Source organism: Poromitra crassiceps, assembly GCF_964638095.1.
Source record: "Poromitra crassiceps genome assembly, chromosome: 13".
Lineage (NCBI taxonomy): Eukaryota > Metazoa > Chordata > Actinopteri > Beryciformes > Melamphaidae > Poromitra > Poromitra crassiceps.
Window position 1 is genome coordinate 32,308,610 of NC_139644.1, and position 71,530 is coordinate 32,380,139.

General features: G+C 45.3%; 3 protein-coding genes across 4 annotated transcripts in view; 2 read left to right on the top strand and 1 right to left on the bottom strand.

Moving 5' to 3' along the window:
* The first annotated feature begins 22,708 nt into the window (after positions 1-22,708).
* Positions 22,709-44,345, top strand: hook2 (hook microtubule-tethering protein 2). The gene is made up of 22 exons (XM_083648955.1): positions 22,709-22,839; positions 24,868-24,950; positions 25,634-25,706; positions 25,860-25,910; positions 26,108-26,240; positions 27,030-27,097; positions 27,413-27,478; positions 27,696-27,779; positions 29,997-30,163; positions 30,894-31,034; positions 33,582-33,783; positions 33,964-34,074; positions 34,915-35,002; positions 35,742-35,808; positions 36,283-36,420; positions 40,393-40,480; positions 41,769-41,803; positions 41,902-41,984; positions 42,110-42,213; positions 42,299-42,406; positions 43,556-43,627; positions 44,067-44,345. Exons 1-22 carry the CDS (start codon positions 22,795-22,797, stop codon positions 44,193-44,195), a joined length of 2,136 nt encoding a protein of 711 aa, XP_083505081.1. The 5' UTR covers positions 22,709-22,794; the 3' UTR covers positions 44,196-44,345.
* Positions 44,346-55,101: 10,756 nt separating this feature from the next.
* Positions 55,102-57,528, top strand: trir (telomerase RNA component interacting RNase). The gene is made up of 3 exons (XM_083649387.1): positions 55,102-55,898; positions 56,338-56,409; positions 56,496-57,528. Exons 1-3 carry the CDS (start codon positions 55,632-55,634, stop codon positions 56,601-56,603), a joined length of 447 nt encoding a protein of 148 aa, XP_083505513.1. The 5' UTR covers positions 55,102-55,631; the 3' UTR covers positions 56,604-57,528.
* A 1,425-nt stretch (positions 57,529-58,953) lies between these two features.
* The window catches only part of ubn2b (ubinuclein 2b), a 12,977-nt gene continuing 400 nt past the window's right edge, over positions 58,954-71,530 (bottom strand). Inside the window, exons 1-17 of one of the 2 annotated variants that reach the window (XM_083650163.1) lie at positions 71,322-71,530; positions 70,747-70,875; positions 70,492-70,593; positions 69,609-69,740; positions 69,414-69,520; positions 68,712-69,282; positions 67,999-68,069; positions 67,775-67,904; positions 66,211-66,317; positions 65,897-66,007; positions 65,610-65,753; positions 64,590-64,640; positions 64,458-64,500; positions 61,226-62,497; positions 60,555-60,759; positions 59,835-59,903; positions 58,954-59,573 (exon numbers count right to left, since the gene is read on the bottom strand). The exon at positions 71,322-71,530 is cut by the window's right edge and continues 400 nt beyond it. In XM_083650163.1, coding sequence (XP_083506289.1) covers positions 59,527-59,573; positions 59,835-59,903; positions 60,555-60,759; positions 61,226-62,497; positions 64,458-64,500; positions 64,590-64,640; positions 65,610-65,753; positions 65,897-66,007; positions 66,211-66,317; positions 67,775-67,904; positions 67,999-68,069; positions 68,712-69,282; positions 69,414-69,520; positions 69,609-69,740; positions 70,492-70,593; positions 70,747-70,875; positions 71,322-71,530 — 3,500 coding nt within the window. In that variant the 3' untranslated portion in view covers positions 58,954-59,526. The remainder of the gene's footprint in view (positions 59,574-59,834; positions 59,904-60,554; positions 60,760-61,225; positions 62,498-64,457; positions 64,501-64,589; positions 64,641-65,609; positions 65,754-65,896; positions 66,008-66,210; positions 66,318-67,774; positions 67,905-67,998; positions 68,070-68,711; positions 69,283-69,413; positions 69,521-69,608; positions 69,741-70,491; positions 70,594-70,746; positions 70,876-71,321) is intronic. The other variant, XM_083650164.1, reaches the window with a different exon arrangement.

Genomic DNA, 71,530 nt, shown 5'->3' on the forward strand with positions numbered 1-71,530 from the left:
TGTGTGTGTGTGTGTGTGTGTGTGTGTGTGTGTGTGTGTGTGTGTGTGTGCGGACTCGATGCATCATGGGGGAGAATGTGTGTGGGTGTATTCCAGGCCCTGGAATAGCACTTGCGTCGTAAATGCTGTGTTTAAAACAATCAATATCCACTCTGGTATATACACGATACAAAACATGAAGTGTGTGGTTTGAAGTGTTTGTGTGTGCATGCGTGTGTGTGTGTGTGTGTGTGTGTGTATGTGTGTGTGTGTGTGTGTGTGTGTGTGCGCGCGCGCATGCGTGTGTTTGTTTGCCTGTGTGTGTGTGTGTGTGTGTGTGTGTGTGTGCGTGTGCGTGCGCGCGCATGCGTGCGTTTGTTTGCCTGTGTGTGTGTGTGTGTGCGTAGCCCCAATGCGGCAGGGTGAGTGTGCGTGAGCGTGTGTGTGGGCTGTGGGGCCACCCTCTGATCGTCTCCTTGGCAGCCGCGGCGCTCGAGTGCTCTCTGGATGCTGCGAGGCCTCCCGGAACCAGGAGAAACACACACTCTCCAAACACTCACACACTCGCACACTCACACACTCTCCAAACACTCACACACTTGCACACTCACACACTCTCCAAACACTTGATCGCAGCTGACAGCCTCTCTCTGCATCTCTCTCTCTGCACTTGGGTGGGAGCCCGCATCGCCTAGTGCAACTTTGTTCCACAGTTATGATGCAGCAACAACACGCACGCACGCACAGACAGACACACACAGAGGCCTACATGGACGTACTCCCCCCACTTCCCCCCGTGTTTGATGTGGTCTTTGGAGAACCATGTTTAAAAGAAATTCTCCTCCAGCTTTGAAGTCTCTCTCTGTTTCCCACTCTTTTTCTGCTATTTCTCTTCTCGCTTTTATCTTCTGATAGTTTGTGAGGAGGGTAGCAGGCCGGTGTGGAACGGGATACTGTACATGCCCCACATAGGCTATTTACCCTGTGTTGTGCCTGTGAACCTGAGAAGTTTCTGAAGTACAAGCTATTGTTTCCCCAAGATATGAGTATCCCACCACCCCCCTCCTTTGCCAAAACACTGTGGTTTCTCTGAAGAGAAATGCCTCTGGAGCCATGTTTTGATGTCATTCCAAGCATTTATCAAGCGCCATTTGTGAGTGAGGGAGCACTGAGCTACGCCTGGTATGCTTCTTCGTCAAATATGCCGGGTGTCATTATGGGTCTTTCTGCCCCACAAAGAGACAATTACTTCAAAGCTTTCAAAGAGTCGTTCATTGACCTGACAGCTCCACTCAGTCACACGTAAAACTCCCTCTCAGTGACAGCGCTGAGTGGAGATCTCCGTCTTCAAAGGAAGATCGGCTGATACACTCGCGCTGACGTGCCCTTTTTGAAGGAAAGGAGAATTACAACACCATGCGTGGCTTTGATGTGAATAAAACATTATGCACTACGATGTGATGCAGATGTTGCAACACTGTGGTTACACCATAGGCTTACGCGCCACGCTGGCCAAAGACGCTGCTTCGAGGCTGGGAAATGTGCCACGGGGAGCAGCAGTTGCTTTGATTTGTTGTCTCACCGGGAGCACGAAGGAATTATTTACTTTGACCGCGATTGAAAATGAGATAACAAAGGATCATGCTTTATTACGCAGGTCTTTATCATGATCGATCTTCTGCTCTGTGGCGAAAACAGAGTAGACCAGTGGAAGTCATTAGAGAAATGCCCTGGGCCTGCATGCTCTCTCACAGAGGTTCTCCGAGGTCTCATTTGCTCTGCTCACCTCGGACTGACCTCAGCTGCATGGCATCACAGGTCAGTGGTGCTCACATCAGTGTTTACAGAGCACAGAGCTCATAAATATTAATTATGCTGCTGAAGGAGTGGGGCAATGTTTGTAAAAGTAAATAGAATAAAATAGCGTGGGGGGGGGGTAGTGCAGAGGTAGAACACTCCCCTACCACCGCAGAGAATTAATTACCTCCGGCTTGGTCAGACGTTCCTGCAGACACATTTTGGCCGTGTCTGCGGGTGGGAAGCCGGTGGGGTACGAGTCCTGGTTGCTGCACTAGTGCCTCCTCTGGTCGGCCTGTTTGGGGGAGGGGAACTGGGGGGCAATAGCGTGATCCTCCCACGTGCTACGTCCTGCCGGTGAAACTCCTCGCTGTCAGGTGAAAAGAAGCGGCCGGCGACTGCACATGTATCAGAGGAATCATGGGCTATAGTCTACGGCTCTCCCCAGATCGGCAGAGGGGATGGAGCAACGACCGGGACAGCAGGGCCAAGTAGAATTGAGGAGAAAATTGAGATAAAAATCCCCCAAAAACTTGATAAAAAAAATCACCCCATGCATACAGTTGTCGTGAACAGTGATTAGCTATATAGACCAAAAGCGTTTTTGTACTAGTCTGTAAACATGTTATTTCTGCTCTAAAGTTGGGCATTTTAACATGGGGTAGATTTACTCGCTTTTGGAGGCAGCTTCAAGTAGCCAACTGCAGTTTTTGGTCATCTTTCAGATATTGAGGTTGGGGCTTGAATGAAATACACAATCTCACACAAAGGTCACGCAAAGGTCACACAGTGGTTTAGGCTCCTACAGTTCAGTGTGGGTGTTATGATGAAGAAGAGGAGAGAATGAAGGTTAAAATATTGCTGCCCCCTGCTGAATGTGTTAATTAGACTCCATTATATCAGCTCATTATTCCCATTGGACAGTATGACCATTATGTTAAGGCCCAAGCGCCTCTCTCTCGCATTGCACTTGTATCATAGGTTTCTGAGAAGTGTTTACCAACCGTAACATCACGCAGGTCTGAGAAGTGAGTCTGGTGTTCACTTCAGGGCCTATTTATTATGATTATTTATTATGATTACCCCCCCCCCCCCCCACCACCACTCCCCACCCCTACCCAGTGGTGTAATCATTACACTGCACTCACAATCATTACATTACACTAATAATGTAGTAATGTACCAAAGTAATAATACTTTCTTAGAGTACTTACATATTTTTGGGAGTATGTGTATACTTAGTTACTCGTTAACCTACTACATAATAAAATCTGAAGAAATCTGGTAGCCTAGCTGCAAGCAAGTAGCGAAGCATGTTTGGCGAATCAATGTTCCTAGCTTGCAAGTTAGGTTAATCACGATCCACACTCCATTGCAGTTGTTTGCCAACCGCTATAAAACTCAAGAAGAAGAAGAAGAAGAAGAAGAAGAAGAAGAAGAAGAAGAAGAAGAAGAAGAAGAAGAAGAAGAAGAAGAAGAAGATTTCCGCTCAGGCATGTCTTTTGCTGGGTTTTTCCCACGGCGCAGCAGAGGGCAGTTAGCAGAGGGCATCACTCAGGTCATGCAGGCAGTCAGTCAGGTAACATTTAGTGAGGGGATGCACTTCGTCAGATGACCTCTCGAGGAAGTGCCGTGGGTCTGCACAGGATCTGAGCGTGTTTATTAACAGCATTTACTTGTACTTGTACTTTCAATACTTAAGTAATATCAGAAAATTACCTTTAAAACTTAGGTACAGTAAATATACCTGTAGTTTAAGACTTTTACTCAAGTAATATTTTATAGGTGACTTCTACCAAAGTCATTTTCTGGTAAGATATCTGTACTTTTACTCAAGTGTGGCTTTCAGGTACTTTATCCAGCACTGCCCCTACCCGCCCTCCATGGAAACGCACACAGACAAACAGGAAGCAGCGGTTGCCAGGGAAACAGCCAGAAGGTCTGTGGCGCTGCACTGTGGCAGAGTGTGAGCGAGGTAAGAAAAAGGAGAGAAACATGCAGAGCAAAAAGGATCACTCTGGTGGTGGAATCTAATTAGACTGTGACTGAGGACATAATGGGATATTTCCAGCTTGCACTGGTAGAGAGAGAGAGCGCGAAAAAGGTGTGTGTGATTTGTGCACGAGCACGCGTGTGTGCCTCTGTGCGCACTCATGTGCGCATGTACCTGCGTCGGAGCCTGGGAATAGGCTGACTGACGCACGACGTGACAGACAGGCTTTGGACTCCTGGCAACCCGGCTATTTCTCTCTCCGTCACCCCGCACCCCCACACCCCCACACCTCCTCTCATCTCTCCCTCCGTCTCCTCTCTGCCATCCCTCTTCCACGTCTGTCTTCTCTCCCTTGGCATAAAGTGATCGCATATGGATCGTCACATAATCCGATTCAGTCCCCGAGAATAGCTACAGTATATGCCTTCATGGGCCTCTCATTTCCTCCAGAATGTCAATTGGATCACTTATCCATATAAATTGGCAAGATGAAGGAAGGACCATTACATTAGTATTCACATGTGTTACTGTAGGGGTGCACCGTGGGAATGAGTTTCATGGCTCCTACCTGTGAAACGGCGTTATGAAGTGGATAGTCTGGTTTTTGGATCAACATTAAAGAATCCACCACCAACTCCTCTGGGTCTTTACCCAGCTGACATACAATGCGACCCCCTCCAAGCTACTTTTAAGACCACCTGACTTTGATCTTGTGCCTGGAAAACAAACAGGAATCTATCAAGAGCTACCCACTTTCAAGTTTTCAAGGTTGAGTATTCTCTCACACACACGCACACTCTCTCTCTCTCTCTCTCTCTCTCTCTCTTTCACACACACACACACACACACACACACACACACACACACACACACACACACACACACACACACACACACACACACACACACACACACACACGAAGGGGGAGATCAAAGAATGGATCTGTGTGGAATCAGATTCCTAATACAACACATTACATTTGATCTGACATATCATGTAGCACCTTCCTTGTTTTACAAAAGAGTTGGATGAAGTGGTTATGCTTGAGTTAGGGTGCATTTGTTCTCTTGCCGTGGGGAGGTGGAGCCCATGCTGCGCTTCCAGAGAAACAGGCATGGACTTTCCCCATGTTTTGGCAAATAGCCTTTTCCTGTCATTGTATTTTTCCATTTATCTCTCAAACGGCACTCAGCCATACTCTCATTCTCTCTGGTCCTGGTCAGAGCCCCAAAGCTTTCACCATGGATTTATGAGAAAAGGCCCTGAAAACAGCAGCTTGTGTGGCTAGGTGCCCAGTCCAATCCACTCTCACTATGCCTTGGAGCCATGGCAGTCGCAGTGCATAAGGCTCAGCCAGGCTTTGTCTGAATAATACATTTCAAAAACCAAACGCAGTTTTGTTGTGTGTTCATGTGTTGGCGGTGCTCGGGTGATCATAAATCAAAGCTATATCTGTACGACTATTAGCGCACGTCCTTTTCTACAAGGCGCTTGTAAAAGCTGACACGTACACCGTGGAGGACAGGCGTGCTGAAGTCGAGTCATCAAGTCAGCGTCGTACGTCAATGAAGAGCGTTGCTCAATAACCTCGAAAACCACCAAGCAAGGAAGCTGTGACCTCAGCAGCTTTCAGGTTTAGACAGATTAGCAAAGGGGGGCGAGCTTTAAGAAAAGCATATGGTACAAATATGAAGAAGAAGAAAAGCAGCCCTATACATAAGATTTTCCGTAAAGGAGTATACGTCTGTAAGAGCCTGTTGGTGTTAGTCATGAGGTCATTGCTGGGTAGTGCGTCTTCCTAGAAACAGAGAGTCGCGCTTGAACATCCGTTCCTTACAGCACGAGTTTAATTTAAAGGTCTATTAGAAAAAAGGGAATAGTGGTGTTAATTTGAGGGAAAAACATTGTAAAATTACACATTATAACACATGTATACTGTGACCTATAGTGACCTGTGGTGTATTTACTGCTGATTTTGATAATAAGTGGATTTGTCCTTTTAGGTTATGTACATAGAGTACATACTTGTGCATCGCGTGTCCTAAGTGTAACGTGTAAATACTGACAACAATCTTGATAAGAGAAAGTGGGTGACCTACAATGATGAAAAACCGCTCTACTGTATCTTCTTATCATATTACCTCATACAAGCCCATATCTTCCACCTCCTTGACATTTAAACATCATGGGGTGGAACTGACCACAACAACGTATTTTTGGCTAAATCCCATGACTAAGTGGACTAATAATAATTTCAAAGGGAAGTGATGCGTAAACGTCTTTCCTTTTTAAGCCTCCAAGGTCGGTATCAAGACAAGTTCACTGTTGACATCAGCTGTTTGCCCTCGAACCCACTTAACGGTTCCTCCCACCTCTTCGCAGGAATCAGATATATATAAACAGTGAGGAGGAGGGCAAGGAGGAGCACCTTCTGAACGCCGTGAGCTCTTCCTCAATTCGAGGTGCTGGAGATGTTCTGCAGGGGTCTTCTTGGCCCATGCTGGCATGATAGAGTTCTTGCAGATATTTCATCCACATGCACGCTGCCTCAAACAATGCTCAACTGGTTCTCCGGACCTTAATCTGTCAGTGTGCCAATAGTAATAATAACATATCATTACCACATCAGGCAGGATGGCTGCATGGACATGCTGCTCATGCCAAATTCAGATTGTGGCACGTCACAATGTCACTATACGCATGACTCTGTATGTCGCAACAGAAGTTAGTATTTTTCCACAATTCAAAACTGTTTTGGTGATTATGTGCCACTATAGCTTCATCTTCCTGCTTTCAGCTGACAGGAGAGGAACTTGGCATCATCTTTTTCTTCAAGATTTGGTACTGAGATGCCCTTTTGCACATGACTGTTGTACTGAGTTGTGTCCTTGGAGGGGCCCAGGTGGAGAGGTCCCACATACAAGTGCGGTGAGATACCACCCAGGAGCCAGCGTTTGAGGGACGCTGGGGGGGCTTGAACCTGCGGATAATGCAGCTTTAATTTACAATGAAACCTACAGGTTGTCCTGTATACTGAAGGTCCGGGGTTCGATTCCCGCAGCTGCCCCTGCCGTTCTCTTTATGACGCCGTTCTTGGCGTCATAAAGTGCGTGAAAATCCCAGGCGATCAGCCACTTCTGAGATGCTAAAACCAGCTAGTCTGGCACCATCTTCAAAGTCGCTTAAATCGTGTGTCTTGCACATTCTGATGTTATTAATCTGTGACACTGGCAAGCAGAACAGATTATTCTACTTAGCCAGCCACGGTAGTGTTACTCATACTCAGGTGAAAACCCCACTCTCTCTGTCTCTCTTGCACTCTCTCTCTCTCTGTGTGTGTTCTCTGACCCAGTCGATGTCTGTGTTCCCCTTGATGACCCAGGGGACCACACGAGTGTCAGACCACCTCAGTTACCAGTGAGTGATGCCAGACCACCAGAGATGTTGGAGAGGAGAGGAGAGGAGAGGAGAGGAGAGGAGAGGAGAGGAGAGGAGAGGAGAGGAGAGGAGAGGAGAGGAGAGGAGAGGAGAGAGAGAGAGAGGGAGAAGGAGAAAGAGATGTTTGTTGAGCTCTCGTGTGACTGAAATCAGTTTAGTACTTTTGGAGTGAGGATGTGAAATCAAGATACAGACATAGGGACAGACCCAACCTTGCAAGCTGTACCTCACTGAACCTTGCTCAATAGCCTCCCAAACCACAAGGCAGGGTTCTTCTCCCCCAGGAGGTGTCAGGAGGTAATGAGTTGGAGAGCGGATATTAAGGTAATCATTCATATTTGCTGCATATACACTGACGTGTGGGTGACGTATGGTTCACCATAAAGGTGAAGTGGTTAACCAAACTGCAATAACACAGTAGCTTGAGCAAAGATAATAAACCATTATGTGGAAAGAACTGAAGAACCTGGCTGGGGGTGTCTCCCTATCTTAATTTCACATTCTTACATAAACTTATTCCGTGTGTGTGTGTGTGTGTGTGTGTGTGTGTGTGTGTGTGTGTGTGTGTGTGGTGGGGGGGGGGTGGGTGGAGTGGGGGCGTGTGCGTGCGTGCGTGTGTGTGTGTGTGTGTGTGTGGTGGGTGAAGGGAGGGGCGTGTGCGTGCGTGCGTGTATATATGTGTGTGTGTGTGTGTGTGTGTGTGTGTGTGTGTGTGTGTGTGTGCGCGGAGCGGAGAATTCCCCCATGGAGTCAGGCGCCCAAAGGACTGGCATATACAGTATTCCTCCTCAGCCAATCACAGAACCTAATGGCGCTGCTTTCCAAATGCTGCCTTCACTCAAATAAGGCAACCAGTAGTGACACACACACACACACACACACACACACACACACACACACACACACACACACACACACACACACACACACACACACACACACACACACACACACACACACACACACACACCACACAGACACAGACACACATTGACATACATACATACATACACACACACACTTATGTACTGTACTGTATGTATGAACATATATGTAATACATATATTATGTCCATATTATGTTCATACATACATTGTTGTGTAATGGAGGGTGTGTGTCTCTGGTTCTGGATGAGTCGCGTGCTCCACATCCTTGTGATTCGCTGGTTTGAGTCACAAGTCAAAAGCCCAGGCCCGTTCTGACCTCCGACTCATGTGAGGGCCCTCCACCTCCACACGGGCTTTCTGGAAAGACGCATTTGGACTGGACATGGGGGACTAGGAGTCGCTCCTGGGGAATCTGTCTGCTGACGAACCCATCTCACTTTGCCCTGAGAAGACGTCCCAATTCTATAAGCCGTGTTTACTCGGACTCGCTTGAATGTCTCAATTTGCCACTCTCTGGAGGATTATTCTATAAGTAGGCTGTGTTCCGGGTATGGAGGTGGGTGGATGACAGGGGGGAAGGGGGGGGTTAGCTGCACACTTGTGACGGGGAGGAAGGAAGCTTGAGAGAGACAGATAACGTAGTGGCGTGGATGGATAAGTGGTCAGATAAGGCTTTATTACTGCTCGCTACAGGAAGTGCGGGCAGAGCAGAGCGACTTGTAAAGAGGAACCACTTCTTTCTGAGCTTAGTTACATTTCATCTTCCCTGCTGCTTAATCACAAAGCTCCGCGTTAATGACCCACACATGCCACAGATATTAACTTCATTATGGCAATCATGTGTCGTTCCCTCACTCCCTCTCCCTCTCTCTGTTTCATCCTCTCTCTCCCTCTCTCTCTCTCTCTCTCTCTCTCACTCTCTTTCTTCCTCTCTCTCTCTCTCTCTCTGTCTCTGAATCAGCCACTCCGGGCCGCAGCTGCCAGCTCCTAATGGCTTCCAGATCTCCATCTCTTCCTCCTATTCCATCCGGTCCCGTCCCCGTGCATCCATGCCTCTGTTTGTCTGCAGCCTTTCAGAGGAACGGGCCAAAGTGGAAGTGGAAATCCGCCGTACTTCAGCAGCCGGTGAGTCAGCTAAGCAAGGCCCCCGTTTGAAGGAAAAGCGCACCAGGGGCTTTGGAGAAGTGATGGATTTGTTTTTCATAAATCACATTAGGAGTCGCTTTTTTTAATGTTTCAAACGGAAGGTCTTTGTTGTGTGCATTAGTGAGTTATGTGTGTATGTGTGTTTACCCAAGGGAGCACATTCAGAGAAATAGTGTTGGAATGATTTACCTTTACTGGAAACTGGGGGAAAAAAGGGTTGTGTGTAAGTGGGACAGGCTTTGAGCTTCTAACTTAGCACATACTTATTACTGGTCTGTGTGTGTGTGTGTGTGTGTGTGTGTGTGTGTGTGTGTGTGTGTGTGTGTGTGTGCGTGTGTGTGCGCGTGTGTGCGCGTGTGTGCGCGCGTGTGCGCGCGTGTGCGTGCGTGTGTGTGTGTGTGGCCTGTCGTTAAGTAGTGTGTAGAGGTAAAAGTACTCACCCACCACCGTGGAGACCCAGGTTCAATTCTTGGCAGCGGTACTTCCGGCTTGTTCAGGCATTCCTCTGGACACAATTGGTCGTATCTGCGGGTGCGAAGCCGGTTGGGTATGAGTCCTGGTCGCTGCACTAGCGCCCCCTCTGGTCGGTCAGGGGGAGGGGAACTGGGGGGGAACAGCATGCTCCTCCCACACGCTACGTCCCGGTGGTGAAACTCCTCGCTGTCAGGTGAAAAGAAGCGGCTGGCGACGGCACACATATCGGAGGGCTCTCCCCAGATCGGCAGAGGGTGTGGAGCAACGACCGGGACAGCGGGGGGAATTGGCCAAGTACAATTGGGGAGAAAATGGGAGGAAAAAATAAAAAAAACTTGATCAAAATCCAATGTAATTTTAAAGCTGATAAAAGGTGACGTGTTTTGTGTGTTTTCTAAGTAGCAGGAGCCACGCAAACTCACTGGAAGGAGTAGGGTGGGACAAGCAGCAGGGGCATCATAAGAGCTATTGTTTTGAATACAATGTGTGTTTATGACTGATGACGGACAAGAGCCACGCGACAGCAACTGGCAACCCTGCGACCGGGGGCCTGACAGCCAGGCCACACAGAGCATCATGCATGGCACATCTAGACCACACTTCAACCCACCAGTCCAGCACCCAGCTCACGCTGGTTATTGACTGCTGTAAACTTCACAGACAGACAGACATAAACAAACAAACACATGGTCCACCACAGCCCAGGAAGGTGATACAGCATCCGCAAAGAGCAAACACTGGCTTATATCAGCTCCCCTGATGACATTTTAATGGGAACAAGCGTCTTTGTGAATCGGGCCCGTTTCTACGACTGTTATGATTACTCACTCTTACTCATCGCTAGCAGCAGCGGCAGCAGCAGCAGCAGCGGCCTCATGTGCCACATACCACTCCGGCCGTGCTGGCACAAAGATCGGTCGCATGGAGAGGAGAGTGGGAGGACAGGACTTTTGTTGGATGTTGGTGGTGTTGCGGCCGGTGACATCACCCTTTGTGGAGTCCGCCATTAAACAGTGATAAATATCCTGTGTGCAGTAGAGAGAGCGAGGCCTGGGCCCTGTAAGTGGAGGGGTGAGGGTGTTATTGTGCGGTGTGAAGGAGTCTGCAGGGGGGTGCTGCTGCTGCTGCTGCTGCTCCCGCTGGGGAGAGTCCCTGACCACAAGATGATGTCGATGATCAGTTAGCGAAATGGAGAGGTCACACAAAAGAGCTGACAAAAATAGGAGAAGAAAGCGACGCTATAAAATCTGCGGTTTTCTCGATGAGAATTTAAGCACTTTCCATCATGGGGCGCTCCTAAAAACTGCTGTAAAAGCTTCTATATTTGAGCTTTGTCATCACTTTACAAGGATTCGTCACCGCGGCATTGTCGCACACGTTGGAGTCGGCTTGTAATGAATTCTTAAACTGGTAGCCGATACCCGCTGACTCATCTCACCCACTGTACTTGACTTGACCTGATCACTCGAAACGATTTTTACACACTCACGCATACAGGCAAACAAGAAGGGTTTGAGCCAGTGGGCAGGTCAAGTTATCGCAGGCTTATTGTGCTGGAAGTCTTAACTTGTTATCTCCTCAGGTTTCAAAGTGAAGGAGCCGCGTCTTCTCCAACAAAGAGAGCTTATGATGGTGACAGCCGCGCGGGCAGCAGCTGCGACTCCGGCAGCGCGGCGCGGTGTGAGGCACTTGTCAAAATTCAAGAGGGCCCATTGAAAACATGACAAGGCGATCTGCAGTGGAGGTATTCAAGCTCTGCGGTGGGACGCCAAGGGGGGAGCGCCGGTAGAAAAGAAAGTGATGACTCACCAAACTTCCCAAAATCCCCCTCCCTCCCCCCCTGCTGGTTTACGGGAAATGGAATGTTGTTGTGTGTGTGTTTTTTCTCCCTCTCTCTCTCTCTCCCAGTCGCAGACGTTCATCTTTTTGACAGGGTCAGGGCCTGGGTTAATGTTTGTCTGTGGGATTGTTTCATCTCCCTCTGGGTCTAATTATGCGAGGTGGTCATTTGAAAGTTTGTTAGCAGCGGTGCGGGGGAGGAGCTGGAATAGATGGAGCGCTGGCTTGTGAGACAGATAAGCCTTTGTTCTGCATCATAAACAGCCCTTTGATAGCAGTGATTTACACTTGTCAGGGTTGGGATTTACCAACCGCCAAATTAATTCACTGTTCATCTAAAAGGGATTAGTGGATCAATTGAAATGAGCTGCTTAGTTTTATGTTTCCTAAAGAGATTTTAATAGGCCACACTGTTTTAAGCCACTTAGAGGATTTCAGAAACTGTTTTATTTGGCCCATGGCTGATTTGAACATACATACAGGGCAAAACTATGCCTCTTTTTATAAAGGTGTTACCTAGGGTAATGTGAGATATAGCCTATAGTGTGCAACATTGGGGTAAGGTATTGGTATAAGGTATATGTGTTTTGCATACACACAATAATACAGTAACAATACGAAGGTACTCATAGTTACAGGTGGTACTGTATTTACTTGTTACAGACACATGGTGCAATAATAATACTTAAAAAAAAGTATTTTCTATTTGGTGCATAAGATTGATAGCAGATGGCAGTTTCTCCATGGCCAGACACTAAGGCCATGTTCACATTACAGGCAAATCCGATTTGCTGCTTAATCATCATTATCTTGATTGGTTTCCCAAGTCTGATTTGGGAGTGTGTCCACACTGCCACAAATCTGATTTGGGTGTTCAAGTCGTTCAAGTGTTCAAGTCGGATCTCTTTGTCCAGACCTCCATATGTGGTTTGGGACAAGTGACACAAATCAGACTTGGAGCATCCAGACTCATAAAACCAATCTGGATAGAATCATTAAGAGGTCATTCAAGTTCACAAATCAGATTTGGCCTCCTAGTCTGAACATGGCCTAAGAGATGCTTTTTCAGTCAAATCCTGTTTTTGAACTCCACCTGATTCCACATATTTGTAGCACTTTAAAACTCCATCGGTGGGGCGTCCCCGGTGGCTCACCTGGGACAGCTTAGGCTTAGTCCTTCCCGCGGCCGGCCTGGGTTCGAATCTGACCTGTGGCCCTTTGTCGCATGTCCTCCCCTCTCTCTCTCTCCCTACCTTTCCTGTCTGCTTACTGCCTCGTTCAATAAAGGCAAAACGCCCCAAATACCATCTCAAACTCCATCTGTGAAGATGAAACAGGATTAAAGACAAGCGTCCCACAGATAACAGAGTGTCATTGTGCGCTGGGAGTAGAAGTGAGATCACATCTCTCTGCGGTTAGGGCGAGGTGTGAGGAGGATCTGCGCTGCAGGCGCTGTCAGTGTTGGGAAGGAATTCAGGCTGACCCTAACAAGAGTTGAAAGGTCACGCGAGTTATCGTCTCAGCGAGGCTGTAATCCTACATGACAACTCCCTTTTCAAACACCTCTCCAGCTCAACCTCGGCCCACCGTCCTGTCATTATCTCACAAACCACAGGTGTTTTATCGCTTCTTCTTTGTCTGTATCTCTTTGTACCTGTGACTCCTGCGTGCCTTTTACTGCGTGTTTACCTTATAGCTCTTGCGATAGCCTGCATGCGCCACTTCAAAGGCCCTGGAAACTGATGCAGCTCTGTGCTCAAGGTTCGACTCAGCTTCTCAATCACCGGCTGCGTTCTGCTAACTGGAGATCAGAGGAGCGAGAGAGAAAACGCAACAGAGTTGACATCAGATGAGGGATGATAACGACATGAGACAACATGTGCAGTCAGCAGCTTTGGCTCTGTCGGCTCGTCGGGCCGCCGTGTGGCGTGGCCTGTCACTCGGTGGTGGCTCGTCCGTCACCGTGTGAGCCGAGGGGACAGCAGCTCACCTGTGTCCAGATCAGTCTCCATAGCTGGCTGTCTGAACGGGTCGGGCTCTGCTGGACGGGCCCCGCGCTACTTATCTGCTGACGGTGGTAAAGGCAGATGGGGGGGCAACAAGTGGACAACCGGCCCTGTGCACACACTGTGCACACCTCCACGTGCGTGCACGCGTACACACACACGCGCACGCACGTACGCACACACACACACACACACACACACACACACACACACACACACAAACAAACACACACACAAACAAACACACACAGGTGTAGACACACAAATGACAAGACCAATACACATAATGGCAAAGGACTGATAAAAGCAAGTGTGGACAGAGGAGGTGTAAAAGAGGACGACGCGGGAACGTTTATGGTGGGGATGGGAAAGGACAATGAACATGCTATTTTCCTCTAAATCTACCAAATCAAAAATGTTGTAATAGTAATTTACAAGCTGAACGGTTCACCCCTGCTGTCTTTTCAAAAACTAGAAGTGTGTGCAGATGTTGGCACTGTGTGTGCGTGCGTGTGTGTGTGTGTGTGTGTGTGTGTGTGTGTTTGTGTGTGTGTGCGTGCGTGCGTGCGTGAAAACCTCGCTACATTTACAAATTTGGTTACGTTTAGGCAAGTGAAAGAACATGGTTAAGGTTAGGGTTATGGTTTGGCTTGGCCTTAAATAACGAAAACGTTAGATGCGACTTACGGTTGAAATGTAGACCTTGAACACGGCTCTACGCTGTGCGAGGCAAGTGTTTTACGGCCTCCATCCACCTCAGTTAGTGACGGACAAGCCCGTCTTTTATTGTCACACAGTAACCTCCCTGACCACAACACTCTTAATGGCCACCGCGCTATTTCAATACCAGACTACAATGATATCTAGAAACATGATTATGCAACATATTTTTGGGTTCAGAAACATTGATATTCTACGTATCTGTGGATTATTGCAGAAACATACAAAGCCAATGTTTTATTCTGGCAACCAGGCTGCTTATTTGTTGACTGGATGCTCCCTGATGTGGACGATGACAACGAGGAAGGGAGACGAGTCCCCCCCCCCCCTCCTCCTCCTCCTCCTCCTCCTCCTCAGCAGTGACAAGGTTAACAGCACCACGCCTCGGTTACAGTCAGGCAGATGCAGGCGTGTTGATTGCGGTGGACAGGTCCAGTAAACAGGGCCTGTGTGTGTGTTGCTGAGTCAGGTGGGGTGTCACTCTGGGTGAAGCGCCGTGGCTTCACTTGTTGACGAGCTGCTCTCTGCCCTCAAAGCCCCGCTGGGTCATTTAGGCCGGTGGGGACGAAGGGCATCAATTAAGCGAGGCTGGCTGCAGAAAGCCGAGGGAGGGAGTGAAGGGAGCGAGGGAGGGAGTGAAGGGGGCGAGGGAGGGAGTGAAGGGCGAGGGAGGGAGTGAAGGGGGCGAGGGAGGGAGTGAAGGGGGCGAGGGAGGGAGTGAAGGGGGCGAGGGAGGGAGTGAAGGGGGCGAGGGAGGGAGTGAAGGGGGTGAGGGAGGGAGTGAAGGGGGCGAGGGAGGGAGTAAACGGGGCGAGGGAGGGAGTGAAGGGGTCGAGGGAGGGAGTGAAGGGGGTGAGGGAGGGAGTGAAGGGGGTGAGGGAGGGAGTGAAGGGAGCGAGGGAGGGAGTGAAGGGAGCGAGGGAGGGAGTGAAGGGGTCGAGGGAGGGAGTGAAGGGGGTGAGGGAGGGGAGTGAAGGGAGCGAGGGAGGGAGTGAAGGGAGCGAGGGAGGGAGTGAAGGGGGCGAGGGAGGGAGTGAAGGGGGCGAGGGAGGGAGTGAAGGGGGCGAGGGAGGGAGTGAAGGGGGCGAGGGAGGGAGTGAAGGGGGCGAGGGAGGGAGTGAAGGGGGCGAGGGGGGGGAGTGAAGGGGGCGAGGGAGGGAGTGAAGGGGGCGAGGGAGGGAGTGAAGGGCGAGGGAGCGTTTGGGTTTGCAGCGAGCGTGTGGACCAGAAGAATAGGGAAGTTGTGCAAGGTTGAAGGTGTGGTCGCCTTCTTTTTATATGCTGGTGGCAGTTCTCCAGAAGCCGGCCTCACACCCAACAAACGGTCAAGAAAGGAGGCTGTTGTGATCACAGCTGTCACGCTGACCATTACAGTAATATTGACCCATGTACTCATGCACACACGCACACACACGCACACACACTCACACACTCACACACAAACACAAGCCATAAGCAATAACACTCGACAATTACTGTTTACCAATTACCAGCACAGGAGAGAGTCTGGCTCCTCTTACTCTCACTCTAGTATAGCGGGGGGGGGGGGGGGGGGGGGGGGGGGGGTGGTCTCTGTTATCTTTACAACCATCCACCGAAAGTACCAAGCAGACCTGCTTTATTGCTAGTACCAGCCCCGACTAGGCAAACTGCTAGCGTGTAGCAGTTTTGGTTTTATTGTTCTATTTTAATTTTTAAAGTGTTCTGATATGCTGTTGATTTCTTTATTATTATTTTTTTTCTCTTTGTGTGCTATGCATTGCTTTGCTGCTTGTCTTTCAATGATTTTTTGTAAAGCACCTTGGATTGCCTTTGTGTGTGAAAGGTGCTATATAAATAAATTTGACTTTGACTTTGACTTTGCACAATCCAAATCTTCATCAAAACTTGCCATTTTCAGCATGTAGCTTGCTAGCTTGCTAGATAGCGTTGTTGTTGTTTCACAGCGGCGGAGGCATTTGAAAGCAGACTCACAGGGAGCGGAAAGGGATTTCCCGTCCGCTCCGACTGCAATGGTCGGAGCCAATGGCAGAGGGTGCTTCTTCCAGTGAGTCAGGCTAGTATCTGAGCAACGGTTCGTCAGGGGAAAAGTGAATGGGGTTTCAGAATGGAGATTTCACTTGAATGCATAAAATAAGGTCTGTGGTTAGCAAAGGTTTATGGGAGCGTGAATTTGGGTTCAGCAGGATAATCTTCACAAACGTGAATAACTTTTATGACTTTTGGAACATAAATGCATTTTTTTAATGTGATTTTTAGAAAATGCTTCAAAGGGCATAAATGTGATTAATTTAAGTGAAATCCCCATTCTAAAACCCTATAGACTTTTCCACTGATGAACCAACATGGCAGCGATTTCTGGTTAAACCTACAAAAATACGTCATCCCTGCGGTCCTCTATTGATTTTGATGGAACAGACTCAGTGTCATTTTACTTGGACAACAGGACGTTAATGTGTAGGCATGCCCAGTCACGTAGGGCGTTACCCACACACGCCAATGTCAATCCAGCCAACCTCCACCACCATGGCCATGCCGCCTATAGTCCTACTATATAACTCCTCTAAAAGCCACAATAGTTTAGCAAAGGGTGTGTGTGTGGTGTGTATTTGAAAAGGCAAATAGGGTGGAGAAAAGATCTAGTGGACTAGCTGTGCGAGGTGGAGTATATACTCTACGACACCACTGTATTGTTATGGCTCAGCGTGGGCGTGCGAGGTGTGTTTGCCATTTTATTATGAGCATGTGCTGGGAGGAACAGGCTTAGGTAGAGGCTCTCCAACCTGTTATTAGTCCTTCACTGCAATTATTGCCTTTATAACCACTAAATAACACCATATTCAATCTCTTTTAAGGTCGATTTCAAGCGGGGATATTTGTAGTCGATGACAGAGATATGATCCACTTGCAATATGCCGGTAACATAAACAAACAAGAACTAGGCCTCAAGTGCCTATATAAAACAAGTGTGCTCTTTGAAGCCAAATAGGTACTGAAGTGTGCAAAACAGCAGTTCCTCTACCCGCTGAAATACGCAATATAGATTCCAGAGTATCAAATGTGATTATATGTCTGACCCCCATTAGGACTGTGTATGTATCAATACTTTTTTACACTAATACTGGTTCCAATTCTTCCAATTCAATACTTCTTACAAAATAATTCTTAGTACCTTTCTGTGTTGAATGAAAATGCTATATAATGTGATCCAACATTACACATTGTGAACATTTTCTTTTCTAAATAGAGTCAAACCATGGTTACCATATTCTATCTTATTAATAAAACATGCGCAAACTTTTAGACCATGGCGCTTTCCCCCGTCACCCCCCCCCCCCCAAACAGCACCCATATCCCCCTAGTCACTAACCCCCACCCCTCGAATCCCGGCTCTCTAGCACCTTCCTATCCCTATGGCCCCTTTTCTCTCGCCCCCATCCCCAAACACCACCCATATCCCCCTAGCCACTACATCCCCAAACACTCCTCATATCCCCCTAGCCACTATTCCTACCCACCGCTCGAATCCTGACTCTCTAGCACCTTCCTATCCCTAGCTACGGCCATTTTCTCACTAGACTCACTAAACGTTCACGAGTAACTGAGTAAGTGACTGAGTGAGTGAGTGAGTGAGTGACTGTCTTTTCCATGTTATGACCCCGGCTGGCCCAGCACCGCGGTAAAAACAAACAAACATTGGAATTAATCGGAAATTGAGCTGTCATTGTAGTAATACACCTTGATGCTTCTAGATACCGTTTGATGCTTTAAAATATGTTTCCATAACAAAAATAGGTGCCGTGCAACTGGATTAAATGTTGAAATATCCAGACCACGTCCTATAATGTACTCATAGTGCAGCAGGCATAGTGTTATTTGCCTGTGGGAAGGTCGGCCCTCTCTGTATACTGTGGGTCCAGATGAGGAGATGGCAGGCAGACACTCGTGTCAGCACCAGCTACCCAATACACTCCGTTGCCTAGTTAGTCCAGCCAGGGTCCTAACGTCTCATAGAATACACTTCAATATTTCTATTTTTAGATGCACTGCGAACCACACAACACACCGGCGTGTCATGTGACAAGGGCATCAAAACGACAAAAAGCACTGGAACTAGGCCGCCGTCACTGTCTTTTTGGTTTAGATACAGTTCAAGTTGCCGTGAAGAACCCTTTCATCTCTGTATCGCCTTTCAAGTGTGCTTGGCATGTGTTCGCTTTCATTGTGAACCTGGAGACAATGGATCCCAGCCCTCACGTTGCCCAGAGTTGTAGTGCACCTGATACCCTCTGGGGGATCGGCCCTAATCACAGGGACACATGGAAGGGACTCTCCCAAGAAGAGGCACTTGTTACCAGACCAGTGTGTGACTCACTCGCACTGGCCATGTGCTGCCTGTTTGTGTGCGTGAGAGGGGGGGAGAGAGAGAGAGAGAGAGAGAGAGATCGAAACAGAGAGGCAGAGAGAGAGAGGGAGAGAGAGAGAATAACTGATACACAAGAAGCAGCAAACAAAAAGTGTCTTGTGCAGTGAGAGTAAAAGCGAGTGAAAGCACACCTGTTTTACTCATGCACAGATGCCCCGACAATGGTATGACTGTGGTGGGAGCGCCTGCCACCGCCCACTCATCACAGCTGATCCCTCCTCCTCCTCCAGGGCCACGCCCACTCATCACAGCTGATCCCTCCTCCTCCTCCTCCAGGGCCACGGCCTCTGGTTCGATGCTGCCTGCTGCGGGGTCGAGCCTGAGCAGAACAGAGTGCTGTTGTCATGAGTCATGTTAAGATTTAGATCGATAAGTAGTATGAGGGTCACTTCGCACCGACTGCATAACCCCCGGGGCAAAACTTTGCTGTTTTCAAGAGGTGCCGCAGACACAACACTGGCTAATCACTGAGTCACCACAGAAGAGTGAAATCACTGAACTATAACCCACTCCATATCCTCTCGCGTTGGCAACTGTGGGAGTTCAAAACTGGGTCCAAAAGCCAGACACCCTTTGTGTGGCTCAGCAGCCAGTCTGGTCCCGGCTGTCTAGTATTTGCGTGCCTATTTCATAATGAACACTCCCTCGCCCGGCCGGGTTCCGGGGCGAGGTTATCGAGTACCTGCCATTACCAGGAACATAAATCTGTGGTTGCAGAGCGAGGGAGGAGAACACCGATAAGGCAGAACGGGTCATAAATCACAGACGGGACTTTTTTTTTTTTTTTTTTACAATCACTGTGTTTTACATGCCTTGACAGTGTGTGCCTACGAATGACCTCATGTCTAGAAGCGGCGTTCTGATTAGACTTCTGTGTGTTTTTCACTCCCCCCCCCACACTCTTATTCATGGCCCGTCCATCTCTGTTCCAGGTTTTGTTGTTTTCCTGCCCTTGTAACACCTGGGGAAGCTGGAGGGGGGGGGAAACCGCTGCCAACATTCCAGCACATTCCAGCAGTGAATGCCTGGGCACAGTGGCTGAGCGGCGGATCGCTGGCATTCTTTGACTTAAAGGTGCAGCCATGCTTTGTTTCCCCAAACCACAAGTGTGGGCGTGCGGAGAAGCCTTTCAGGGCTCACGGTTTGTTTCGTTAATCTTGACTGAAGTGTTGCCAGGAAGGTCAGACATGAAACACCATATGTAAGGCCTTTGTGTCAATTATGAAAACAAAAACAAAACAAAAAAACCCTCTTATCAAAAGGGCTACATTATATTTTGGACTGCACATGGAGGAATAATGATTTGTAGCTAAATGATACGCTATGTGCCCTTGGAGTGTGTTGATCACAGGAGATGGTTTGCTCTTGGTAAAGTTTTCAACATAAAAAAGAGGAACTATCTCCAGATTTTTTTTTTTTTTTTTTCCAAACAGGGAAACCACAAGTTTAGAAAAAAGGAATAATTACTCAATCGTAGCTGCTGGCCCTCCCACCTCCACCCTCCTCCAGTTCCCCAGAGGGATGCTGAAGTGCGTCAGTGTGGGGTTGGAAAAGAGGCGAAGTACTGCTTTTTCGACTGCTTTCAGGAAGGAAACACATCTGGGGGAATAAGGACAGAGAGAGAACGGGTGAAAAGAGGAATCAAGCGCGGAGGAAGAGGAGTGGGACAAAAATAGTCAACCTCCGCTCGAGCCTCGCCAACGCACACACACACACACACACACACACACACACACACACACACACACACAAGCAGACACACACACACACACACACACACACACAAGCAGACACACACACACACACACACACACACACACACACACACACACACACACACACACACCCCTTTCGCCCCACCATACCTCCTGCCACTGAAGTGTTAGTCAGCCCTGACCCCTCCCTCGGTGGGTGACTAACCTCTCCGTTGGACCCCCCCAAAGCCATGAACCTCACTTCCTCCCAGGTCTCATATAATATCCCATTCAGGGTTACTCAAGCTAAGGAGCCCCCCCCCCCCCCCCCCCCCCCCCTCACTGCCCCTTTCTCCCCCTAACCAAAAGTATACATAACTGCCCCTGTTGCGATGCCTTGCAGAGGGTGCAGCCAGAGTTAACGGCAGAGCAGAGAGAGGAATATTACCTCACTGAAAGAAGGTTTCCAATGGGAACCAGGCAAGGTGAAACAGACACAGCGCTGTGTGTTTTTGTAGTGCAATGGCAACATACAAACAGATTATTACGAAAACTTCTGAACACAATGTACTGGGCTTCATACCGATGTCTTTACAGAATTATAGCAAATTGAATGCTGAAACTCTATAATCGCAGTGTCACTAGAAACTGCTGAGAGATAACAAGAGCCAGTGTGTGTTTGAACATGTGTAATAATAGCCAGTGGAGAGGAATGGGTAAACATGTGCATTCCACTGGCTACGAAACCGTCTAGAAAAACAGGAACTCTGGCCCAGACGAATATGGTGAAGCCAGTAAAGCGGTGTGACTTTATGAGGTGGCCGGGCACAGTCGTTGGACAGGTTTGGAATCTGGGAAAGGCCGGAAGTGGAGCAAATTGCTTCAGCTCGCACACACACAGGTGTTCTGAAAGCCCGGGTGGATGAGGAAACGCACTTGGCAGACTCACTGGTCGGGTTGGCCCAGAGCAAACAGGAAGTAGTGGGCAGTATCTCACTCAGTGTGTGATTGGTCGCTGTGACTTGTGTGACAGGGGACGGAGAAAGCAGGACGTGTGGGCAGGGAGATATTAACGAGGAAAGGGAGTAGCCTACGTGTGTATCAGCATGTTAATAATAATACGAGAGACTTCTCACAGAAAGCTGCTAAAAAAGCCCCCCCCCCCGCCCACACACACACACACACACACACACACACACACACACACACACACACACACACGCACAGCACACACACACACACACACACACACACACACGCACGCACGCACGCACACACACACGCACACGCACTTAATACCGGTATTTTGGCTTTGCCACTTCCAATGAACTGAATAACTGATCACACACACAAACACACGTACACACACACACACACACACACACACACACACACACACACACACACACACACACACACACACACACACACACACACACACACACACACACACACACACACAGATGTCAGTCACAAACCAGTGTGAATTCTTGAGTACAATCCTTTGTGAAAGCCTTCTTGAACCTGCTGTGACATGTCAGTATAGTCCAGAGACTAAAGATTACAAGAAATAATCTGCCTAAATGTGGAATATAAATTCACAGAAATTGTCACATATTAAATTGATGAAAAGCCATTGTTATAACATCTCACTGTAAACTAAATTATTGATTAAGCAGTTGTATTGCAGTTTTGACATTCCCATTTACTGTCAGAACAGCATATCTGAATATTGGAAACCGCTAACAAACACCTGCCTGCATGCATGGTCAACTGTGCAACACTGGACTGCAGCTCTTGGGGAGCCACTTTCCATAGCTGTCTGTCAACTAGAGCCATCTAGTGGTGCTTTAAGGAACTTTTTCATATCGCAATCAAAAAACTGATACAATGTAATGATGTCAATTGACATCACTAGCTAATTGAGTGCAGAACCCCTAAAAAGCGCACCAGGCGGCATACATTGTTGTAATTGTCTACCTCAAATATATTTAGAATAATGCTAAAAATGTGATTGTGCCTGAACAAGAGAAAGCTGTCAGTAGCTAAAACTGTGATGACACGTGCCAGATCATATATTTATCCTCTGACTTAGCCCCCCCCCTCGTTTTGTTTTGTTTTTGTTGTTTTTACCATGACCAGACAAGTAGTGACAGACTGTCCTCAAATTAATCCGTTGCCATGCCAACGTTCTTAATACGGAGGCTCGCTTGGATAACAGCAGCCGAAACGCAAACCGAGAAGGAGAGAGCAGGTTAGAGACAGGAGGAGGCCATGGCTGTGAGAGAGTGACGTGGAAGTCAGCAGTGCGACTCATAACAAAGTAAAGTCTTGACTTGAGTGCAGACTCCGTTGCAAATCTGCAAACCTCAGCTTATCAGCGGACAAACCAAAATGAGTCTGGATAAAGCAGAGCTATGTGATTCACTATTAAACTGGGTAAGTTTGACACTAGCTAACGTTCACGTTAAGATTACCTAGCGAGGCTAGCCCCGGTGGCTACTGGGTACTGGTTTGCAGGTGACAGCAGGTGGTGGCGCACAATAAGATACAATATACGGTTGCAATGCCAGTCCTAACCAGAATTAATTGACACGTGCAGTTGATAGGCTAACTGAAGTTAATTAGTTAACACGATTGTAGTTGGCTAGCTTGAAACGATCAACTCGTTAGCCAGCCAAGCTAACGTTAGCCCTGGAAGTTTACTTGGCTTCTTCTGCTTGTTTGTTTTACCTTTTACCTCTGTGTAACGCTACCAAATCAAACACAACGTAAGCGAAACTTGCCTGTTAATACAGTCCACACAGTTTAGTCTACTCTGAATTATTTCTGTTATGCAATAACGTCTGTCCAACATACCGGTCTCAAGCTCAGAGAAAATCCACCTGTTTGACCATTCTCCTCACAGAGCGGGCACGGTTAAACCATTATAGCTTTCTGAATAGCTTAGGCCTGTTTTAAAATGTGGGATTTATTGACCCTCAAGTCCCTTTGACTGCTTTAGCTTAACATATATCTATCCAGCTAGTAGGAACATATAAAGTGGTTTAGCTAGTTAAAACCCCTTGGTAGTATTTCACAGTTGACTTGTAACATTGATTTGACCCATTATGATTGTTTTCGACTACAGGAACCATACACCAATTTATAAGACTGCCCCCCCCCCTTAACCCTTCTATCTTAACTGGGTAAGGTGACTACAAACATTTCATTATTCACAATCACAACAACAGTGGTTTGGGGGCCCTTGCTGACTGGTACTACAACCTCAGTCTTTATCTGCTCATCACTGTTTATCTCTCTTGATCAGTTTACTTTAAGAGTCAAGATTCAACAAATGCATTTACCATGTCAACATAGTTGATAGGAATTTGTCTTGGTTCACTGTCAGACAAAGACAATGCAGCAGCACACAATGTACAAACAATCAACATTGAACACAAAAAATGCATCAGGCACAGCAGCATCATATCCAGTATGAAGTGCATTCAGTTTAAAGTGTTATAGGTCAGTGATTCTCAAACTTTTTCACGTCAAGGACCCCTAAACTGACACAAATTAGACCATGGACCCCCATTTGATCAGATTTTGTCCCATGGGTCCCCCATCAGATACAATTTTTGCTTTTAGATGTTTTATTACAGAAAGTGTATGAAACCCATGACGATGGAAGTATAGTGAAAATAAAGTATTCCCTTTTTTGCTGGGGACCCTCTGGAACCCCTCCTCAAGGACCCGTGGGGGTCCCCCATAGACTGTAAAAATAAGGGGTCCCCAGACCCCACTTTGAGAACCACTGATATAGGTAAGGTAATACATAATGATGATTCATTGCAAACTATCTCTGAAGTGAGATGTTTTGCACTTAATGCTCCTGTATCTCCTGCCTGATGGGAGGAGGTTGAAGAGGTAGTGTGCCAGATGAGAGCACTCTGCTATGAATTTATTAGCCTTCCTGATTATTCTTGTGGAATAAAGTGATGTCAGTGAGGGAAGACTGCACCCGATGATTTTAGATATAATACTCTTTCCAGCCGAGTCTTGTCCTGAGTGGTTGTGTGACCAAACCAGACCAGCATGGAGAAGGTGAGCACACTCAATAGCAGCCCTGTAGAAGTGGGTCATGGCTGCTTGACTGACCCTGAACTTTTTGAGCTGCCGCAGGAAGTAAAGTTGCTGGTGGGATTTGCTGATCTTGAGACTGGTGTTGAGATCCCATGATAGGGATTCATGGATGGTGGTCCTGAGGAACCGGAAGGAGATGACCCTCTCAACCACTTGTCCATTGATGGAGAGGAGGCTAGTGCTCTTTCTAAAATCAACGACCAGCTCTTTGGTTTTTGAGATGTTACAGTAACCGGTTGTTGTTCTCACACCACCTCACCAGCTCCTCTACTTCTCTGCGGTGGCCAGATTAATCATTGTTGTAATAATAATTCCTAATGTCTTCATTCTCAACCTTTCCAGCTCCAGACGTTTCAGGTGCCTTCATGCAGCAGCAAGCACGACCTAGCAAGTGGAGTGGCTATTGCACATGTTCTACACAGAATGTAAGGGCACAGTTATTTGTGTTTTGACACTTACTTTGCTATTGTGATGGTGCTTGAATTACCTACAGGTAAATTCACGAGTTCATCTCAGTTAGCAGCTGCTGGTAGGAATCTATTCCGAACCACTGAGTTTGCACTGTTTTGCATATCTGTATCATTTACGGTTATTTGACATTTGAATTACACGGGTTCATTATCTATGCAAAATAAAAAACCATGAAAGATTAGAGCAGGGATTTGTAAGGTAAGCTTTTTTTTATTGACATGTGCAAGTGAACTTTCCCGCTCACGGCCGTGAATTCTTCTGCGTAGGTGTGAATTTGTGTAAACAGATCTGTCCAAGTCTGATGACCTTTGTAACTTGTGGTGGGGTATTTGTGTACTCTCTCTCCCTATATACATACCCCAAAGTGAAATGGACAGCACAGCTGTTTTTGAATCAAACAAAATGTTCTTTTATTTGAAGGTCAGTCAACTTTGGAGTTAGTTCACAGCAAGTTTATTATTCCCATGTGTAGCATTTGAGAGAGTCTTTGATGATGACCTGTCCCACTCAAAGGTCACTGTGCTTACAGAAGGGAAACGCAGGCCTGTATTGCCCTGTGGCCTCCTGTGAGTCTACATGTCCAGAGATGTGTGGCATCCTTGTTGTCAACAGTGTTTTCCTGTGCTCTCATTAACAGAGACCCCTCCTGGTTTAATGAGGCATGGCTAGGCAGGATCAAGGAGGAGAGTGGGGCCAACTGGCGCCTGAAGGTAATTTTTGAAACAGCAGGACATGACAGAATACCCAGACTACCCAATGGCAACCCGAAGTGACCAACATGTCTAAACTAAGAATTTTTGTTATTTTTGCACAAATGAAAATAATTTATGACTTTTTGCTCTGATTTTGTTGTGTTCTTTCAGGTCAGCAATTTGAAAAAGATTCTTCAGAGCATGCTGGAGTATTACCATGATGTAAGAATCATGTTTTACACCATAACTTGACCCCTCCAGTAAACTGGAGAGTTTGCTGTTATATTCAGTTTGTGTGAATGCTCATGTATCTCATGGTGGAAGTCCCCCAATTCTACTTTTCATTGTTACCAACCTGTTGCTCCTGTTACTGTACCTCAACCCTCATCTCTCACCTTACTCTATCTTGCCACAAATAGGTGCTTGGTCACCAGGTGTCAGATGAGCACTTGCCAGACGTGAACCTGATAGGCGAGATGGGAGATGTAACGGAACTGGGCAAGCTGGTGCAGCTGGTGCTAGGCTGTGCTGTGAGCTGTGAGAAGAAGCAAGGTAAGCTGTCTGCCATAGACAAGTATGAGGCAGACTCTCAGAACAAAGCAGAGGCAGCCATCCATGGAAATAACACACGGGATTAACTCCGATCTTATGATGCATGTTTCATCTCAGAAATGGCCTAATGATCACATGAGTTTGATAAACCGAATATATGCCGTTTCCCCACAGTGAACATATTTTTATGGATTACTATTAAAAAGGAGAAAAATGGTTCAGATTAGGCTTGGGCGATATCCAAATTTAAATATTGCGATATAGTACAGCCAAAATATCACAATACAATATTAGCGCCCCGTTTTCCCCTCCCCGTTTTTGATGATGGTGATGGCGATGATTATTATTATACATTGTTGTATTTTAAGTTTCAGCTATATACATTACATATTATGATTAGTAGTATGAATAAAGGACTGAGAGGTTGGTGCTATTCACTTGCTTTCTTTACCTCTCCCTTTGAAGCAACAAATACAACACTCTTAACAGTACCAATGATGTACAGTAAGCAGTGAAATAAAGGTTGGCAGCAGGAGGTTTGTGCAAAACTGTAAAAAAAAAAATATATATATATATATAAAAAAAAGTGATATTCTGGAACTATTGTGATATTCTGGAGATATATCGACATTCAATATTATCGAAAATCGGCCCAAGCCTAGTTCAGATCATTGTTATCTAAATAGTAGCTTGATGCGCAATACTTGTCCTGTGTGTTTTTGAGGAGTGTTTATTGTTCGTTTGTGTTCGTATTTGGCTGCACCATCACGGTTCCTTCCCTACACACAGAGCAAATCCAGCAGATAATGACTCTGGAGGAATCTGTCCAGCACGTCGTCATGACAGCCATTCAGGAGGTGAGCAAGCCTCTCCGTTATCCTCCTGTTCTCCTTCCTTTGCGTTATCCCAGCTCTTAGTCATGGTAGATTCACAATCAAAGAAATCAAATCCGGATAAGCACACAACTGAACGGAATGCCAGAATCCCTTCTCTGTGGTTTTTCCAAGAATAAGGATATCTTTAGTGTGCACTCATGTGACTGTAAAACAGGCAATAGATCACCTATTGTCTCTCTGTGTTGACGCTAACACTAGTGTCCGCGTGATCTTTATTTTTCCTGGAGTTTGAACTGGCTATTTTCATTGACTTTTTCTTGGGTTTTTTCGTTACAGCTGTTATCAAAAGAGCCTTCATCTGAACCAGGAAGCCCAGAGACCTACGGGGACTTTGACTACCAGGTGGAACTCTCTTCTTTTCTCTCTGCTTTGCTCAATACGTAACACTTGTACTCTCCTCCGGTATGCGTGTTGTTCACTCGGCAGATCAGTTACATCCTTCTTTTGTGTTCTCTCTCTCTCTCTCTAGCGCTTTCACTCATTTGACACCATTTTACTGTGGCTAGTATGACACCTCCTCCGTCTCTGTGTTCTTCTTCTTTTTCTTCTGTGTTTGCAGTCCAGGAAGTATTATTTCCTAAGCGAGGAGATGGCCGATGAGAAGGAGGACCTGGGCCAGCGCTGTCGAGACCTGCAGCACCAGGTTGGTACAGAGAGTGGGGTTCATGTGTCTAGTGTGGCAAACAAGGGTCGCTGAGTATTTGAAATGGCATACGGTGCGGTGTTTTGTTCATCTTTCACTTGTTTAGCAGAACCATTGGATTTATCTCAAAAGTCAACCTGTTTATTACTTTTGGAGTAATATAAAAACCGATTGCGCCCTATAGACTGTCAAATACTTTGAGGTCTAGTTTTGCTGTGCTGTGGTTTCAGCATGTTGTTGAATGTGTGTGCCTGGCCTGCAGCGTGCTCTGCCTCTGGCCCTTATCGATTAGCTTGCTTGAGATTTGGTTTGTTTTCCTATGATGGTGAGTTGTGTAAACATTGCTTTATTTTTGCGCCACACTCACCGACTGGAAAGGGACAAATTCAGGTTCCATTAAAGAGTACATTAGTTCTAGTCAATAGAGTAACGCAGGGACGTCTTTTTGTAGGCTTATCCAGAAATCGCCGCCATTTTGGTTCGTCAGCGGAAAAGTCTTTGGGGTTTTAGAATGGGAATTTCACTTAAATGCATAAAATAAGGTCTGTGGTTAACAAAACTTTCTGGGAACGCGAATTTGGGTTCAACATGATACTCTTCACAAATGTGAATAACTTGTATGCCTTTTGAAGCGGTTTCTAAAAATCGCGTAAAAACCCCCCCACACATTTATGTTCCAAAAGTCATAAAAGTTATTCACGTTTATAAAGATTATCATGCTGAACCCAAATTCGCATCCCCATAAACTTTTGTTAACCGCACAGACCTTATTTTATGCATTTAAGTGAAATCCCCATTCTAAACCCCATTCACTTTTTGCCTGACGAACCCGGAAGTATACTTCCGGACTCATTCCTGCGGTGCTCTATAGTTGCACATCAAGACTAGACTGACCCATTACTTTAGGATTGAGCAGTGGCCAACAATCATTTCCACAGCTCTCATCCCTCCTGTTTGTTTAGCTACTTCGCCCACACATTAGGACTTAGTCATTTGTGTTGTTTTGAAAGTTATTTACTGTTACCAGTCCTGTGCTAAAGCATGCAATCTGTCCTTAAAGTTCAGTGTAGGGTTTTGCTGTAATCCTACCGGAAAGATGCCCCATAGGTAAGTAAGTACAGTATACACTGCCCCCCCCCTTTTTTTAAATATTGGAATGCCAGCTTGTCTAACTGTAACCCCGCCCACACACAGCTCTGGCCTGTGTCAAGCCTGACTCTCACTCACAAAACATCTCTCAGTCTCTCCTTGTCGCAGTCCGACCAACTTCATCAGCCTACGTTTATAATGGCTCCCTCTTCAACTGTAATGGCGTAACCACTGTCATCGGCACTCCTAAATTAAATGGGCTAATGCACATTCATCTGTTTATGTCACGAGGGCCTGGTTCTGGCCTCAGGGTAATGCTAACAACTGCACTCTTGAGAAAGTCCCATCTGCCTGAGACCATTGCATACCAGCTGACTAACTGGCCTTTTGATGACTGTGCATGTGAAATGAAAAACAAACAAAAAAAGCACGTGTAAAAGCTGGTGAGTTTGCTGTATGTTGCTGTGTTTCTCTTCTGTGAATCTGTCCTCTCCTAGTGGCTTTCTCATCTTCAGCATTTTTAGAAAGATGTGAAATGGTTTTTCACAGTGTTCAGCATTGTGGAGAATGTGTGAGTCTTTCCATCCGTGTTCAGCACTTTTCTCATGCCCTTCTTTCTGTATCTGCGTCTTCTGCCTCCTCTCTTCTCTCTCTCTCCATTCCTCTTTGTGCTGCTCTAGATTTGTGTCACTTTGTTCGGGTTCCCACGGGTCTTTGAAATCCTCGAAAGTTTTGAAAATAGACACGGGTCGTTAAAGGTGCTGAATTCATATATTTTGTGAAAGAATTGAAATTGAAGTTCATTTAATTTTTTGTGTGTGTTCACACATTCAAGCCTCTCTATTTTTAAATGTTGTCTGTGAGCTTCTGTAAAACCTGATAGTTCTCATGAAATATTCTCAGCGTTGTAACAGTAATTCACCTTGATCTGTGTCCTTGAATTTGAGGGAATTGGGCCTGGAAAGTTGAATTGGATGTTGACAAAGGTGTGGGAACCCTGCTTTGTGCATTGTCATCTCCTCTATCTCAGCTCCCCCAGTACCTCACCCCCCATTCTTTACCCTTTAACCATTTACATTATATATATATTTTAATTTTGTCTTCCATTTCTCTCTCTTTTCTCCACAGCTGTCGGTGGCGCTGGAAGAGAAGTCGAGCCTGCAGGTGGAGACGCGCTCCCTGAAGGAGAAGCTGAGCCGCTCCGACTCTCTGGACACCTCCACCTCTGCCATCACCGGCAAGAAGCTGCTCCTCCTGCAGAGCCAGATGGAGCAGCTTCAGGAGGAGAACTACAGGTGTGCTGCCTGGACAACAGAGTGGGAATCACTCAAGATGTACATTCACATGGACAAGCTGAGCTGTATAGGGTTCCCACGGCTCCTTGAAATCCTAGAAAGATTGTGAATTTGAGGGGAGTGCGGGGCAATCAAGGCCTTGAAGGTTTTTTTAAATAGACATCGGTCATTGAAAGTGCTTGAATTTATATATTTTGTCCGAGAATAGAAGTTCTTTGATAACTTTTTATAACATAAAGAGGAGTTACTTAACTCTTGAACTCGTAAGTCTATCGCTCAACTCACAAAATAACTACATAGTCTGCCATCCCTACACAGCACAGTTGAGAAGTGTTCACACATTCTCATTATCATTGTTGTCTGTGAGCTTCTGTAAAGCCTGCTAGTTGGCATTCTAAAAATTCTCAGTGTTGTGACAGTAATTAACCTTCACGTATACAAGTTAAATGTGTACATAAGGCATAAGTAAACCCTCAAGGATAAAGACACACACAGATTAACATGTTGATGTATACATAGATGTCACTCAACTTTTACAAAATGTACTGTAGTTGTTCAGTTAACTAAAAATGCATCATACTTCCGAGTTCCATCATGCAGAAATGCATATCAAATTGTACTTTTCAGCCATCTAGCTCTGTCTAGAATCTTACAATGGGTCTATTCAATTTAGTCAGTTATAAATAAACCACTGGTCTGGTCTCTGTTCCCTCACTTAATTTCCTCTCAGACTGGAGAACAGCAGAGATGACATGCGTGCGCGGGGAGAGATACTCGAGCGCGAGGTGGTGAACCTGCATCAACGTAATGAAGAGCTGACCAGCCTGGCACAGGAGGCCCAGACCCTCAAAGATGAAATGGACATCCTCAGGTGAGACCGGTGCTTGTGTCCATACAGAGGAAAGATCTAGCTTCCATTTTGCATGGTCACAGGATATTGCAACCCATTACTCTCCTTTACTATTGGTTCCCCTTGTAATTATGGTGATCTAGGAATTTAATCTTATTCTACTTTTGGACTTATTGTAAGTCTGAATTAGGGCTGCACGATATGAGGAAAAGCTGCGATGTGCGATAACACTGTTCAATATTGCGATGACGATATGACCTGCGATAAATAAAAAAATGCTATAAACAAAAATATTAATGGGTAGGGGTTCTCCGACCCGGTTAAGCCATGATCCGATCCGATTCCGATTCCTGGGGTCACTATCCGATTCCAGAATCGATTCTCGATTCCAACGCTTCTCGATTCCAGAATCTAGAATCAATTCTCAATTATGTAGTTTTATATTGCAATAACACACAAAGGTAAATCTAAGACAAAAAATGACAAATGTATTAATGCTGAACTTCAAATTCAACTTCTGAAGTATTACAGTGAGGGCCTAAATTCATTTTGAAATATGAGTGTGTTAATTTAAGCATACGTATCAGTAAGTGGCACGGGATTCTCAAAGCCTGTGTTGAGGGTCATACGAACAAAAATTCACTCTTGAAGCTAAAAAAAAATCCAAAACCAACAAGTTAATTATTTACATTTTTACTTCAATGTAGAACAGTAATTTCTTACACATGAGATTACTTTTAGCCTTTTAGTCATAACGATTATTGAAAGATATTCCATATTCCAGACTGAAATGTTATAACAGAAGTGGAGTATTGGCCAGAATGACATGAACATTTGGACACTTATTCAGCCGGTATCTTGCATGTTGCGTTCAGGTGCACTTTTTTTTTTTTTTGCGATAACACGTGACTTTTGCGATGTGTTCATCGCGCATTTTCATATCGCGATGACGATGAAAATACAATTACCGTAAATTCCGGACTATAAGGCGCACCGGTGTATAAGCCGCACCTTCAAAGTTGACTATTTTTTTCTTATATAAGCCGCACCGGACTATAAGCCGCGGGTGTTTTAATGGTATTTTTTGTTTTTTTTTACAGTGCACACAGTGTCCGCGGTGTGGTGAAAAGAGGGCAAGAGAGGAAATTAAAACAGAAGTGGATTTATAGTTAGAAAGAGTGCTAAAGAAGAGAGAATTCCGTTTTTTATTTTTTTATTTTAGTTACTCACAGTACTATTGACCAGTCCAACTCAAAAGATATTCGGCAGTTTCACTTTGAGCTCTTGTTCCGCCGCTGTCCATCAATGGTTATGACGAGTCTCGCTGGGTACAGTACGCCAAAGCGATATCCATTGACTTTAACCTTTTCGATGATGCTGTTGTATGTTGCGCGTTTCTGTTGCACCAACGCGGAGAGGTCCTGCCGGACGAAAAAGCGCGTACCCTCCCAGGTGAGGGGCTTCTTCCCCGCAGCCTGGAGGATGAGTTGACGGTCGGGCCAGCGGAGTAGGCGGATGAAGATGGCCCTCGGTGGCAGGCCGGGGTCTGGACGTGGCCGAGGCGCCCGGTGTGCCCTGTCCACCTCTGGTGGTTTCTCGCCTTCCTTCAGGTCCAGGATGTAACACAGGATTTTGCCACGAAAGCGTCCATGTCACCAATCTCAGCTCCCTCTTTTACATTGATCAGGCGAATGTTATTTCTTTTACTCCTGCTGATTAAGTCATCAACCTGCGTGTGCAGGGGTTCGATTTGTTTTTGCATTTTATCCACTTTCGGACTCACTGTGTTGTTTTTGTCCTCCAGTGCGCTGATGCGCTTTTCCGCATTAGAAACTCTGTTCGCTTATTTTCTTTAGTGAGTGAGTGGATGGACTTCTGCACGTTTTCAAACTTGTTTTCAAGCTGCTCAAACCTCTGAGCGATGTCGGACTTAATCGATAGTGTTTCACGGAGTAAAAGTTTAGCCCAAGCCGTGTATCTCCAGCCTCCAGCAGGTGAGTCATTTCCTCATTCATGGCGGTGATTTGCTTCGTCTTTTTCTTTCTGCTTACCTGTGTTGTGTTATGTTATGTTATGTTATGTTGTTAAAAGAGGGCAAGAGAGGAAATTAAAACAGAAGTGGATTTATAGTTAGAAAGAGTGCTAAAAAAGAGAGATTTTTTTTTTTTTTTTGGAAAAAATCCATAGATAAGCCGCACCGTTATATAAGCCGCAGGGGGCAAAAAAGGCCAAAAAACGGGAAAAAAGCCGCGGCTTATAGTCCGGAATTTACGGTACTTTGAGACAGTTTGCAAAAGCACCACTTTGGTTGTGAATAAAACTCCTTCCAAGCAGTAGCTTGGGAATTAGCAGTTTACAGTGTCAGAACACGAGACGTGACACCCAGTATACGCTCACGCACAGACATTCATTCATCTCTCTGTGTCATCTGCGTTGCTAATATGAATTTCATGCATTGATATTGACTTACGTCAAACTGTTTTTTTTGGTAGAAATCCACCCCGGATGCATTCCGTCTAACTACAAGTCATATTCATACTCCAATACTTTCCCTCCCGTCCCCCTCAGGCACTCGTCAGACCGGGTGAGCCGGCTTGAGGCGCTGGTGGAGACGTACAAGAGGAAGCTGGAGGACCTGGGAGATCTGCGCAGACAAGTGCGCCTCCTGGAGGAACGCAACACGGTCTACATGCAGCGCACCTGCGAGCTGGAGGAGGAGCTCCGCAGGGCCAACGCCGTCCGCAATCAGCTGGACAGCTACATGAGACAGGTGAGCCGGGGGCTAGAAAGGAGGAGGGAGAGTGCCTGTTTAAAAATGTCTCTTTTGAAGTTGTTGCCATGCAGTGATTTGGGGGTGAAAACACGGTCTGACCTGTGTGTGTGTGTTGAAATCCATGCAGTTTGAGTGCTCTGGCCAACGCAGTCTGTTGTCATGCTCTCTGACTTGCAGGCTCAAGAGCTCCACACCAAGCACTCGGCAGAGGCCATGAAAGCTGAGAAGTGGCAGTTTGAGTACAAGAACCTTCACGACAAATATGACGCACTGCTGAAGGAGAAAGAAGTGAGTGGTTGAACTTTGCGCTGGTGGCAGGCGGGTAGTAGATGCTAAGTTGTGGTAGAAAAGGATGTGTGCCTGCCACTCAATAAGCACATTTACCGTTATTTGATCAATTTGTAGATTGTGTCTGCAGTGGCCCTGTCTCATATTATGGTGTGTCACCACATGAGTCACACACTTGTCTGTGTGGCATTTAGTCTTACTAGAGGAGGTCTGGTCATGCAGTGATTCAGTCAGCGTAGTTTGTGATTAGTGCAGAGTGCGTATCCCCGCAGGAGCAATAGTTGCCACGCTATTAACATACCGTACCGTTTTTCAGCAAACTCCCACATTCAGCTATGTAATTCATGAATGACAAATACTTTGCATAGACCTATTCCAGAATCTGACAGTAATTTATGAGAGTAATACAGTAATATATGCCATCCAGATCATTTATCAAAATCACTGATGTGCAACGTACAATTACATTACCAACGTTGCCCTGCAGTAGTAATCCCATCAGGACATTGCACTTGCAATGTTGTGATTGTCTTTTTGTTGCTTTTCCTATTTCTTTATCTCTGAATATTGACACGACCGCTACGCTGCATAATGACACTAAGACAAATTCCTCGTATGTAATCTTGCATACTGTGGCAATAAGAGTGATTCTGATTCTGATTCTGACATCAGGCTTAACTCCATGTATGGGAAACATTTTGGCACACCGTGTCTAATTTCAGACGCCTATTCGTATGGAAAATAAATTCTGATTTCCCTCAAATTGCCGCTCTTATCCCCGGATATGAAACGTCATAGATAAAATGACAAAGCTGTGTTACGTGGTGCTGTGTGTTTCAGCGTCTGATCTCAGAAAGAGACACACTTCGGGAGACAAATGATGAGCTCAGGTGTGCCCAAGTCCAACAGAAGTGTCTCACTGAAGCAGGTGAGTTGTTGTGGTCATTCTGGACACAAAGACCACACAAATTGCAAGATGGTAAAATACTTAAAAGCGGTATTCCACATTTGTTAGAGGATCTTCTTCACCTTTCAGTGTGCCTGCCCTCCATAGCAGTTCAAGAGCAGTAAGCCATCGACATTAGCTGTGGGAATCTACTAACACCAGCCCCATTCAGTCTTTGCTCTTCTTCCCAGCTCAAAATATCAACAAGCACATAAGTCGTGATAAGCTGCAACCTATTTGGTTCTGTGAAGCCAAACACAAAAGGTACATTTGCCAAGCCCGGGATTAGAACCTGGGACCTGGGCATGAAATTCTGGCTGCCTGAGACACTTACAGGCATTGTATCCCTGTTCCCCACAGTGCCATTATATACACAGTGGGGCGTTCTGACACGTTTGGCACCAACCAAGAGTTGGTGGTTGCAGCTAAAAACTGGAAAATGACTTTACACACACAGAATGAAACGCGTCCTAATATAGACTTTGCTGTGACATACGTGTTGAAAGAACGTGAAGGAGTTGGTGGTGACTACAGCTCAAGAGCAGTCTATTCATGACCACCCTAGAAGTATATGCATTTAAAAAGGAAAAGGTAATCTGCCAGTGTGAAATATTTCTTTGAATCCTGGATAAAAGTGACATCAAGATCCTGATCAGAGTTATTCTACAAATTTGGGAAAAGAGTTTCCACCCTGACATCTTATCTTTGTCTCTCTCTGCAGGAGGCTTGTGTGACAGCGCTGGCACAGTAGGAAACCTAGCAGCAGAGATCATGCCTACTGAGTTCAAGTATGTCGACTATTATGCCATAACTGTGGGCGTGGGTTGGGGTGTGGGGGTGGATATGTATCTCGCAAACAAATGTAGGCATAACAGATGACATTTTTCCATCCTACGCCCATAATAGACATGCATTGGTGTCAAAATCTCTAGCCCACTCATGGCCCATATTCAGTTTCTATATAGTCAATGACAAAGTGCTTGTACCCGCTCCCCCAGCCGCTAAAGTTTATTCTTAGAACTAGAATGCGCAATTGGCTTCAAACATGGGGCCACATGGCAGCCTGTGCAGTTGGCGTATTGGGCGTTGTTGAATGGTGGGCTTGGTCAACTCAACACAGACCTTTTGCCTCTGTCCTTCTCACTTTGACGTCCATTTGTCTCTTCTCTCCCACTTGACAACTTTCTCTTCACCTCCTTTCTCTCATCTTGTCCTCTCCTCCCGTTCCCTCCACTCGTCCTCTCCTCCCGTCCGCTCCGCAGGGAGACGGTGTTGCGTCTCCAGAGTGAAAACAAGATGCTGTGCGTCCAGGAGGAGTCCTACAGGCAGAAACTGGTGGAGGTGCAGTCTCAGCTGGAGGAGGCGCAGCGCAGCAAGAACATCCTGGAGACTCAAAACAGGTAGGTGTTTGTTTGTGTGCGCGTGTGCTCTGTATGTGCTGTGCTTGTGTGACCCAATGGTTTTAAGGGAGGTGTGACAGCTAGGGATGCACCGATATATCGGCAGACACATCGCTATCGGTTGGTATCAGCTTCCACTTCCAATATCTGTCACTTAATACAACTGTCAACTTGGCAACAGAATAAAGCTAACATGGTATTTCTAGTTTGTTTAAAAATATATGTATGTACAGGTATAGTCTGAAAGGCTTAACCTGTTTTGAATGCGCATACAGTTAGGTCCATATGTATTTGGACATTGGACACAATCTTCATCATTTTGGCTCTGTACACCACAAAAATGGATTTGAAATGAAACAATATGTGCTTTAACTGCAGACTCCCAGCTTTAATTAGGGGGTATTTACATCCAAATCAGGTGAACGTGTAGGAATTACATTACATTTTAAGGGATCAAAATTACATTTTAAGGGACCAAAATAGTTGGACAAACTAACATAATCATGTAATCGTCCAAATGGGTTCTGAAGCATTTGACTGAATATGAGCAGATCATATTGTCCGAAACACTTGATAATTTATTCTGCTGATGTTGTCAGCAGTTGCATCATCAATAAATACAAGGGAACCTGTTCCATTGACAGCTATACATGTCCACGCGTGGGCATATACTGTATAGCTGTCAATGGAAATTGAACTGACAGTCATACATGTCCACGCGTGGGCATGTATGACTGTTCATAGAACTGATTCCCTTGCATTTATTGATGATGTGACTACTGACAACAGCAGCAGGATGAATTCTGAAATGTTTTGGGCAATATTATCTGCTCATATTCTGTCAAAAGAAACCATTTTGACAATTGCATAATTATTAGTTAGTTTGTCCAACTATTTTGGTCCTTTAAAATGTAATTTTGATCCCTTAAAATGTAATGTATTTCCTACACTGTTCACCTGATTTGGATGTAAATACCCCCGAATTAAAGCTGGAAGTCTGCAGTTAAAGCACATATTGTTTCATTTCAAGTCCATTGTGGTGTACAGAGCCAAAATGACTGCGTTTACATGGACTTGAGTATCCCGGTTATGAGGCTTATCCTGGTTTTGATCATATTCGGGATATGGCGTTTACATGGAAGAGAGAGAAAGCAGGTTACTCATATCCCTGTATACATGATAAGTAGTAGTATCCTGGTTACTGATCACTGCATGCTATTTGCGCAGGCGCCTGTGATCGTTACAATACAAACCGGGGTCATTATTATTATTATTATTTGCTTATATTGGGTGCGTGTGACGTGACGTCATTCACCTTTTTTGGGCAAAGACGTGGGATTCCCTTGGATTCCGTCTTCATGGTGGAGTGTCCCTGTTTGCACGCAGCGCGCGGCTTTGGCTTTAATTTGAGTCACAACACCTTCGTCCTGTAGTCTGTATACTACAGACTTGAATAGGGCAGCATTTTGATGCTTTCTCCTATCTAAGCTGCCAAGCATTTAATTATTTCATCACCGAAATACAAAACTCGGCAAAACTCTTTCCTCATCGCTTCAGAAGTGAGACTTTTAAGTCGAATTGCACTGACATTTGCGCGTGAGTATTTCCAGGTAAAACGATTAGGTATATGCGGGACCTACAGCAGCGAGGTTAGAGAGGAAAATGCCTGGAGTCTGACGGCGGTCTGATGAGGAAGTAGCCTAATCGTGCGGCACTTCTATACTTTATACTGGACGAAATTGTGATAGTGAAACGGGTCATTTTGCGCAAGCTGTGTTGTGTACGGTAGCCCCTCGCGTTGGAGGGTGTTCACGGTGTGTTTCGCGTTGTTTGGTCATGAAATGGAGGGGGGGGGGGGGAATGCCTGCAAGTCTGCTGCCTTTTGGAGATGAACTGAACTGAAGCCGCGCCTGCGCAGGAAGTCTGCTGCGGTCAGAAAGCAGGATAAGGTGTATACATGCAGCAGTATCCCGGGTTCTTTCGGAGTACTCCACCTCGCATAACCGGCTTTCTCAAAACTGGGATAAGGGCTTATCCAGCTTTCTGAAACCGGGATATGATGTTTACATGCGCAAACACAAAAACGGGATACTCCAAAACCCCGACAGTAACCGGGATACTCAAGTCCATGTAAACGCAGTCACTGATGAAGATTGTGCCCAATGTCCAAATACATATGGACCTAACTGTTTGTGCTAGCTTCGTTCATATCAGTATTGGTATCAGTTGATATGGGAGGGAACATATTGGGTATTGGTATTGGCCATTTAAAAACACACACACACACACACACACACACACACACACACACACAGGTGTCGAACATTAAATAATTATTCACCTTCTAGGTCACCATGTTGTGTGTTCCTGAACATGAGCAGGGTTGTTTTGTTTGGCTGATATAGTGGGAGTGATATCTGTCTAAATGTCAACTCGCCCTCTGGACTGTGTGCTGAACCGAGCTGTGTGGGCTGGAACGGAGGACGGACAGCAGAAAGCCAGATTGTCCCATGGCTGCGTGTGTGTGTTTACAAGCCTGTGGGCATGTGGACATGTGGGTGGTGTGTGTGTGTGTCCATGGAACACCAGGCCCAGGGTGTGGGAAGCGAAGCATCCTAAGCAACAGTAACAGGAGGAGTAGAGTGTGCTAGGCAGGGGAGTGGGGCTGCCAGAGCATGCTCAGTACAACAGAAGAGAACATGGGCAGGCTGCACACCTGGTGGAATAGATGAACATTGCCTGCAGCAGATGTACAGGCATAGACACGATGCATTGCCAACATCTCCCACTCACAATATAAACGTAACAGAGTGATATTTTCATCTTTCCTCTTATCTCTCCCTCTCTTCCTTCATCTGGTTCCCTTTTGTCTTTGTAACTTTCTCCACTATCTTTTCATTCTTTATCTATTTGATCTATTTTCTCTCCTAATTAGGGCTTCAAGCCCCGAAGGGGCTGAAACCCTATTGTTTTTGTCCTGGTTTATTATTTTCCTCATTCTAGTTCTTCCACGTTGGCGAAAATTCCCGTGAGTTGGTACATCGTAGAGACATCAAATTTGGCCCAATGACAGATATTGGTAAAAAAAATTACTAGCTCCAGAAATATTGACCAAATCGGGCTGACGAGGATGCTATAGTTAAAGCTTACATTTTCAAACTTTGAAAGGCCATGACTTACACACCGTGTCAAATTTTCGCTAAACTTAGTACACAATAATACACATTATTCAGGTGACCATACTCTACAACTGAAAAGTTTTTGAGATAGTCTTTTGAAAGTTTTGAAGAAAAAAAAAAAACAGCTCCTCTTACACAGTTTGACTGATCACCACCAAAATTTGTATGTAGCATCTATAGACCTATCTCATTAAAATATGTTAAAGGTTATTGATACATTTGAGAGAGGGTGTGGCATGTCACCTAAATTAAAAGCTCATGACTGATGGTCCATTCATCACAAAACTTTCTGAACATGCGGAGACTGTAGTTATTGATATGCAAATTGGCATGTGTGACGTCAGTTATGCTGGCTACTACTTTCACCCAGCTGGACATTGTATGCACTAGTGGAAAACCCTGCTCCCGATTCTAAATATAGCTGAATTACTTTGTTTGACCAAGTAAAACTATTTTTATAAGCGTTGTACCAAATGTCTATGGAAAAATAAATGGCGGATGAAATCTCTTGGTTCTTATATCTAACCCAGAGAGGGCGGGACTTTGGCAATCTATTAGTGAAAATGGGTGGGGCCTATGGTGTAATAACCATATAAGAGCCAGTAAATCAAAGGCTATTTGCATAATTTGTCCCAAACTTCTCAGCCTTGTCTGGAATGGCATGTCTATCCATTCAGAAAAGGCTTGAACCCCTTTCATTGCCGCTTGTGGCTATATATTTTTTTTTCTTGTTCCCATTTGTTCTTTCTGTGCTTACCTTCTCTTCACTTTCCCTCTCCTTGTCTCTTCCAAGGCTGAACCAGCAGCAGATCTCAGAGCTGCGCTCTCAGGTGGAGGAGCTCCAGAAAGCTCTCCAGGAGCAGGGCAGCAAGACTGAGGATGTGAGTGCTTTATTTTCCTGTTGTCTCTCCCTTCATCACTAACCTTAGTTTTCTACAATCAAGTTGGTAGAATATTGAGAATTTATACTCTGTGTACAAAGACCAAAAAACCTGTTCTTTCCATCAACCTGATTGACCAGGGGAAATCAAGAGATCAATAATTCCTTACCCGGTTTGGTTTAACCATCGCAATTTAAGATGGAGGTGAAATGGATGAAAGATTTTTAAGGCTTTAGATTAATACCTTTCCCATGTTTTCTACACTGCCCCTGTATAAAGCAGACTGATAGATGACCAGTCACCAAAGCATTGAATCAGGAATGATTATTGGTCTTAAAGATAAAAAAAATGGCACTGTCAAATTCGACATCATTTGCTGTTGTTCAATCAGTGAATGTCACAGAATGACATGTATTCATTGGGTCTCAGTTATTCATCTTATGTAGCCCCACCCACTTGACCATTGTGTCACGACTTCCTGTTCAAAACGCCGGCTGTTTTACCTGCTCAAACTAGTCTGACTCATATGTGAGTCAAACCTAGTTTGACTCACATATGAGTCAGACTAGGTTTATGAGTCCCAGGAAGTGTCCGATTGTGTTTACACTTCCTGTTAGTCTCTCAAGCCAGACTGTCTCTTCTACATAAGGTGAATAAAAGGTTATTCTCACTCACAAATGTTGTGATTAGGACTTGAGCTGAGTCATGATTGTAATTAGTGAAAGTTAGATTTCTATACCGAAATCACTGTTACATTCATTGTTTTTGCAATTTTCTATGGTATATCAGAACAAAACTACTATAATATCTATTATAGTCCAAGATAGGAATACCATATTAAGCCCATTATGTTTTATCTGGCTAATATGAATGTATAAAAACAAAAAGTTGCTATTGCACACTATGTACGTTGGTGAAAATACTTTTGCTGAAAAACAATTTGCTGTGAAGGAGTGCAGTGTTGGTACCCGCCTACTGTGAAAGCTGTGATCTTGTTTGGCAATTTAACCCATGTTTGCTGTGGTGACTCACTGTTAACGCCTGCCCCTCTCTGTCTGCCTCTCTCCGCCTGCTCCCATCCACCGACACTCTGCCAAAATCAGGCCATCGTAAGTACGGCCCTCCCTCTGTCCAGTTGGCCTATGATTAACTCTTGACAGCTTGACTTTTGCAGCTAATACTGTGTGTGGGTGTGTGCACGTGTTCGCACGCCCAGGGTTAATTCCAATGCAGTACCCTTTTGATGAGTTTTTATGTTTTTCGTTTTCTATTTGTCTCTTCCTTTCAGTCCTCCTTACTGAAGAAAAAGCTAGAGGAGCACTTGTGAGTACCTGTGACTGTCGCTGGCTTGATATCACTCAATCTGTCAGAGGTCCAAACAATCAGAGAAACTTCACGCTCTTCTTCTATGATCCTTCCAGGGAGAAACTCCATGAGGCGCACTCCGATCTCCAAAAGAAAAAAGAGGTCATCGATGACCTAGAGCCCAAGGTGGACAGCAACAGTAAGGAATCCGCCACTTTGAGCAACAACAACACTGTCCCACTCTTTCTTCTCTATTGAACACATTTTCTCACCTATTCCTTTTCTCCCCTCCCATGTCTCCTCCCATGTCTCCTCCCATCTCAGTGGCAAAGAAGATCGATGAACTCCAGGAGATCCTGCGGAAGAAGGATGAGGACATGCAGCAGATGGAGCAGCGATACAAGCGCTATGTGGAGAAGGCCAGAACGGTCAGTCCACCTCAGTGACTAACACTGTCCGCAGTATGTGTCTGTCAATGCAAATGCATGGGTTAACTTGTGTGTGTGTGTGCAGGTGATCAAAACCCTGGACCCTAACCAGCAGCCTCCAACGGTGATGCCTGACATTCAGGCCCTGAAGAATCAGCTGACTGAGAAAGAGAGGAAGATCCAGCACCTGGAGGTACAGACCTTTGAGAGAGAGAGAGAGAGAGAGAGAGAGGGAGAGAGACATTGGACTCTATTTCCATGCTGGTGCTAAGCGATGCTATGCCCAAGCGCAATTTAATTGGCAATTTTGTTGGCGCAAATCAAATATCTCGCACCTGCGCCCAGATTTACATTTTCGTGTCACGTATGAAGGAGTTTGCGCCAATATGGGTTGGGCTCACGCAATAGGGGGTGTGTCAATAAAAACAGTTGGCACTGTACGAGTTTGGTATCGAATAATGAGTTTATCTTTCCCTCGAACCAGACCCACTCTTGGTTTTATTAATGCTCACATATGAACACGGGCATCTGAAGTCACATGAGAATGTGAATATTGTATATTTCCTAATTGAAATGCAAGCTGTAATTAATTCAACACTTTAAACAGCCATTTAACAAACTATTTAAACACAGCACTTGTGGTTATGCAGTGCACCACATGAAAGACAAAAGACAAACACAGGAGACGAAGACAAGGGACAAATCATGGCTTCCGTTCAGACATGCCTGTTAAATAGGATGGAAGAGCTGCATGTGGCGGTTGGACAGGCCCAGGGTGCACAGGAGATGAGGGACCCTTTGTTTCACTAGTGAGTATATTTAGCTGCATGATGAACATAAATAAAACATAGTCTAAATTGGTCACGTTTTTTTTTTGCACAGCTTACATAAATGCACTCTTGGCACGACTGCACCTCACGGACGAGCACGTCTGTTACCTCCTGGGAGAATCGCTCCTGGAGCAGCCGTTCAAATGTCTCTGCCGTTGGGAAATTGTGACTTTGCTGTAACGCTGGCGCACTGGTATTTAAAGGGATAGAAATCAGCTTTTTAATTGGCCATAATGAAAGCAAACCCCCACCACACCCATGTGCATCGTTTTGAGTTGATCCAACCTCTTTTACAACTGCAGCAGCCTGCGACATCGCCTCTTCATACACGGAATTACTAAAATTAAGTTAGACACGCCTTTTACAGCGACGTCCCATGAATTAGCGGCAGTGTCTTTGCCTGAGTCATTATTGACCAAAATAGAGTCCATTGTATTATTGGAAACTATGCAGCATATTGGTGCCTTGTCAATCTTCCCAATGCATGACCTCCTGTCCCTCTGTGTGTGCAGCATGACTATGAGAAGAGCAGAGCCAGACATGACCAGGAGGAGAAACTCATCATTAGTGCATGGTACAACATGGTGAGTGTACTGTATACACGCACACACGTGCGCGCGCACACACGCGTATAAGCCCATGTGAAAAGCTTGCAAATCCAGTTTTGCTGATTTTTACGTTTTGAAATTCAGCTCAAGGATTAAAATGCTCCTCTGTGTTGTGAGAAAAATTCTCCTACCGTTTGTCTTCTGAAACCCTTTCAAAACTAACCGGATGAACTCAAAAATGCATGGTGGTCAAGCTGAATCAGGGCTGCTTTTCTTAGTGAAACGTTGGCATTTTGGAGATGGAAGGTTTTCACTGCGCAGCAGCGTTTGCCCTGCACGTTTTGCTGGTTTTAACATCCACATCTGCTTCTGTATTCTGCTATTCTACTCCTCCTGTCTTCTGTATACCTCTCTCTCTCACTCTCTCTCTTTCTTATACATCTCACCTCTGCATCTGTTTCATTCCCTCTTCCAGGGAATGAGCTTCCATCAGAAAGTGACTGGCGAGCGGCTGGGTCCCTCCAACCAGGCCATGTCCTTCCTGGCCCAGCAGAGGCAGTCCACCAACACCAGGAGAGGCCTGGTGCGACAGCAGCCCAGATAAGACATGGGGAAATGCGGAATGCGGGGAAAACCCCAGAGGCAGGAAACCGTGCCAGAGGGAAGTTGGTAGAGGAGACGAGGTCATCTACTGAACTCCAAGTGTCTTTGCCTTCATGCCTTTACTAGAGGCATCGTCTGCACCTTTTTAAAGTGATCTTTTTTCATGCTGCTGCTGCCCCCTGTTGGCTCTTAATGGTATGAGTTTTTCTGTGGAGCCCCAGAGGAGAAAGTACTGCTGTGTTTTAACTTCACAGCGTTCAGAGCTGCCAGGACTGATAGAAAAACAAATGAGAGACTGATCCGCAACTAGAATAGAGTAGGGCCTGGAAAGAGGCCATCTCGGCTTCTTTTTTCTTTTTTTTTAAGTCGGTTTATTTGTTCTTTGCAACTCATGGTCTGTTGCTTTTAAATATGGTTTTATTTCTCTTATGGTATAGAATAGGGCATGGTGTGACCCGGTGCTTTGGGAAGGCTGCAGTTGATATGAAGGAGAAAAGGGTATTTTGTTAAAAATGCACCTCTGTGTTCTCCCTCTGTCTTCCCTGTCCACCATTGCCTGTCACAGATTTGATCCTCCTGCTAGGATGATGGAAACACTAATGAGACTGTGGGGAATAGGAGAGATGAGCCTTGTGCTGTGTGGCCTCGCCTGTGACGCTTCACATCTGAGTGCCGAGGGAGAAAATACCCAATACCTCCATAACAGACTGAACAAACATTCTCACCTCAGTCAGTAGATCTCATCTTATTTTTGTGAACTTGTTTTGATTTATCTTGAAGCTATTTTTTGTTTGTCTTTTTGATCATGTGTTTAGAGTGGAGTTGGAGGGTTTTTGGTTTTTGTTTGATTTCACGACCTTGAAACGATGCAAAAAAAATGACGTGGATGTGTACTAGCTTTGGTCTTGTTTTTGCTCTTTATTCACTTGAATCTCTTTAAAACTTAATTTTCATGTAAATTCACAACATACACCAAAGCACTTTTTCCTCTGATGGTGGGTTTGTTCAGTGCCTCACAAAAAAATATCCCCTCGGCGGATGAGAATGAAGTTCTTCACGTGTTCTTCAAAAGACCACCATTCTGCTTTGAGCTCACGTTCACTTGAACCCTCTCTCCAGTGTCTCATTTATTAGGCAGGCACACATGGATTTGGCTCAAGAAGATATGTCACACTGCAAGTTATCCATCTTTCATCTCCATATGGCATGTGATAATTACCTCACATACGATGTTTCGCAGTGATATTCTGATGAAATATCAGTTGCTTATGAATTTTATTATTGATTATTCTATGTTTTTGCATCCCCTTCCTTCCCTCTTCCCAAAGATTGAAACAGGGTGTTTACTAGTTGTGTGTAGGGACTACTGTAATTGCACTTCCACTTTAGACTCGAAACTGATTTGAGCGTGAGAAAATAGGGTAGAAACTACCAGGTAAAGGCATCCTAGTTTAGTAGAAATACTGGAAAGAAAATCCACAATTGATAGTCCTTAATGATATGATAAGGAAATAAAGATCCTAGCTAATATAGCGGTTTGTAGCTGCTAGATCCAGATTTATAGTTCCACTGAACTGAAAGGAAATGTATTCATCAATACACTGGAACTCATTCACTGGCTTGATTTTTTCCCCGGCCCCGCCCATCCTCATTGAAAGCCTGATGAGTATGAGTATTATTAGCCGATATAATTTAAGATGAATCTGTAATAGACAGCACATTTTTTGTATTAACAATACATCTATTATTCGCTCTTAAGTTAATTTTCCCTTTTATCTTTTAGTCTAATTTGTCCTCTATCAGAGCTGCTGTTTTTGTGACTTGTACTTCACCCCTGTGAATATTTGTGCTATGATCTACACTGGGCTTTAATCCTAATGTTGTGTGTACACTTTTTTTTCTTTTTCTAATATGTTTCATTATTTGAGTAGATATTTATATGGTGTTAATTAAGGCAGTTTTCCCCCCACTGCGCCCCCCCCCTTCCCCCACTGTTTTCCCCCCTCATTTGCATGGCTTGAAAGGGTTAACTTTTAGGTTTTCAGTGTTGGTTGTATCATAAGGGTCTAGTAGATTATAGCATACTTTACAAAGGGGTTTGAGGTGAGTTATAGATTTGTAGTCCTGTCTATTCTACTTTTGCACTACAAATAAATGGGGACTTAAGACAAGAGACGGTGTCTGGTGTTCTGTTATCTCTTATGCCGTGTGGAAATAACCCCAAAACCATATTTGTTCCACATTGTGGAACCTCTGGAATGTGTGGAATGTATCGTTGCTTTTTTTATTATTATTGGTAATAGTAGTAGTAGGTTCAGACCTCGTCATAGGTACCAACATTTCATTCCTACTCAGAATTATAACCCTTTAAATGTCTATTTGTTTACATCCTGGCACTGTTTGTATAGTGCAAAAACAGTTATTTTCCATCCCACAAATGCAAAAAAAAAAATGGGGGTGGGGGGAGATGATCAGAGCCTGGGATGTCAAAGATTGGCTGCAACAGTTTTTTGCAGTGTTGGATAAATAAATAAAAAAGATCCCCATTATGAAGTATGTAAAAACGCCTTGAATGATTATCGCCCAGCCCTGTCATAACTGACTATACTGTTTGTAAATTATTATTCACAAAGCTGAAAAAATAGTTTTATTGCCTCGTTCCTATGACATCAAGAAAAGGTCAAACTGATCAGCAGTGTTGTGCAAATTACTTTCAAAATGTAATATACTACATATTACTAGTTACTTTCATTTGAAAGTAATAAGTTACTTTACAATATTACTTTCTGTGTAGAGTAACTCGTTACTTATGACACTACTTTTGCATTACTTTTACCAAAACAACAGCAGCAGCAGAATGACATCGCCGCCCCAGAACCATCCCAAAAAATAATTTCAACCGCCTTGAAGTCAGTGTAAACAATCCAAATTTCTAAATGTTATTATTTTCCTTTCTTATTGTCATTTATAGTGGTTATTTGCATAAAAACACAGTTTGATTAGGAAATGATTGTTTTTTTTAAAATATGTGCTTTGATTTAATAAAATGTAACTCAATTTGTAACTTGAGTTACTTGACAAAGTAACTGGTATAATATTACTGAAATCCTATAAGTAATCCCAGCGAGCCCAAAACGTTTTTTCAACGTTGATTTTTAGTTTAAATCTGGGTGAGATTGGGTTTAAACGTCTAAAACCTAATTTCACCCTCTTTTCAACCGGCTAAAATGCGGTTACAACGTCAACGTGTCAAAAAACACAATTTGGTTAATCATATTGTTAAAACATTATTGTAGCTTGATATAGAGGCAATATTGATAGTGTGTGATTTGGCATTTGTCCAATTTATTGTGTAACTGAGAGTTGAAATCTGGTCTACACGAAAACTACATTTCAACGCATTTTATGTCACATGAAATATCATAAATATGGGACTATATAGGCTATGTGGTGCCAGCAAAAAGCTTCCAGGACACAACTATGGTTAATAGTTTAGCGCAATACTATAAAATAATGAATTGAGTTCCTGCAGCAATGTGCATGCGCAAGTAGGCTACTTAGTCGCTATAGCTCAGGGGTGGGCAACTATTTTTCATGGGGGGCCACATGAGAAATCCAGATTGTTGCCGGGGGCCGAACAAATATTGTCATGCCGTAATGGATGGGCAACTTTGATGATAGAGAGGGCCACAAAAAAAGTCCTCGCTACAGATTTTGCTGAGGGCTGAACGGCGCCAGCGCGGGCATTTGAAGCCAGGTTTAGAGGAATAACTAATTTTAAATTAACAGTTGTGATGTCATTATTCAGTCTTAACCACCAATATTTGATCCTTTTCTCACTCACTCCTATGTCACCACACTCTCCCTGCAGGGCTTGAAATTAATTTTTTTCACCACCTGCCAATATGGCTGCTAGATTTTAAAGTTACCAGCCAATTAGAATTTCCACTATCCGAAATGTTTTTCTTGAAATAAACCAGAATATGAGTGGGTTAATTTAAGCATAAGTACCGTAAATTCCGGACTATAAGCCGCACCTTTTTTCCCGTTTTTTGGGCTTTTTTGGCCCCTGCGGCTTATATAACGGTGCGGCTTATCTATGGATTTTTTCAAAAATAAAATAAAAAAATCTCTCTTTTTTAGCACTCTTTCTAACTATAAATCCTATATAACTATAATAAGTTTTAATTTCCTCTCTTGCCCTCTTTTCACCACACTGTATGACACTGTATGACACTGTGTGCACTGTAAAAAACAACACAGGTGGTGTTGTGTTATGTTGTTTTGTTGAAATGTTAATAAATGGGAGCTTCCTCTACAATCACCTCTGTGCATGAACCCTTACATATGGTAATTAAACATTAAAAAAAAAAAAAAAAAAAAAAAAAAAACATTAAAACACCCGCGGCTTATATAAGAAAAAAATAGTCAACTTTGAAGGTGCGGCTTATACACCGGTGCGCCTTATAGTCCGGAATTTACGGTATCAGTAAGTGGCCGGGATTCCCAAAGCCTGTGTTGAGGGTCACACGAACATGCACTCTTGAAGCTAAATAAATCCAAAACCAACAAGTTAATTATTTAAATTTCTACCTCAATGTAGAACAGCCATTTCTTACACATGAGATTACTTTTGGCCTTTTAGTCATAAAGATTATTGAAAGATATTCCATATTCCAGACTGAAATGCTATAACAGAAGAATATTGGCCAGAATGACATGAACATTTGGACACTTATTCAGCGGGTATCTTGCATGTTGCGTTCAGGTGCACTGTAAAAAAAAAAAAAAAGAATTGCAATTCCATCGCGGGCCACACAGTGGGCCGTATGTTGCCCATGTGTGCTTTATAGTAACGTTCAGTGAGTCATAACTCATTTATAATTAAGCCCATAGTTAATGAACTAATCATGTACAAAACACACACACAGTCACATATTTTATATACTGTATATGTTGTAAGCCTAATTTTTGCCATCACAGCTGCTTTTTACATGTATGGGATAATACAGGCTAATATACAAGGTGTCCCAAGCTCTGAGTCATTATAAACTCAATTAGCTACAGAAGCTAATGTTCACATTCAGTCCTTGTATATTTCTCTCATGTGTTCATCATTCCTTTCCTCTGTGTGTGTGTGATTGAGAAATGAGATGCAGGTGGTGTTCATCCTAATTGGCCTGGTCAGGTGTCAGATTGCTGCTGGCTGATTGGCTGGTGGGGAGCATTTAAGCCAGCTGATGCCATCCTGTCGCCCCTTGCTCTCCTCATTCCCAACGATGATGGCTGCTGTGCTGACTGCTGTGTTCTGTCAGGTAGGAACTGTGTGTAGACCTACTTTAGTAGTTCTGCAGAACTTTATTAAGATGTGTCTTTATCTTGGTAGACCTGTGCAGTCTAAACTGTAAATAGTTACCTTCCAGATCTACACTTTTGTACACTGTAAATAACACTTACCCAAGTAGCAGAAAGTAGGGGGAGAAGCCCTTTAGTTTTTTAACATTTTCTGATGTTTATTTTGTAGGAGCTTATAGGTAAGAGCTGTGTCTCTTATTTAATCCATCATTTTCTTTTCTTAGGTAAATTTAAGGTTGGGGATTAGTTTGATTGGTTAGTTGTGTTTGGGCCATGCTGTGCTCTGAAACTAAACCTGCTACTTGTGAACTTGTGATGGTGGTTTGGCTGATCAACCTTGGGAGTGGGAAGAGTGGGGGCACTTTTGTGTTGCGGTCCGGTTCCCCGAGGCCGGTTCCTAACATAATTGGGTGCTCGTCTGCTTTTCTCATTCGTCAGCACGTCGTGTGTGTGTGTGTATATATATATTTTATGTTTGTCTGGTGGGCAGTCTTTGTGCAGGTGGTAAATGGTGTTAGTCAAGGTGCCTTTGCATGGAGCTGAGAAAGCTCATGGTGGTAAAGCTGGTGGAGATGTTTGTTGGAGGAGCCGGTCAGAGGGGACCAGTAAGACTGAGGAGGGGTGTGACAAGGCAGGGCCGTCAGTAGCACCGTTTCTCCTCTTTCTGTGTAGACTGCTACCCTACAAGAGTCTCCGTACATAGACTTGCCTGTCACTCTGACTCCCAAGCCGTCTAAATCAGCGATACAGACGTATTTACAAGTGTCACAGAAACATTTCAAAGCCACATATTGAGAAGAAGAGTTCATAGCTTCTCGACATCGGGGTTAGAAAGCTCGTCGCTGCTCATAAATGCCTCTTTTCATCTTAAGTCTGTGCTGGTGATATTTTTTACCGAGCTTTCGGCCAGAGTGGCGCTGTTGAGCGCTCTGACGGCTGGGAGCTCTAATCTGGAAAAAATATCACCAGCACAGACTTAAGATGAAAAGAGGCATTTATGAGCAGCGTCGAGCTTTCTAACCCCGACGTCGAGAAGCGATGAACCCTTCTTCTCAATATGTGGCTTTGAAATGTTTCTGACACTTGTAAATACGTCTGTATCACTGATTTAGACGGCTTGGGAGTCAGAGTCACAGGCAAGTCTATGTACGGAGACGGGACTTTTGTAGGGTAGCATAGTCTACACAGAAAGAGGAGAAACGGTGCTACTGACGGCCCTGCCTTGTCACGCCCCTCCTCAGTCTTACTGGTCCCCTCTGACCGGCTCCACCTCCAACAAACATCTGCACCAGCTTTACCACCATGAGCTTCCTCAGCTCCATGCACACCATTTACCACCTGCACAAAGACTGCCCACCAGACAAACATATAATATATATATATATACTCCGACGACGTGCTGACGAACGAGAAAAGCGGAAGAGCCCCCAATTATATTAGGAACCGGCCTCGAAACGGGACCGCAACACAAAAGTGCCCCCACTCTTCCCACTCCCAAGGATGATCAGCCAAACCACCATCACAAGTTCACAAGTCGCAGGTTTAGTTTCAGAGCACAGCATGGCCCCAACAACAAACTAATCCCCAACCTTAAACTTACCTAAGAAAAGGATGGATTAAATAAAAGACAGCTCTCACCTATAAGCTCCTACCAAATAAACATGAGAAAATGTTACAAAAAACTAGGGCTTCGCCCTCCTACTTTACTTGGGTAAGATGTTAGTGTACAGAAGTGTAGAGCTGGAAGTAGCTATTTACAGTATAGATGCACAGGTCCACCAAGATAACACATCTTATAGTTCTGAAGAACCAAGTAGGCCAACACAGTTCCTACCTGACAGAACACAGCAAAGAGTCAACAGAGAGCCATCATAGTTGGGAGTACAATGAGTGGACTCATAGTTAAATTACACACTGAGGAAAGGAATGATGTGAACACATGACACTTAAATGCTATAGCATAAAGAGTTTTGAATGATAGCCCCAAACTTTTATTTCGCCAACTTCCTGTGTCTGCACTGTAAAATGGGTTTGGGGATGCCATCCCTTGCAGTCATTGCCACCGATGATGGCTGTTCTGCTGACTCTTTGTTCTGTCAGGTAGGCACTGTGTGTAGGCCTACTTTGGTAGTTCTTTAGAACTTGAAGAGCTGTCCTTGTCTAGGTAGACTTGTGCAGTCGAAACTGTAAATAGCTACCTTCCAAATCTATACTATTTTACACTAAATAACTCTTACCCAAGTAGTAGGAGGGAGAAGCCCTTTAGTTTTGTAACATTCTCATGTTTATTTTGTAGGAGCTTATAGGTGAGAGCTGTGTCTATTTTTTTTTTAATCCATCCTTTTCTTAGGTAAGTTTAAGGTTGGCGATTAGTTTGATTTGTTGATGTTGGGGCCATGCTGTGCTCTGAAACTAAACCTGCTACTTGTGAACTTGTGATGGTGGTTTGGCTGATCATCTTTGGGAGTGGGAAGAGTGGGGGCACTTTTGTGTTGCCGTCCCCTTCCCCGAGGCCCGTTCCTAACATAATTAGGGGGTCGCCCGCTTTTCTCGTTCGTCAGCACGTCGTCTGAGTATATATATATTTTATATGTTTGTCTGGTGGGCAGTCTTTGTGCAGGTGGTAAATGGTGTGCATGGAGCTGAGGAAGCTCATGGTGGTAAAGCTGGTGGAGAGAGAGGTTTGTTGGAGGAGGAGCCGGTCAGAGGGGACCAGTAAGACTGAGGAGGGGCGTGACAAGGCAGGGCCGTCAGTAGCACCGTTTCTCCTCTTTCTGTGTAGACTGCTACCCTACAAGAGTCCCGTCTCCGTACATAGACTTGCCTGTGACTCTGACTCCCAAGCCGTCTAAATCAGTGATACAGACGTATTTACAAGTGTCACAGAAACATTTCAAAGCCACATATTGAGAAGAAGGGTTCATCGCTTCTCGACGTCGGAGTTAGAAAGCTCGACGCTGCTCATAAATGCCTCTTTTCATCTGAAGTCTGTGCTGGTGATATTTTTTCCAGGTTAGAGCTATCAGCCGTCAGAGCGCTCAACAGCGCCACTCTGGCCAAAGGCGCGGTAAAAAATATCACCAGCACAGACTTCAGATGAAAAGAGACATTTATGAGCAGCGTCGAGCTTTCTAACCCCGATGTCAAGAAACTATGAACTCTTCTTCTCAATATGTGGCTTTGAAATGTTTCTGTGACACTTGTAAATACGTCTGTATCGCTGATTTAGAGTGACTGCGAGAGTCAGAGTGACAGGCAAGTCTATGTACGGAGACTCTTGTAGGGTAGCATAGTCTACACAGAAAGGAGAAACGGTGCTACTGACGGCCCTGCCTTGTCACGCCCCTCCTCAGTCTTACTGGTCCCCTCTGACCGGCTCCTCCTCCAACAAACATCTCCACCAGCTTTACCACCATGAGCTTCCTCAGCTCCATGCAAAGCCACCTTGACTAACACCATTTACCACCTGCACAAAGACTGCCCACCAGACAAACATATAAAATATATATATACACACACACAGACGACGTGCTGACGAATGAGAAAAGCAGACGAGCACCCAATTATGTTAGGAACCGGCCTCGGGGAACGGGACCGCAACACAAAAGTGCCCCCACTCTTCCCACTCCCAAGGATGATCAGTCAAACCACCATCACAAGTTCACAAGTAGCAGGTTTAGTTTCAGAGCACAGCATGGCCCCAACACAACTAACCAATCAAACTAATCCCCAGCCTTAAATTTACCTAAGAAAAGAAAATGATGGATTAAATAAGACACAGCTCTTAGCTATAAGCTCCTACAAAATAAACATGAGAAAATGTTACAAAAAACTAAAGGGCTTCTCCCCCTACTTTCTGCTACTTGGGTAAGTGTTATTTACAGTGTACAAAAGTGTAGATCTGGAAGGTAACTATTTACAGTTTAGACTGCACAGGTCTACCAAGATAACGACACATCTTAATAAAGTTCTGCAGAACTACTAAAGTAGGTCTACACACAGTTCCTACCTGACAGAACACAGCAGTCAGCACAGCAGCCATCATCGTTGGGAATGAGGAGAGCAAGGGGCGACAGGATGGCATCAGCTGGCTTAAATGCTCTCCACCAGCCAATCAGCCAGCAGCAATCTGACACCTGACCAGGCCAATTAGGATGAACACCACCTGCATCTCATTTCTCAATCACACACACACAGAGGAGGAAAGGAATGATGAACACATGAGAGAAATATACAAGGACTGAATGTGAACATTAGCTTCTGTAGCTAATTGAGTTTATAATGACTCAGAGCTTGGGACACCTTGTATATTAGCCTGTATTATCCCATACATGTAAAAAGCAGCTGTGATGGCAAAAAGTAGGCTTACAACATATACAGTATATAAAATATGTGACTGTGTGTGTGTTTTGTACATGATTAGTTCATTAACTATGGGCTTAATTATAAATGAGTTCTGACTGAACGTTACTATAAAGCACACATGGGCAACATACGGCCCCCCTGTGTGGCGGGTATGTGTTAGAGGGTACACACAGGAAAATACTGTCACAGAGGACTAAGAGATGATTTACCATCTAGCTACTGACTGACTTGCTGGTGTTAAATGAAGTTAACCTCTGAAGCCATACAGCCTAGAGACTAGATGCACACAAACAACATAATTTTAGTCTGTTACATAATATAATAGTTTGTACACATCACATAAAATAACCTGTCCTCCCGATCGTTGAGTCTGTGGTATATTGCACAATCATGTAGTCTACAAGTTGTGTGCGAGATAGAGTATATATGTGCCCAGCTCGCTACACATAAATGTATAGCTCACTTGGTAGAGCGCAGAGGCTTGAACGTGGTTCGAATCCCGTGTGCGGTGCTGCATTTTTAATTTAAGATCATGGTGAAGTGAAAAAACTTTCACTCTTGAACCTTTCTTGCACGTTTTTTCAACGTTGAACCTAAACGTTTTTTAAACGTCTTTTCAACCTAAAAATGCTCGCTGGGATAAGTTATATTACTGAGTTACTAATATATTACATGTAATATGTTACTTTTGTAATGAGTTACCCCCAACACTGCTGATCAGTCAGCCAGTCCTCTGAGATACTTTTTGTAACTGCCTAAACAGCCAATTCTTATGTGAAATGTTGAAAGCTTGAATTTTCACATGTGATCTACTTGAGAAGTTTCGTAATGGAGCTCCTCCACCATCAAAGTATTATATCTTTATTTTATCTTCTTCCGAAGTCCAACTCTTTCTCATCAGGCCTAGTTCTCAGTTTCAGCCCGAGTCCAACGGGACCCGACCCAGCCTGACGGCTCGGGCTGACAATTTATGCAATTTATTATGGGTCGGGCTCGGGCTGAGCAGAAAAAGAACATATTTTTTTATGCATTTACAGTAGGCCAAATTTGTATTCTCTCTCACTCTCTTCCATGCTTGCACATGCACACGTCATGCATGCACGCACAGGCCAGGGACACTGCATGGCACTTCCAGCACAGCAGAGGGCGCTACAGTTATTGCGTGACGTCACGTCTACAAAGGAAATTCAAGATGGCCGAGAGCATGTAAAAGGAAACAAAACTTGTGAAACACATGAATAAAAGCTACAGAACAGCTAGTCGTGGATGCAGCTGTTCGGATGCCGTCGTGCGTTGCAACGGTATTTTGTATCTAGATGCATTTCGTATATGATTTGCACGTGTATTTTGCTATCTGCGGACATCTTTCATTTGAAGAGGCCTGGCTAAACGGCATACATTAGCCCAAGTAGCTAGCAGCGTTAGCATACTGCGGTAACGTCGTTAGCAGCTGAACCAGCGCCTGTATTTTTGTTTTCGTTTGGTTGGGACAGGCTTGGACGGTGAAACATTTGGACGTTGTTTTGTTTTTGTACGTCATTTTTTATTTCTCCGTATTGTTGAGAAAATAGGTTATTTTGGAATTGGACTCGCCCGGGTGGGGTCCAGCGTGCTGACTGCTCACAACAACAAAGCCATAATACCTGCTCAGGCGCCTGTTGAAATACATTTTGGACCGCGGAACTGTGTTCATTTATGAGGATACAATCAGGACGACATGGATCCGAAGCGTGCATACAGCAAAGCCCATCAGAGCAGCAGCGACTCGAACAGCGACAGTCCCGCGTCGCCTGCCAGCCCAGCGCCGGGGGCGAGCAGGGCAGCGGGGGGAAACGCATTCGCTAACGACGGCAGCTTCATGGAGATGTTCAAGAAGAAGATGGAGGAAGAGCAGAGAAAAAAGGAAACGCTGCAAGCAAGTGCAGAAACCACAGAGCAAGGACAGTCAGCAGTGGAAAAGAAGCCCCCTCCAGTGACGAGCTTTGTAAGGGGTTTGGCAGTTGTAAGATGAGATAGTCGTTAGCGTTCATACATCTACTATGAAGCACATGCACTGTTTTGACACTGGCCTATACTCCGTTTGGCACTTGAGTTATTGCATTATAGAACCAAGTCCAACACGTTGTATTTGCCAATAGTACATGCAGTAGTAGGCATGTGGGTTGACATTGCTCACACATGCCATTCCTTGAATTGCATCATTTTTCAAGGGCAGTGTGGTGTCATTGTCAAAGTCAGTGACTATGCTGTGACAATAAACACACATGTAGACCAGACAAGACTAGGGGTGCTCCTCCCTGATGGTTCGCTGGTGGTGTGGCAGGAGCCTAAATGTAGCCCTTCTGCTCTCTGTAGTTTCCACCATTGGCAGTCCACCTGCAAGGGCTCGTGTAACGGTGTCAGTCTTCTATCCCCTAACCCAGGTGGGGAAACGCAGAGGCGGTGTGTTCCTAAAGACCGGCATGGTTGCGAAGAAGCAGAAAGATGAATCAGAAGTAAGTTGGGGATATGTGAAACACAACTGGGGTCATGTGCTGTGACTGTGACATAATTTGACAGTCTTGTCTGTTCTCTCTTGCAGTCTGAGCCGGGCAAGAGCGATGCCTGGTCCACATACATGGCTGAGGTGAAAAAGTACAAAGCCCACCAGTGTGGCGACGACGATAAGACCAGGCCTCTGGTCAAGTAGGCTCCTGAGGCCATCTTGATGACAATGTTGTGATGAGTGGGAACCACCTGGGAGATGCTCTGTATTGCAGATGCTTCTACATCCAGGATGAATGACCCTTCACTATACACCTTTCACAAAATACTTAAAATTTGTCAGATGGATTTGACCTCCCCCCTCTGTCCCCCTTTTGTATTGTTTGTATCTTGTTTGTTATATGTTGGAATGTTCTGGTTGGATCTGGTGTTACAAGGCCTTTATTCGGGAAACTATTGGCATTCATTGATTGTTGATTATCTAATATTTTCAGTAATGGAGGTTGGTTTAAGTTGGGGCAAATTGATAATTGATTTTGACTCTGTTGATGGGGCATAATGATGTCATCCAAATCAAGGTTTTGATTAAAACTACACTGCCCATTTACCTGTGGTGTTGTGTTGGCTTCATCTGGCACTGAGACACTGCCTCAAAATTTATTTCTGCTTCTTGGGAGTTGAGAGGAAAAACAAGACTTTGAACAAGACTATGAATTTATCAACTTCACTAGTTCTGTTGTGAGATGCTCAAATCTTCTATCATTTATTTGACCAGTTGTATTTTCAAGATCCACTCATCCGTTGTTCATAACATTTAAAATGTACTATGAATTAGCTGTAGGAAATGTTTGCCCTTTTTATACTACGCATATTCAATGTGTGCTCCCACTAGGGATGGCACTCATCACTGAGGCTGATGTGATACGCATCTCGATGCATTGCCAACTATTCTAAGTATACATATGAAGCAACTACTGATGCGATGATTTGATTCAACATGCAATGCAAAAGAATGATGTTATGCAATTCAATATGGTATAACAGTCAATGACCACTAGGGCTCCATCGGACTTCTGGAAAAGTATTAAAAATTTGTTTGATAATTTCCAGGTCGTGAATAGTTTGGGAATTTGAAAAAATACCTGGAAACATATGGATAATGTGATGGTTCAGATCCAATACACACAATTATATTATGAAGAGTGCCTTGGTCTCTTTTTTTCTTTTGATTTCATCTTTGTTACCCCTTTGGACCAAAGAGCACCTTCCTTTTTTAACCTTTTGACAACTGCTTTGAATGCCGCTGCCCTCCATCTTTTTTGTCTTTAACACACAATTATAGATGTGTTGTTGATGTGAAGAATAATGTTCAGATAGATGGAGACAATAATATTCAGCTATACCAGGGGTTCCCAATCTTTTTTGGCTTGTGACCCTACTTTGATGTCACAATAATCTAGGGACCTGAGACATTCGAATTCCGGTACACCATCAATAATATGACATTGTCACTGATGTCATATAGTATGCTTCTTTTTTTCCAGGAGAATTCTCAAAACTTAACTTTTTTTCTCAAAATTCTGACAGCAACTCATTATTCTGACTTTATTCTCAGAATCCTGATTTAAAGTTATAATCTAAAAGATTTTCATATAAATAAAATTAAGAGTCACTCACAGTATATAGTGACATTAGTAATGTCACATAATGCAACACCATGGATGTCACCTGCAATTACCACTTATCGCCATAGGTGTCACCCAAGAGAACAAAGCTGAAATCTTAGAGATGATCAATTTAAACTCGGAACTAAAAAAAAAAAATCATAAGTGACCCTAATCATCTTCAGTAGTATTAAATTGTGTGGTGTAAAAAAAAATATATATGTTTAATTTCAGGCGACCCTATTTGAATTCCAGGTGACCCCACTTAGGGTCACGACCCTAAGGTTGGGAACAACTGAGCTATAGTCATATGACTTAGTAGTTTAATTTGACTTACTGTACAACTGAACATTTAGACCACTTGTAGAAAAATACCAAGATATCATTTTTCATCCATATTTCCCAGCTCTTCGCCAGCGGAAGTGGGCTGTAGCTCACCCAGATAATGGATGTGGTGCAGAAGGCCAGCAGTGATGCTTCTTTATCATCAGTAGTTTGAACACTGATAGAAATAAGCTGGTGAAGGAAACCGCACATTTCTTGGCTCTAGCTCAGTGAGATAAACAGCTCCTTGGCATGTATTTGTTCACTGGTTCAAATCCCATCTGTCTCACTCTTTGCACATTCAAATCAGATGCCAAAGCCCAAAAACTGAGAAATATAGTATAGACACAGTCTAGATGTGTTTTCGTAAGGGTGTTTTTCAAGTGACCCAGGCTGGAACCGAACCCCACATCCTTGTTGCTGTGAGGTGACAGTGCTACGACTGTGCCTCCCTATGTACAGCTTTTAGAATTAGTGGTCAGTGTATGACCATGAACGTGTATATGGCAATTGACTTAGCAGTACAAAGATGTCAAATTACTAGCTCACAAAGCAAAAGATTTTAAGGCATTTTGTTTAATTGAAAGTATGTTTGAGTTCTATACAGAAAAGAACTTGAGAATTCAAGTACAATGAAAAACTGTACAGCTTTCATTGGAAAAAAACGATGAAATTTGCATTCAGTTTACATTTTTTACAGGTATCAGTGATAATTACATTATAATAAAAACAGCACCGAATAGACACACTAACCACGCATCAGAGAGGGAACACACTTTCTAATCAAAGGAGTAATGCATTCAGACCCACACACTTACACACACACACGTTTAAAAATGATCTTCCACACTCAATCATCTCATTCATTCCTTCTCCCTGTCCACAGTGATATAGGTCTATCTTGTAAACATTGTCATTTTCCATTTAACAATTCTATGAAGAATAGTATTAAAAAGTTATCAAATTGTTTAAAAAAAAGTTATATTTAACTGTGGTACTCGAGTGAATCCCAGTCCTTAATTCAGAACCCTTATGAGTGGTCAATTCAACGGTCACTCAAAGCCGTGTTCCGTCCTGATTTGTCCCAACATCTTGCCATTTCATTGGACAGCATGCGCTGGGTGTTCGAATCTCACTGCATCATAGCGTCTTCCTCTTAGCGTCTCCTCCCTGGCTTTGATTGACATCTGGACAGGAAGAGTAGAGATGTTTAAATATCAATGAAACTCGAGGACAAATCGTAAACAATACAGCTAGCACAGCGATTGGACGCCGACTAAGATGACTACACACGGAGACGGACGGGCATGCGACCACCACCAGATAAGCAGACGGGAACAGGACGAGACAGAGAAAGGACATTGCCCAAGACAAAGAACACCAGACAACTGGAAAGAGAGAAGGGCAGGAGAGGAGCGGTCTTCAGGGATGTGAGGGTCAGATTTTACCTGAGAAAGCGAGCTGCAAGTGAGGAGGCAGAGCAACCTGAGACCCTGACTGGAGACTCTTATACAGATCTGAGGAGACAGGACAGGGGAACAAGGAACAAGGAGGGGAAGGGAAGAGGATTGGATACAGGACAGGGGAGGAGGAAAAAATGGGAGTGGACCGAGAAAAGACAACAAGATGACAAGAGGTAAGGAACAAGTAATGACAGAGAGGGCATGGGAAAGAAATAAGAAGGTAAATGAATCAGGCCAAATGAGTAACAGGCAGAAAATAAACAAAGCCATGAACAGAAAAGCAGAATGGTGTCATGAATGCAGAAACAGAGGCAAGGAGAACATTTGAGGAATGAGGCAAAGATGATGGGATAATGTCAAACCATGGGGAGAAAAATCACAAGCTTACATCCAGACACAGTATGGTGATATAAAATGGTTCAACAACAAACAACACAAAACAAGGCCTACACAGGTACCTAAACATCCAAAAAGACAAGCAACATACTGATAGTCCACATATACAGAGCGCCCACCTAATGCTGAAAGTATATTGGACTCTCAATCACTAAGATATTCATTCACTTTCTATTCACTCAAGACAAATGTACAATCTTTTTTCACATCATACATTTATTTATTTTTTCAATGCCCTGCCCCAATTTAAATATGTGCGATGCATGATTTAAAACCCATCAATAACCCTACTCTGTATGCATCACTCACTCTGGGTCAGGGCGGAGAATGATGTAGTGCTACTGGCTGCGGAGCCGCTGGCTGCCGTACTGGAGCCTGAAGTACCCAGCGGGGGCAGGTTCAGCAGGGGGAACTGGAAGGGCAGGGACACGGGCACCAGCCCCCCCAGCATCCCAAACCCCAGGGGGAGGGATGGGGCAGAGCCAAGGAGACTGCCCGTACCTGCTGTGGAGACCTGAGGCACAACAGGGAACACAAGCATTGAAAACTTAAAGGAACACTCCGCCCATTTTTAACTCATTCACTCAAATCAACTCTCAATAACTGTCAAACTAGATGAATGATGAATAGTTTGACAGTTATTGAGAGTTGATTTGAGTTAATGAGTTATTAATTTGAGTTAGTGTGGACCAGTGATGTCACTGGTCCACACTTTAACACTCAATAACTGTCAAATTAAATGACAGACTTCAAAACCGTTTACAGTTTTCTGATATACTACTGATGTTCTAATGATACAAAGCTGGTTGAAAATGGGCGGAGTGTTCCTTTAAGTTAAGAAGTAATTTACAAATTCCAAAACGTACTTTGTGTGGAAAACACATTGATAATGTATGTGGCGAGAGGAGCACAGATTACAGGTTAGTGATCTTGGCAGCTTTCTAGTGTGACCACAGTGTATCACCTCCTACAGTACAAACCTGTGGCAACTGAGAGGTGACAGATGGCGATGAGACGGATGTGATTGGCTTAGCCCCCTGAGGTGTCCCACCCCCCGACCTCTGTCGCTGGCCTGGGTTGGCAGAGGCCGTTGCGGGGGAGGCACTGGATCCTGAATGCTTGCTGATGGATGAGGCGTTAATAAGGCTGGTGTTGGTGGTGCTGTTGCTGTTCAGGGGCTTCTGGCTGCCTGCAGAAGTGTAGCTGCCTTGCCCTGGCTTGGTTGTTCCTCCTTGGGCACCTGAGAACGGCGGGCGGAAACCTGCTGGGCTTTTGGAGTACTGGTGTATGGTGGGCGTCGCCTGAGACCTGGGGTGAGGGGAAGCGGAGGGTGAGCCGGAGGTGGGAGTGACGGGGTTGGGGGTGCGAGGAGTGAGTTTGATGATGGGCGGGGTGCTGCTGTGGGTGGACTTGGTGAGAGTGGCGTGCATGGGGGTGATGAAGTTAGACTGGACTCCGGAGAGTGAGTGAGAGAGGGAAGGCAAGGGGGAGGCTTTACTGTGGGGGGGCAGGGGCAGGCGGGGCTGGGGCAGCCGGGGCGTCTGCAGCGTTTTGGGGGTCATGTGAGAGGGTGAGGGGAGGATGTGCAGCCGTGACTGAGGGGACGCAATAATAAGAGCGTCACTGCTGTTGGCTTTATTATTATTATTATTGCTGCTGCCTTTGAGCAGGCCGGAGGGGGGAGTGGAGAGCCCTGTCTTTGACCCGGGGGGGACGAGGGGAGAGGCAGTGGGCGGTGGACGCTGTTTGGGGGTCGAGGGCGAGCCGGCCATGTTGGCTTTAGCCAGGCCCACCCCGGCAGTTCTCTGAGCGTTCAACGGCGAGTGTCTGTGCGCGTGCGCCTGCGCCATCAACGCGTTCACCTTCGCCGAGACGGACATAGGCCGAGAGGGGGTGGTGGAGGGGGACGAGGAGGTAGAGACGTAGTGAGGCGCGTTGGAGCTGGGAGTGCTGACGGAGCTTTTCTTGTGCTGCAGGAGGAGCGCGGAGGCGTGCAGGGGGGAGGGGGAGGGGTGGGCGGCTGGCTTGGGCCTGTCCGGGGACGGGGGGCTGTCCCCGTGGGCCAGGCCCTTGGCTGCGTTGCTGAGGATGGCCAGCGCCTGGGAGATGGAGTCGAGGGAGGAGGGGGCTGTCAGGTCCTCGTCCAGGGAGTCCAGACAAATGGGCTCAGAGGGCGCTCGCTTGGCAACCTGGGCAGCGGGGGAGGGGGTGGCACCTGCTGAGGGTGTGGACCGCTGAACCCAACCAGTCTCCTGGAATGACAGAATACACAAAGATAACAGTTCCAGGAACAAGTTAATAACTGAACTACTTTATTACATGCGGCTTTGCCGAACACTTAATTCTGAGGTCTGCTCTGCCTTACAAAGATGAACAGCAGCAACTATTTTTGTGTTTTTCAAAAGGTCAGACGTCATGACTCAAGTTTAGATTACAACAACAAACATTAGACTCATGGGTGCTAGTAAACAATACATATCATCCACTTCTACTCCAAGAATACATTTTGTTTCTGTTTGACTAAATGCTCTTATGCCGTTACTGCCCTTTAGTTTTATACGGCAGCGTTATTTCTGAATTAGGGGCATTCTTTCCACATAATAGACCGCTTGTTTCTCATCTAATGACATGACTCCACAGTCAAGAAGTCTCGTCGATTTTATTGATTACTAATCAAGTTAATCAAGTCTTCTTGGCACAAGGCGTTACTCCTCAGTGCTGCCAGGACTACTTTGTGGCAGAAGCTTGGAAGTTACTTTATGGCCCAATCCCACCGCAGCTAGTAGCGCGGTCCCGCTCCGCTCGACTCGACTTTTGGTCTCATCCCACCGGTATAAACCGGCCCAGCTCGGTTAGATTTGGGGCTGAGCTGGGCTACTTTTAGTACCTGCCTCGTCGGGGTTCTATTCTGCCAACCCGGGTCCATACCGTGACGTGAAAACATTGTAGGCGACTGATTGGTCAGGCAGAATCGTGTTTACTCTCTATATCCTACTGACTGTCAATGCAGCGCTGCATACCAGTTTACCTTCTTTTCTCTTCTATTATGCTTTTCTATCAGTCTTTTGTTTTGCTGCCTTCGCCTCTGGTGAAATAAAATCGGCGCGGTGGTTTCAATTGTCCAAAAGTCCGCTGCTCTGAAGCGCTTGTGTAGTTAGTGCTGCGTCGGCTCCGCTAGGCCGCAGGCGCCTGGTGAAGCCGCGGTTTTGCCTGGTGAGAGGCCGCGGGGGTAGAGGCTTCACTCTAGCGCAACCCCCGTCCCTCGCGCCCGTCCCTCGTGCAGCGCTTGTGAGTTTTGACTAACAACAAAGTGATATCCATTCTCCTGGTCGATTGTCACACTTGCCCATGTACACTGTAACAACCGCCCAACATGCTGTGATGCTATGAGCTAGCTGCTCAGGCCAGGATCAAGGACTGTGATCATGCCAGCACTGCTCTCTCTCTCTCTCTCACACACACACACACACACACACACACACACACACACACACACACACACACACACACACACACACACACACACACACACACACACACACACACACACACACACACACACACACTGTAGGTAATTTAGAGGCACCAGTATTTCATAAACAGTTTAAAAGTTCTGTGTATGGATTTAATTGTAACGTTATGTTATAGCCTATTTCAGAACATGGGTGGAGGGCAGATATGCGGTCGCTGTGACGACCAGGTGTGGGCGGGGGCAGATGAAGGGCGGTCGAAGCAGAACGTCCATCGGGTTGAAGCAAGTAGAGCCGAGTGGTGACGGGCTGTGCAGGGCTGTAAAATGTGGTGGAATTGAGCCATGACATGACTCCACAGTCAAGAAGTCTCGTCGATTTTATTGATTACTAATCAAGTTAATCAAGTCTTCTTGGCACAAGGCGTTACTCCTCAGTGCTGCCAGGACTACTTTGTGGCAGAAGCTTGGAAGTTACTTTAGTTTGTTGTGAAATAATTTGAATCAATATTATGTGTCAAATGATTGTCATTGATACGTAGACATAGACAGGATTATGTGCAGCAAGCCGGTCTTTATTGAAAGATCAGCCCCCTGACATGATCATGACCCGACTCGCTGGACATGTTCCCTTACTTATTAGCTGGCCTGGCAACCCCCAGTAAACCACACAGCAAGACATGGATATGCAGTGAATGTAAAAGTGAGTGTGAAATTCAATTGGCAACTAAATAGCATCTAACCTTTGGCTTGGCCTTGGGAGTAGGCACCATCTTTTTCTTTGCTCTGGAGCAGAAAGAGAACATCATCAACATGAGACAAGCGGCAAAACAAGCCAGTCATGAAGAAATGAGTGAATAAATAGCATGACTCACGTGTTGCCTGTGAGGTGACCATGAACCATGATGCTCTCTTTGAACAGCATCCTGGAGACAAAACAACATGTCAGACTGAGAATACCTTCAATAGTACAATACATGTCAAGGAATTTGTGTTGGTAGAGCACTGATGCAGAGATGTAAAGGCAACTTCCAGCGGTTCACAGTACAAACTGTTAGGACAGCAGGGAATTACTACAGACAGTATACTACAGACATAACATTACACAATGTACATTCAAGGTGCAACAGCCATATGCATTAAGGCCGTTAAGACAATGGAGGCGACGTGAATAAACGCAAATTATTCACCCAATTAAACTCACACCAAACGCGACGCGATTTTGCGGTTAAATAGGTTTTTTAAACAAACCATCGCTGCATGGAAAAAAAGGTCATCAGCAATGATGACATGCTTTTGAGGAGAGAGAAGAGGAGAGAGCATGTGTGGCACAGGAGCTGAAGTTGTAGCAACCACTTTCAGACTTACTTCAGGACGTCTGACTCTGTGGGACATTTTGAGTCCCAGAGACAGGGTTCATACAGACATTACAAAACAAAATTCAATGACTTTCAAGCACTTTTTCATTTTCAAGGACTTCACGCAAATCAAATAATTGATTTTCAAATATAAATTTGGCACCAAAAGGGGCATCAAATGTGCATTATATTACATTTTGTCTTTAACAAGTTAATGCTACTATCAATCTTGTGAATGGGATGGGAAAATATTTGTCTAAAGATTGCTTTGACTTTGAACAGATGCTCATACCCCAGTAAGCACCTTTTGTCTTTTGTCACCGTGTGTAGGGACCATTAGCCTTAATATGCTCTACTACTAAATATGGTAATGACTGGCTGCATTCTAAATGGCTAAAACTATTGCAAAGCTTTATAACTAAAAAGAATACCATGCAAATACAGCTGGTAGTCACTGATGCTAAAACATAAAATACACTCAGGGAGCAAACACACACACACACACACACACACACACACACACACACACACACACACCTGGCCTGCATCCAACCCTTGGGCCAGAGTGGTTTGACTTCCGTCTCCATGAAGCCCTTGAGGTAGTCCTCTAGAGACAGCGAGTTCTGAGCCTCCAACTCATAGCAGCCCAGCTTCACTCTCACCAGGTTACACAGCAACGTCCTGGAAAGTGCGCACACACACACACACACACACACACACACACAAAGTACACACTAAGTACACAGTCCCAAGAGAAGACAAACTGCTGAGCTTGGTTTGAAAAGCAGGTCGCAGCAAAGTCACTGCTGGCGAATAAAACTCACCTGAGTTTGTCATCCCAGACAAACTTCTTTCGAGGCCCCATCACCCGCTTCCCCGGTTTCTCTTCATCTTCCTCTTCCGAGCCGTTCTTCTCTCCCTCCTCAGACTGCTGCCTGAGAACACAGGGAAATAATCATGGTATCATATATCAGAGCTCATGACGTGACAAAGGCCACCAGGCCGAAACGTTGTCCTTTTATTAAATTCATTGCATCGGAGCCAGAGTGTGCGGTTTCTATTCTTCCTATCATATATCAGAGCCCCTTTGGTGATATGTAAGCTCAGGATAAGTCACAGCAGAGTTGAGAGTCCTTACTTTGCCACCTTAGCGATACAGTCCATGTTGAATCTCGCAATCTGCTCCGGCATCACACTGCACACCGCCAGCTTCAGCTTCAACAGAGGCGTACGGAGACGGTCATCCTGGGACACGGGGATAATAGGCAGGCAAGCATAGACTTATAAACAACTTGGAAAGGAAGCAGGCACACTAGCTTGACTTGGCGTTTGCATAAAGCTTCTGGCATACTCTTCGCGCCCAGCCAAGCGCATAGGGCGCGCGGCGATTTTGACGTCATCACACGGGGCGTGTCGGGGGGCGAGGCCTTAGCGCAGCACGGTACGTCCATGGAGATTTTTCTATCAGCGCGTCGGGTTTTGCTGCCTGTGCCTGTGAGATCTCCGTGGTAGGCTATCAGCGGATATCTGCTGTGATTGACTCCTCACCGTCCTCATCGTCGTAAAGTCGCCTTCAAAGCATGATGTTCGATTATTATAACGAACTAGTTATGTGGCTTAGCCTTCCCAAATGTTGAGGGTCGTTTTTTAGAATTTAATAGATAGAATTGGGAACGTTACATTCAATTTCATTCAGACTGCCTGGCACTGATCACCGCCATTTTCCCCTGGAGCTCCTAGTGAGCTGCGCACTCACTATGTTCTGTTTTGGCCCGCGCAGAGTGCGCGGGCCCTCCGTGGAGCCCCGCCTCGAGCGCGTGCGCGAAGAGTATGCCAGAAGCTTAAGCCCCTTCTAAACATGCCGTGAAATCCGGATTATAACCAGCTGCTAGCCGGTCGGCCTGCATGTTTAGAAACAATTAGCCGCCTTATGCGCACTCCCGGGAGTGCGGATCATGACCATCTGAGACCCTAGGATCCGCATTATTGGAAAAACGGCTGTTGTTTAACACCAGCAGCTCATGTTCCGGATCATGTATGTCTGAGTGGGTGGGTGGTTAAATGGCACTTTACAAACCATTAATGTCCCAGTGATCATTATTTTCATGAATGGATGTAGCGTTAGTTACGTGGCTGGGTTATTTGGAAGAGAGCCAAATTAGGTGAGTAAACGTCGTAAAGTAAAAGTTGAATTGTTTCTTTCTCCCTCATCTGCCAGTTTAAAAATGCAACAAGGAGATGATAGCCTACTACTTTTAGCCTATTGCATAGGCTAAAGTACCCGCTAACGTTCACGTAGCCGATTGCTATTAATTAATTAATCGTTCGGGCAATCGCTTATATCAACTAATTAAACGAGCAAACTGACTGTTTCCTCAAGTGCTGCAAACAGCTTGAATGGTTTATTTTCCTCCCAACCTGTCTGTCTGGTAAGGCTATGTGAAAATGCAAGAGTTGCATCAGCCTATATCGAGACATATAGCCTAACTTTTGAGGGGAGAAATAAATTGAAAACTAGTCAGATATGACTTGAATGTCACTTGTAAAATCATCCACAGTGTAATGTTAGTGCGACGGTGCGACCACTATTTTGACTGGCGGCTTTTGGGCGATGTAACAAAGGCAAGCGCTCACTTTTTCCAGGGAGCACCATTGCATTGTGTCTCTAATTCACACACACACACACACACACACACACCTACCTGTATGTTGAGGCTAAGCTTCTTAAGGCGTTTGAGCAGAGCCTCCTTATTGCAGGGCACAAAGGCCTCCAGGTGAGAGTAGACCGCTGCGCGCACCCCTGCTGGCTGCTCCTGAACCTGCAACTCAATACTGCAACACGCACACACACACGGAGGGAGGATCACATCGCGATTTGTGACTTTAGAATAGTCTACGAAAAGGAAAACCGCAAAATGGTACTCACTCCAGTAGGATGTTGTTCATGTCCAAAGTGAAGAACTTTTTCCTGCCCTCTTCATCAAATTGACGGGATGCCTGTCAAGTGGATAATCATTAGACAGACCTGTATAATTTAATAATTCTGTAATAATTTCAAAGTTGTAAAATAGTGTCTGCACCTACTGTACATTTAAAAATATATATAGATGGAAGCCAAGGGACAAATTTACCAATATGATTTCTAACTTTTGCAACAGAATTATCACCTGCCACCTCACTCCACCTGGTCACATCTTGTCAACTGTGTTTCTTTCTTTACACCTCTCTCTCTCTCTCACTCCACCTGGTCACATCTTGTCAACTGTGTTTCTTTCTTTATCTCTCTCTCTCTCTCTCTCTTGTTCTGTGCTCTCTCTCTTCTCACCCTGTCAGGGGAAAGAGTTGGCACTTTCCCCTCATCCAGCTCCCCCTCGAAAGAGGCTCCTGTTACCACGGCAACGGCTAATTTTCATTCCTTGTCATCACCACCCTGACACATCCTGTTTAATTTCTGAAGGAAATGTCAGAATCTTGACAAACAGCTATCGAAGGAAGGGGGGGGGGTTAATGAAATGTAACATATACTGTCAAGAATGACTTTCTGTCAGACAGCAATTGCATCGTGTGAATCCCGAGTGTTCAAGTCAGATTTAATTTACATTCTAAAAATGTGATCCAGGAGAACAGTGAAGGCCGTACCGCTCGTAGGTCTTCGATGCGCTTGGTAAGCGGGGCAGGCAGTCCGCTGGGCAGGGGAGGAGGGGGCAACACGCTGCCCTGTGACACCCTGCCGCCGCCTGGCTTGTGCCCCATCCCCATGGAGCCGTTCTCTGCCTGCGCAGGGCTGGAGGGCTGAGGAGAGTCCAGCATCCCAAAGTCCAGGTCGCCCATCATGTCCTGCAGCATGTCGTTGTTATTGGCGGACCCCAGCATTGACATCACGTCGGGGTCGGTGGACAAGTCGGCCATGCTGAAGTCGTTGCCGCCGGCCGCCTTGCCGTGGGCGTTCAGGTGGGCGTTTAGGAGAGCGCTGTTGGCGTTGGGCACTTTGGCGTTGGGTCGTGGCAAACCGGCGTTGGGTCGTGGCAAACCGGAGTTGGGTCGTGGCAAACCGGAGTTGGGTCGTGGCAAACCGGCGGCGGGGTTCTTCTTGCGCATGATCTCCTTCTCTCTGGTGAAGCGGCGCAGCATGTTGGCCAGATGGATAGAATCCTTCATCAGCTTCTTCCTCTTCTTCTTCTCGGGCCGGTGAACATTCAGTGCCGAAACTCTGTCGGAACAACAGATGAAGAGAGACAGTTAAAGAGATGGAAAGTTGGGATTTTTAATCCGATTGGCATTATGAAGGTCTAGTGAAGCAACAAGGCCGACATGAAACACTGGGAAAAAATGTAAACCCACCCTTGCTTTGGCAGTCTATTCTTCCTGGGTTTCTTGTCTACCATAATGCCGCCATCTTGCTTTTTACGACGTTTCTTTATCACCAGCTCTTCAACATCTTTCATCTTCTACACAGAGGCATACAAAATGGGATTTAGTAGTTACATATAACAATGGCTGTTTTCAGTATGGCAACGTCAGGTGCTTTTCTCCTACCTTGAAGTGGTTGTCCTGCGTGCCGAGCCCCTCCCCCTCTGAGTCAGAGGCTGCTCTGAACTGCAGCGTGCCTGTGTTGATGTAGAAGCCTCCGTGCTTTGTGGTGAGCGAGGCCGGTACCAGTTCATCATACTGAGGGCAGCAGGAGAGTTACTGTTATTTCTGTTGCACTGTGGCACGCTGCTTAGATAAAGCACTGCAGCAAAAACAAGACTGGCTTTGTTGTCAAATACCCCTTTGACACCAAGGGTCCAACCAGGGTTATTCCCAGGGCGATTTGGGGTATGAAAGGGTTAACCTGGGTTGCCCGACACAGGTTGGCGACCCACCTCGAGAGGTGGGTCGCACCAGGGTCAGACAAGAGTTGATTTCAGTGTGAATGGCACCACCCCGGCTGCTATTTGTTATGCTAAATAGCCTATGCTAATCGGTATGCATGTCTGCCGGGTTGTGACCCGGGTCATATCTGATTTGTCATGAGCAGGGTTGAACCCGTGTTGACTGACTTGGTGTGAATTGGCAAAAGAAGGGTTGAACACGGGTCAAGTAACCCTGGTCTGAATTAAAGTGGTAAAAGTGAAAAGTAGGTCAACAACAGTGATAAAGGAACTGCACTGCGGACAGACGTCCTTGATCCCCACCCACTAGCATTCCTTCCCAAAAGTAGCATGAGAACATCAGAAAGAAAACCCAAACAGTTTGGAATATGCCAGGGACAGAGACAGAGGCAGAGGCAGGGACAGAGATTGCAAGGGAGCAGGAAAAACACAGACATTTCAAATTCATTATAAAGCCAGCACTAATCACTTGCTGATATCATGACATTGCATGACAGATGAAGTGATGTACAGATTGCGTGTGCAAGGGCAAAAAGGGAACTTACAGCCTCTGAATTATCTATGAAGGGGTCAGTCTCGTCATAGCCGTAGCCAATGTCAATGAGATCCTGCATCCTGTCCTTTTTCTTTTTCTTTGGAACACCGCCCTGCAATCAAGAGGAGAGATGACAGGATCAAAGACCTTTTGGAAATATATCAGACATTGGAGATCTCTCCCACAAACACTCATCCAGCTGCACATTCTTTTTTCTGAATATACACCATTACTCTACACACTTCCTTGTATACCGTAAACTTACATATTTGCTCTCAAATTTCTTGGCCAGTGCTTCCACCTCCTGTCTCTCCCTCTCATCATCAGCGAAAGGGTCGTTGGGGTCCAGCGGAGGTGTCAGCCCTTTAGGGACAGCTGGAACTGTGGGCTTTACCTGGGGTAAAGGTTACAGGTTTGACAAAATAATGAAAAATAGATCAATCTAATAGCCGTCATCCTCATCAGCCTCTGCTAACCCCCCCCCCCCCCACACACACACACACACATGCAACTTTCACCATACGTTCTGACCTGCAATTAGAGCTGTGAAGAAGCCTGATCCATAACTTGTACAGAATAGAACCCCCCCCCCCACACACACTTTTTTTTTGTCTTAAACTTATTTGTCCAGAGTTGGTCCACGACAGGATCATAGAAGTAATTCACTAGTCGGCCAACGAAATATAATAACAGATACAACTGTGACCCCTCTGAAGTCTCACACACAATGCACTGGCCACTCGTGACGTGATGCAGGTTAGGCCCCTCCTGCTCACAATCACATCATGGTTGTTGGTTAGTGTCTCTAGTCTACCACACACACACACACAGAGTCCTAACCTGAGTAACGTTCTGAGTTGACTGGACCAGCTCGCTGTAGTTGAACTCGGCAGAGCCTCGTTCACTCGGCTCGGTCAGAGAGAGGTCTAGGCGGACAGTCGGTCTGGTCTCCCCGGTCTCCCCGTCACCGAACAGACCTCCGCAACCTCCTGACCCGACCGCCGCCGCTGCACTTCCACCTCCATCTTTCCCCGAGGTGATGTCGGCGG

Excerpts from the sequence above, each read along its gene's own strand:
- hook2 (XM_083648955.1), top strand. The coding sequence starts at position 22,795 with ATGAGTCTGGATAAAGCAGAGCTATGTGATTCACTATTAAACTGG. Across the intron at positions 26,241-27,029 it reads GAGCTGTGAGAAGAAGCAAG|AGCAAATCCAGCAGATAATG; the intron begins GTAAGCTGTCTG and ends CCCTACACACAG. Across the intron at positions 27,479-27,695 it reads ACGGGGACTTTGACTACCAG|TCCAGGAAGTATTATTTCCT; the intron begins GTGGAACTCTCT and ends CTGTGTTTGCAG.
- trir (XM_083649387.1), top strand. The coding sequence starts at position 55,632 with ATGGATCCGAAGCGTGCATACAGCAAAGCCCATCAGAGCAGCAGCGAC. Across the intron at positions 55,899-56,337 it reads CCCCTCCAGTGACGAGCTTT|GTGGGGAAACGCAGAGGCGG; the intron begins GTAAGGGGTTTG and ends CCCCTAACCCAG. Across the intron at positions 56,410-56,495 it reads AGCAGAAAGATGAATCAGAA|TCTGAGCCGGGCAAGAGCGA; the intron begins GTAAGTTGGGGA and ends TCTCTCTTGCAG.